The sequence below is a fragment of the Haliotis cracherodii genome, unplaced genomic scaffold (assembly GCF_022045235.1).
Source record: "Haliotis cracherodii isolate W230 unplaced genomic scaffold, xgHalCrac1.p SCAF_1, whole genome shotgun sequence".
NCBI classification, from domain to species: Eukaryota; Metazoa; Mollusca; class Gastropoda; order Lepetellida; family Haliotidae; genus Haliotis; species Haliotis cracherodii.
In genome coordinates this window covers 33,404,876-33,476,964 of record NW_027266264.1, presented here as the reverse complement: position 1 = coordinate 33,476,964, position 72,089 = coordinate 33,404,876, and the positions used below count along the sequence as shown (strand labels likewise).

The 72,089-nt window shown below is 40.9% G+C and overlaps 2 protein-coding genes across 2 annotated transcripts; one reads left to right on the top strand and one right to left on the bottom strand.

Annotated features, from left to right (window-relative positions):
• Positions 1 to 570: 570 nt before the first annotated feature.
• LOC139463694 (protein kinase C and casein kinase substrate in neurons protein 1-like) lies at positions 571 to 12,913 on the bottom strand. Its single transcript, XM_071244953.1, has 12 exons — positions 12,819 to 12,913; positions 12,539 to 12,654; positions 12,130 to 12,259; positions 11,393 to 11,501; positions 10,934 to 11,131; positions 9,532 to 9,641; positions 8,789 to 8,909; positions 3,685 to 3,770; positions 3,276 to 3,301; positions 2,768 to 2,959; positions 1,454 to 1,618; positions 571 to 743 (listed from the first exon to the last, which is right to left on the bottom strand). Exons 1-12 carry the CDS (start codon positions 12,911 to 12,913, stop codon positions 571 to 573), a joined length of 1,521 nt encoding a protein of 506 aa, XP_071101054.1.
• Positions 12,914 to 27,771: 14,858 nt separating this feature from the next.
• LOC139476207 (uncharacterized) lies at positions 27,772 to 53,212 on the top strand. Its single transcript, XM_071259389.1, has 5 exons — positions 27,772 to 27,957; positions 39,492 to 39,635; positions 44,975 to 45,072; positions 47,189 to 47,339; positions 50,783 to 53,212. Exons 1-5 carry the CDS (start codon positions 27,870 to 27,872, stop codon positions 50,812 to 50,814), a joined length of 513 nt encoding a protein of 170 aa, XP_071115490.1. The 5' UTR covers positions 27,772 to 27,869; the 3' UTR covers positions 50,815 to 53,212.
• Positions 53,213 to 72,089: the final 18,877 nt, after the last annotated feature.

Genomic DNA, 72,089 nt, shown 5'->3' with positions numbered 1-72,089 from the left:
TCATGTAAATAGCCAGCTCACCTATGTAATCTCATTACTGATGCAAATAGCCAGGGTACCTATGTTATCTCATTATTGAACAAGGTCTCCCATACAAGTCCACACACTGAAACTGAATAGAAATTAAAATGACGTAATGTAAAGCTAACTTTTACATTACAAACAGATTTAACATATTGGTAGGGGACTGGCCTGGTTTTCTCAACACTGGTGATCGGAAACAGTTAGAATAAATATATCAAATAGTATTACAATAAACACTGATATAAAGACATAAACTATCAAAGCATCAAAGTATATAAATATCACACAATTATCCATAAAACTACAGTATGTATCAGCAAAATGTCTAAAAAAATAAATTTACAAAATCCTCCCCCCTTACTTGGGTTAATAGTTAAGTTTCAAAAACAATTCAGCTTTCTGTCTTAAGAGTTATAAAAAAAATTCTGTCTTAATTTAAATTTTCAATAAAGAAAATATTGATATGCTGTAGCCTAAAAGGTATTCCAATGGTTAAGATTTCTTTCAAAAAGCATATTCAGTTTACTTGTAGATATAGGAAAGTTACTAGTTTCTGCGAGTAATGGCAAAGATGTTGTCGGAGAATTTCGACTTTGGCTTGAGCTCAGTGCACTCAACAGGGAACATGCCATACTTCTTACGCCCAGTGAGTTTGGATCGTCTCCATCCATAGGCCATGCCATGTTCATTGGCTACAGTCTTCTGCTTGATCGTCTGACCTGAATAAAAATAGAGCCATGGCAATGTAGCTCACCTAGATATGTTGTCAACAGTTTAAAATGTCAACAAAGACAGACACTTAAAATTTGATATTCAAAACGATACAGCATGAATACTGAGGACAAATATCCGACACTAAAATCTAATGACTTCGAACAAGTTCAGCTCCCTCATGATGGCAAATTCATGGGAGAAGAAGTTTACTGAGCCTTTTGAGAGCAGGTTTAAACAAGGACAAAATTACATATAGCAAAACAAATCTCTTGAACAAATTGGGAAGATATCATTGGGAACAAGCATGTAAAATTTCAGCTTCATTGGTCTGATGGTTTCTGAGGAAATGTTTATAGGAAGAGGAAATGTATTTTGAGAGTATTTAGGAGTATTGTTGAAGTGTCAAATGAAGGTGAAAATATAAAACATTGTGAAAAACACAATATGTGTTGATCTCCATTGAACAAAGAACTAGCTTCACATTTTGTACTGACCTAGGGAATGAAAACTGGGAAGTCCACTTAAGGGAACATGTTAACCATTGCTATCCCACAAACTTAAAACATCTGAACCAATAATTAAACAATCAAACAATCAATCAATCACAAATAAATGGATTATGCAAGGTGCTTGTGAAACGTCCTGGAGAGGGTTTTATTAGCTGTGCACATGTCAACAGCAGTAAAACTGAAACAATAAATAAAAAGATTCATACCAATTCTGAGTTTAGGCAGATCTTTTGGACCCCTTCCACCGTATTCTCGAATGACCTTGACTCTGACATTTGTCATGTTAGATGTTCCACCAGGAGCATAGAAGGGAACATGTTCGTCCTCGCTGGAGGATGGTTCAGGTGACTTATTGACATGTTTCAGTTTCTCTAGAATATCAAGAAAAAAACATGGAAATAGCACAATTTTTTTACAAAGATTTCAAGTAGCTGCGTCTTCCCGAGGCAAAGGAGTTAACTGACGATTTAAGTCCAGTTGCCACCCTTGCCGAACTAGGCTGGAATTCCTGAGTTACATTTTTCCTAGACTAACGAGTCTATGCGTAGTCCAAGCAAAATCATGTAACAAACTAGACATCCGCTTCGTAAACAATGTGGATTTCAATGTCCAGATTTCAGTCAATTGCATGATTTGCAAAGCATGTGTACTGCAAACTGTGCATCGACAAATCATTGCAAATCTTTTCATTAATCAAGGTGCTCAAGTGATTTGATGCATTTCGCGGGGTACAATATGGATCTTGATTATTGATCAGATTGACTTGACTGGGCATCACCATTTTGTTTGCTGCAAATGCAAGTGATATAAGAGATGGAATCTGATTGGTCAATAGATGGGACATAGAAGGGACATAACTAGTAATAGCCCTGGTGGCGCAACGATCAAGCCTGGAAATTCCCGCCTAGTTTGGCAAGGGTAGAGACTGGACTTTCATAGTCAGTTAACGCCCTTGCCTTGGGAAGATGCTGTAGTTACAGCTCACGGGTGCTATGTAGTGGTTCAAAATGTGAGTGTCAAACCATGCCATCAGGGTAACATAGCAAACAATTTAACAAATAAAAGCATCTCTTTTTGCTGATCAAACAATACAGTATTATAAGTACTGCAGCTTCAATATAAGTAATATGCATTTTTACTATTCTGCACCCATCTTCTGAAAGAGCCTATCCAATAAGTATGATATATCTGACAGTGGATACACCACATATCATTCCACTTAATACACAATGGCCTGTGAGAAAATCAATATGAAGCAAGGCAAACAAATGGTTGATGACATGAGCAACACAACCCAGTGTGGACACAATGACACACCAACATTATGCAATCTTGGTTACAACTATGTACAGGAGTAACAACTGCAATAGCACAATGATCATGAGCAAGTTGGTCCAGATCACACATCACTATCACCAGATCCCCATGTGTCAGCTCTTTCAACTAGCATGAGTTACTGGAGACCAGTTTACCCAAATACCTGTGGGGTTATATCAGAAAGACACAAGCTGGCTACTCACTCTCAACAAAGGAAGTTGCAACATCCCTGAGTGTGGTGGGTGGAGGGGCTGTGAGAGGATCAATTGTTCTCCTGGTAGGTCTGATATGTGCCCACCAGAGCTGGTCGTCTTGAATGTCCTGAACTACTGGGATAGACTGTTGCTGCAGCGGTGGCAGAAGGGTGCGATTCGGGAGCTGATCCGTGGTGGTCACTGTAACATAAGGTTAGTGTTTACAACTCTCAAGGCTGGTTTGCACTGAAATGTTATGCTGTAAACATACTTAGCAGTAACAGGGACATTGTAAGAATGGTTTCAAGAAGGATTAAACAATTCAAAGAAAACCCCAAGCATACTTTCCAACCAACAGAACTTCTGTGATAGATCTATCAGACCTTGCAGTTAAACATGATTTCAAAATCGTAAATTTTGTCTAATCACAAGTATCACCAAGTATTATTTGTCAGGGAGATTATCAACAATCTGGGATTCCCTAGAAAGTAGTGATCTATGCATGATAAATACTTACAGCTCTCCACTGCTGTCTCCACAATGCTGTAATGGAGAAAGTTTACATTAAATAGTAAATGATGTGATGTGATGAAGAAATAAACCTTGAAAAAAAATACAGAAAAATTAAAAGTCATATTACTTACTGCAATTTAGTAATATCAGTGTTTGAAATTATACATGAAAATCCCATAGTCCTGTCATAACCCTAATGTTAAAAATCAAATATTTGGCATCCCTAGATTCAAATACTTTAGCAGCAAACCTCAAGGACTTCAGGGACCCCTTAATTTTGAATACTCAATATGATACCCAAACTTTACAAAGTTAATTCACCTGTGACACAGCTGAATGAGTATACTAATTTGGAGAAACCAGGGATTCTGTAAACCCCCAACTTCTTACAACATGTAAGAACACCTGCTCACATTTCTGGTTCCTGCTCTCCATCAGACCTTTGTTCTCCTACTTCTTCTTCCTCCTCTCCCTCGTCATATTGGTGAGGTACATACTCCTAAGATAAATAAAAACAAATGACTCACACTCCCTAAAAGTGATGATCCAGTGATCATATCTATATTCAAAGATTAATCAGTTCCCCTGTGCAGCATCCATTATGAATTGCAGGAGACGTGCTGTTTGGTATAAATGTTTGCTTTAGATATTAAACCAAGGAACAAAATTTATACAAACCAAAACATAAGATCAGACTAAATTATTTCATTTTCCTTTAATTTATATCTATCTATTTGAAGCTGGAGGCACTTTATTTTGTATACTTTCTTTTTGAACCAAACTGTTCAAGTCATCTTTGAACAAAAAAATTGTTGATGGATGTGATTCTCATCAAGGACTATGTGTATATAATTGATTTCATCAAATAAATAAAGAAGACAACACATGTAGCAATAATGGCCTGATGGTACTTAATGCAAGGCCACTAAAATGACGTGAGGCAGGGTATTTGGTAGTAGAGAGCTGGGTGTGAAGAAAATCTAATAACTCATTTGTTATGGACTAAAACACACTTAATGTATAAAAACATTAGTGAGATGGATTCTATAAATATTATTTTGCAAACATCAGTACATGGTGTAGACCATCTTCCCAATGCAAGAGCGTCCACTAGCCTTATCATCAAAGTCTTGTTTCCACCCTTGCCACATCAAGCTCACTTTCCTGTGCTAAATATGATTGGACTATCGCACATATCGATGTTGCAAGGGTAACAACTAGGCTTTGATACAGGCATGTCACAATGACATATTTAGGGTTCAAAAGTCCTTGTATTAAGATTGGCACATTAGAATCTGTTTAAATAAGTTTCTGGTGCCACATTATGGTCTCTGCTGATGCTAAAAATTATAAGGCACTGGAGCAGTGTCATGCATGTAGGCACCAGTGTACACCCATAAGACAATCTGGAGGTGTGTCATGCATGTCCGCACCAGTGTCCATCCCTAAAGACAATCTGGAGCAGGGTCATGGTGGTAGGCACCAGTGTGCACCCATAAGACAATCTGGAGCAGTGTCATGCGTGCTGGCACCAGTATGCACCCATAAGACAACCTGGAGCAGTGTCATGCACGTGGGAACCAATGTGCATCCATAAGGCAACCTGGAGCAGTGTCATGCACGTGGGCACCAATGTGCATCCATAAGACAATCTGGAGCAGTGTCATGCATGTTGGCACCAGGGTGCATCCCATAAGACAATCTGGATCAGTGTCAGGCATGTGAGTACCAGTGTCGACCCATAAGACAATCTGGAGCAGTGTCATGCATGCGGGCACCAATGTGCATCCATAAGGAAATCTGGAGTAGTGATACGCATGTGGGCACCAGTGCCCATCCATAAGACAATCTGGAGCAGTGTCATGCATGTGGGTACCAGTGTCCACCCATAACACAATCTGGAGCAGTGTCATGCATGTTGGCACCAGTGTGCATCCCATACGACAGTCTGGAGCAGTGTCATGCGTGTTGGCACCAGTATGCACCCATAAGACAATCTGGAGCAGTATCATGCATGTGGGCACCAGTGTGAACCCATAAGACAATCTGGAGCAGTGTCATGCATGTAGGCAACAGTGTCCACCCATAAGACAATCTGGAGCAGTGTCATGCATGTAGGTCACATTGTGCACCCATTAGACAATCTGGAGCAGTGTCATGTATGCAGACGACAGTGTACACCCATAAGACAATCTGGAACAGTGTCATGCATGTTGGCGACAGTGTCCACCCATAAGACAATCTGGAGCAGTGATATGCATGTAGGCGACATTGTGCACCCATAAGACAATCTGGAGCAGTGCCATGCATGTTGGCGACAGTGTGCACCCATAAGACAATCTGGAGCAGTGTCATGTATGCAGACGACAGTGTCCACCCATAAGACAATCTGGAGCAGTGTCATGCATGTGAGTACCAGTGTACACCCATAAGACAATCTGGAGCAGTGTCATGCGTGTTGGCACCAGTGCCCATCCATAGGACAACCTGGAGCAGTGTCTTGCATGTGAGTACCAGTGTACACCCATAAGACAATCTGGAGCAGTGTCATGCATGTTGGCACCCGTGCCCACCCATAAGACAATCTGGAGCAGTGTCATGCATGTGAGTACCAGTGTACACCCATAAGACAATCTGGAGCAGTGTCATGCATGTTGGCACCAGTGTCGACCCATAAGACAATCTGGAGCAGTCTCATGCATGTAGGCACCAGGGTACACCCATTAGACAATCTGGAGCAGTGTCATGCATGTGGGCACCAGTGTGCACCAGTGTGCACCCATAAGACAAACTGGAGCAGTGTCATGCATGTAGGCGACATTGTGCACCCATAAGACAATCTGGAGCAGTGACATGTATGTTGGCACCAGTGTGAACCCATAAGACAATCTGGAGCAGTGCCATGCATGTAGGCGACAGTGTACACCCATAAGACAATCTGGAGCAGTGTCATGCACGTGGGCAACAATGTGCATCCATAAGACAATCTGGAGCAGTGTCATGCATGTAGGCGACAGCGTACACCCATAAGACAATCTGGAGCAGTGTCATGCATGTGAGTACCAGTGTACACCCATAAGACAATCTGGAGCAGTGTCATGCATGTTGGCACCAGTGTGCATCCCATAAGACAATCTGGAGCAGTGCCATGCATGTTGGCACCAGTGCCCATCCATAAGACAAATCTGGAGCAGTGTCATGCCTGCAGATGACAGTGTCCACCCATAAGACAATCTGGAGCAGTGTCATGCATGTTGGCACCAGTGTGCATCCCATACGACAGTCTGGAGCAGTGTCATGCGTGTTGGCACCAGTATGCACCCATAAGACAATCTGGAGCAGTGTCATGCATGTAGGTCACATTGTGCACCCATTAGACAATCTGGAGCAGTGATATGCATGTAGGCGACAGTGTACACCCATAAGACAATCTGGAACAGTGTCATGCATGTTGGCGACAGTGTCCACCCATAAGACAATCTGGAGCAGTGATATGCATGTAGGCGACATTGTGCACCCATAAGACAATCTGGAGCAGTGCCATGCATGTTGGTGACAGTGTGCACCCATAAGACAATCTGGAGCAGTGTCATGTATGCAGACGACAGTGTCCACCCATAAGACAATCTGGAGCAGTGTCATGCATGTGAGTACCAGTGTACACCCATAAGAATCTGGAGCAGTGTCATGCGTGTTGGCACCAGTGCCCATCCATAGGACAACCTGGAGCAGTGTCATGCATGTGAGTACCAGTGTACACCCATAAGACAATCTGGAGCAGTGTCATGCATGTTGGCACCAGGGTGCATCCCATAAGACAATCTGGAGCAGTGTCAGGCATGTGAGTACCAGTGTCGACCCATAAGACAATCTGGAGCAGTGTCATGCATGTGGGCACCAATGTGCATCCATAAGGCAATCTGGAGCAGTGATACGCATGTGGGCACCAGTGCCCATCCATAAGACAATCTGGAGCAGTGTCATGCATGTTGGCACCAGGGTGCATCCCATAAGACAATCTGGATCAGTGTCAGGCATGTTGGCGACAGTGTCCACCCATAAGACAATCTGGAGCAGTGATATGCATGTAGGCGACATTGTGCACCCATAAGACAATCTGGAGCAGTGCCATGCATGTTGGCGACAGTGTGCACCCATAAGACAATCTGGAGCAGTGTCATGTATGCAGACGACAGTGTCCACCCATAAGACAATCTGGAGCAGTGTCATGCATGTGAGTACCAGTGTACACCCATAAGACAATCTGGAGCAGTGTCATGCGTGTTGGCACCCGTGCCCACCCATAAGACAATCTGGAGCAGTGTCATACATGTGGGCACCAGTGTCGACCCATAAGACAATCTGGAGCAGTGTCATGTATGCAGACGACAGTGTCGACCCATAAGACAATCTGGAGCAGTGTCATGCATGTTGGCACCAGTGCCCATCTATAAGACAATCTGGAGCAGTGTCATGTGTGTTGGCACCAGTATGCACCCATAAGGCAATCTGGAGCAGTTTCATGCTTGTGGGCACCAGTGCCCATCTATAAGACAATCTGGAGCAGTGTCATGTGTGTTTGCACCAGTATGCATCCATAAGGCAATCTGGAGCAGTGTCATGAATGTGGGCACCAGTGCCCATCTATAAGACAAATCTGGAGCAATGCCATGCACGTGAGCACCAATGTGCATCCATAAGGCAATCTGGAGCAGTGTCATGCATGTGGGCACCAGAGTGCACTCATAAGACAATCTGGAGCAGTGACATGCATGTGGGCACCAGTATGCACCCATAAGACAATCTGGAGCAGTGTCATGCATGTGGGCACCAGTATGCACCCATAAGACAATCTGGAGCAGTGACATGCATGTGGGCACCAGTATGCACCCATAAGACAATCTGGAGCATTGTTATACAGTATATACGTTTATAACGAACACGCTTACAACGAACTGACGGATGTAACGAACTGTTTCTCAGTCCCGTCCATTTGCTGTATGTATGCTGTACATATGTTTATAACGAACTACGGTTATAACAAATTAAAATAAGTGGTCCCTTTGAGTTTGTTATAACTGTAGTTTACTGTACATGTTGGCACCAGTGTCCACCCATAAGACAATCTGGAGCATTGTTATACATGTTGGCACCAGTGTGCACTCATAAGCAGAGATAGAAACTTAACAGTTTAAGCCCACTAGTCCTTATAATGATAACATACTGGCTAAGAACGAGACAAGAACGAGATAGACGTATTGAGGACTGCTTTGAACGAACTAGCACCGTATTTTACGCCAAACTATGCATTCTACCGTGATCACAGCCCGTTCTAGTATTTTGTTTAGAACGGGGTAGAACGGGATAGAACTACTTTGGTGTGATGGTAGCATTAATAACAGTACCATGCATATAAACATCGCTGTCCACCCTAGAGTCAAGTAGGAGCAGTGTCATGCATGAAAAGATAAGAGACCACCCTGAATGAAGAAGGGACAGTGTCATGTATAGATGTACCTGGAAGGCTGGGATGTCATAGTCTTTGAGGAACACCTTGTCATACTTCAGTATCTCCTGCTCCAGTTTGAGGTTCTCCAGGTTGCGGCGCAGCTCATTTGTGCATGTCTCTCTGCTACCCCTGGAATAGAAAATGATATTCTGGTTAATACATACTTCATTGGGCAGGGAATTGGAAAAGACAGGCTTTTAAAAACGGAGCCCTTTCACATTCTGTACATTAATTGTTACAATTATTTGTAAAAGTTAATACTTGTAGTCTGAAAACTTAAGACTTAGAATGTTGGATTTTTTAACTCAAAAATCTGTAATGCTTAAATTTTCATTTCATATGAAAAATAAAATGTGCTTCTTGCACAGATCTAAAGCCCTGACTGTTTTGGTAGATTAATAAGACATATATGGTGGCACTAATGTTACTGGATCATAATAAGCATAGTAATAACCAGCACTGGTTTAAATATGCCTAATTTTAACAAGAAAAGTTAGGTATATATACATGTAGTTAAATAAACCACAATACCATTCCCTGTATACAAATGTCCTGTTGCATGCTTCCCTATAGATTATATTACCTGTGCTTATCAAGTAACTGATCAAATAAATATCTTTTTATACCACAGAGCAAACTATTAGTATCAGTCCCTGTTTGCTGCTTTTATTGCACATGGACCTAGGTATGTCTTATAGGTCTGGATACAAGGACACCTATGTCTGTACACTGCAGTACACTGTCAGCTTACCGGTCTTCTTGAAGCTCTGAAATCTTGACAGTTTCCAGGAAAATATCCCTCACATGCGTGAGTCTGTCCTTCTCAAGTCTGTCAAAGCTACGCTTTGCTTTCTTCATGCTCTGTCATATAAAAACAATATCTTTGCATCAGAGAAGGTTATTATTTATGTATGTGAGTGTGTTATACTCCTGACAGATCTCAAGCTTTGTTTAATTTGGGTTATGTTGATGTCACTTTTTGTAATTTTGTTGGATCTCAAATGAGGTGCCCTTGGAAGAAAAACTGATAAAAAGGCATATATTTTTTTCAAAATTGGGATTTTGGTAACATTCTTATTTTCTCATATTAAGAGGTATTTTAAATTGCATTCAACTTAATACATGTAGTGTAAAAACTAAGCACTAAAGACTTTTCGGTCCTCTTTATCGATCCCGTTATCAGTGACTTGCAAGTGGCAGAGCCATAACATTGGTTATCACTGGTTATAACAATAACTACATGAATTTGGAAATTTGTAATTCCAATGTTGGAATTTCTACTGACATTGGCTGCAGACTCGGGGCGTAATATCAGCCTATGAGCAGGTCATGAGAATTCCTGAGTAGGGAAAACAGTCTGAGCAAAAAAAGAGTTGAGTTACTAGCCTGAATTTGTCCTTCCAGATCAGTAGATTTTTTCCTAACTAATGGCTACCAGATAAAACAAATTTAATTAGACTTGAGTAATGAAACAGTGGCAAAAGTTTCAGACTGGGATAATATGCTTTAACACAGTTCTAGCTTCTAATGTAGAAAAGAATGGCTCATTAAAACCCCACTAGCAAACTACATATCATGTACATGAGTAAAGACTGTTTACTGACCCACATGGCCAAATACTTTAAATAATATACAAATAATTGCTCTTGACGAAGTCAATATGTGAAAAAAGGACCCCACCCATGACCTAGGCCACTGGACGAGGTCCAATCAGACTGCCAAAGGGGTCAGGTCCAAGGGCCATTGTTTTCGCAAATTGACCATGGCAAGAGTAAACATTTGTTTTGCTCCACTGAAATTCACTTTAAGGTTTATGAAGCCTTTAAAAAAACATCCTCTGTTTCATTACATTAACCTAGTTACAAGCCATGAAAGTTAGTACCAGATGCCATCTTGTTTTCTAGCAGATGAGTCAATATTCATTACGTGACAGGTAAATACTGATCATGTGACATGTCAGTTACAAAATTTGAGGGTCTGCATTGAAATGCATAGTTTCGTCACATTGTAAATAGAGGTACAACAATAGCAGGTTCTCATCTTTCTGAAGCTATGAGCGCCAAATACCCACCAGTTAAGTTGAGTCCTGAATATCTTAGATGGAAAGAAATATTAAAACGTGAAAACTAGTTATAAACAAATATTTAACTCACTTTGAGATAGAGAGGTCTTTCTTCTTTCTCTTGATTCAGACGCTCTAGGTACTGGAAGCGACCTCTCTCAACATCACCCTGAAGACGAAGTATCCTGCAGTCAAGCTCACGATATTTTTTTGAAGACTTGCTGCGATATTTCTTTCGCTCCATCTCTTCCTTGGCACCTTCAAGTCTCCTCATCCTTTCATGATAAATCTGAAGAAAAAGTATCACACTGATTACACTTGATTTTAAAAAAACTGAAAGGATGTGTTGATGTTAGTTCTGTAGATAGGAGCACATTTTAATGGATAACGTTAGAGCATGTTTCACATTTTACATAGTAAATGAAAAAGAAAAAAGTAATGTGCATATAAACAATGATTCTGATCTAAAAAACATATTAACATTTGTGGTTCTTGATTTCCCGTTTATGTGGGAAAATTTCGACAGTTACTTTTTTGGAAACTTGCATACCCTTTTGGCTGTGCTGATGCTCTCCAGGATGATCTTGTGCCTATCTTGAGTGTCTTTGTAGTACTCAAGAATCTCCTCAGCTTTCTGGTGGATTGGTGCCCTCATGTAGCTATAACAGAAACATTGAATCAAGTTCATTACAGCAGTACATGACAATTAAAATTTTGTACCACTTTTAATATCACAACTATATTGAGTTCTCTTTATTATCACTTTTGGTTAAAAAGCAAAAATGGTTATTGCATCTGTCCATGGGTTTTAGTAACTTCTGGACAATTTGCTACATCATTCTGTAAATAAGCCCCCTAAGGCCTCTAAGTGTGGTATCTAGGAGTCTAAAGAAATACTATAATTGTTTGTTACAAACAATTATCAATTTCTGCCCATTTCTAGACTAGAAACACTGACTAAACTATTTAGTTGATCAGCATCATAAGATGAAAAGACAAACGTAATAGTTTTTGCATGGATGACTGCTAGGACTGTCTGTTGGCCAGTATATTAACCTTTTATGTGAATAAATCAGTTCTAGAAAAGAACCTTTCATAGTTCATAGTTACGTCGGAACCAAATGTTCTTCAATATGAAAACATTGAATACTTAAAAAATGGCAGGTAGTCAGGTGAATCTTAACCATGTTTAACAACTTTCACTGTAGTGATTCACTGTAATGGCCGATGATACTACGAAGAACATGTGCCACAAGTTCGATTGACACTAGGACTATTTTTACTTACGAACGCAAGTTTTCAAGAGGACCGTCATAGCGTCCGAGCTCATTCTTCACACGATCGTGAATATGTGCAGTCTCCAGATTTTCAGCAATGATCTGCTGCCATAGGTGTCTCATTGTTCCATACTCAATATCTGCGTGTCAATGATGCCAGAGTTCAGGATAGGATATTATCGTAGGTTGAGGATAGTCTCCCCTTTTACACATAGAGTTATTTCCCCTTAGATTAGGTAGTCTTAAAAACTAGTTGAATAAAATGGAAGAAATCATTTAATGATATATAATACGACCCTGTATAGTAAATATATCTCCTTTAAGACAAATACTAGTAAAATGAAACCAGTGAAATGAAATACCAATGAAAGGGAACAATTATCTGCATAAAATGTCAAGATCGGCATTGTCCATCTTACCGACGGTCTTGTGCAGTGTTTTCTTCCACCCATCAACAAAATCCGACATGAGAACGGAAACTTGCGCCTCCATTTGTCTCCGAGCTTCCAAGAACTGAGCCATTGTCTTCAGTGAACTGGAGACAATTGAGGCAGGCATAAAACACCGAATGAGCAAGAGCTGTTTAGATGCACCAAATGTAATAGACTCTAGTTCAATGATATTTCACTAACGCTGAAGAGATGACAAAACTCTAGCTTCAAGGCATAGTTGTATGAAATAAGTACAGTTGTCACTTACTTTGAGCCAATGCTGAATCTTTGAAACGCTGTTTCATCTAGTATCCTTGGCTTGCGGTCAGGCTCCGGCTTTTGATCCATGTCATGAGTACTCATTTTGAAAATCCCGCCACGTAAATGCGTCCGATCAGCTGGTGAGTCGCAATGGGAATGAGCGGGCCTCACGACAATGACGTGACGTCATAGCAACTCAGTGCTGATTGGTTGAGACGGCATGACAGTCACGACGTCAATAGCTACATTTCTTTTCATTGGCTGATCTAAACCCCGCCCATCGTTACTAGGATGAATAGTAGAAGACTCACAACTAATTCTATATGTTAGATAAATAATTGTTTCCGTTTTATTTATTAATTTTACTAAATTACGTTGTAAAAGGAAAACATTGAACTCCTAAGAACCGCTGTAGCATATCTCTTCTCGTCAAGTAAAATATTTGTTTTACCTTCTGACTATTAAAATTGTAACGATTCACTTTTACGAGATATATAATTGCAACTTTAGGCGTTCTAAAAGGTAGGAATCACAGAGTGACATTTACATATGTGCCAAACCTCATTTATAAAACAACAACAAACAATTGAACAGTTCAACTTCGACACAAAGATATGCATATTGATTTGACTTATCTATTATGTACTTATTTGCTTTTTCTATCACATGCATTTTAAGGTAAAACACTACCAATGACTCCATTATTATCCCTTGTTTGGCGACTAAGATAATTTGTTTGTTGTTTAACGCCGCCCTCCGCAATACTCCAGATATATGATGTCGGTCTGTAAATAGTCTTGACCAGACAATCCAGTGACTGACATTACGGACACCGTCGGGGTGTAATGACACGCAATCAACCGAGTCATCCTGCCTGACCCCCAAGCGACCTTTGAGGACCAGCATGGTTTCTGGGAAACCAATTCTAACCCAGAATTCAGAATTAGACTTGGTATGCAAATGGTGTTGAACAAATGTGTTTCCTGAATCTGGAGACATCTGGTAAATTCTTAAAATAAGCAGATGCAATTACATATACCCGAACCCGTGAAGATCCGGGTTAGAATTGATCTTCAGCAACCCATACTTGCCGTAAGAGGTAAGAACGTAAGAGTTGCTTCCCTTTGACCACATTCCGATAATGTATACAAAATATTTATATCAACTTTGTATGTATTACAAATACTATGTGAATTCGTTAGGCGCTATCTTCCATCCACGATGTGGTTGCTGTTTTATTGGGTGTGAATTATTAATGATTAACAACTATGGACGTTTAAAACTACTAATGCATTGTAACTGATGCCCAAATCCAACCAATCCTGTTATATGCATCCGAAGTATGGGGATTTCAGTCCAAGCCTGGCCCCCTTAAGGAGCGTACACTCTAACCGTGTACTGCATGGGCTAGGCCAGTTCTAATAAAGGTTATTATCAATAATTATTAAGACAAAATAGAATTTTGTATAATGTCTTTTCTTTTCCTTTCTTGTTTTAGGTGACCAGTTTATTGAACCATGGATGTCTGCCGTTGATGCATCGTCAAAGTGTACCATACATAAACATTTAAAAGTGATTTGAAACTGGAGGCATGCTTTCATCCAATCTCTTTAAAATCATACCTTGGTTCTCGCTACCGCTAAAATTTGTTTAGAACTAAGATATGACTTTAATGAGATTGTGCTTTCTGTTTTTATAAGAAATTAGGATATATGTTTTACATTTTAAAATGTGTAATCATCGCATTCCGATTGAGGTTGGACGGTGGAACTGGACACCACCTACATAAACGAAATGTCACGTCACCTCGATGAATGAATATCACACTATCTCTAATTGTACCCATTTCAATTACCATAGGAAATTGTACTTGATATAACTGAAATACTGGTATTTTGCATCTTGTATGATTATATAAGAGTACCGCTGTTTAACTACCCTTTTCTCTTGTTTTAATTGGTATTTAAAATCACGTTGTACAAAGGAATAATATAAATCTAAGTTCATATCGAAGTTGGTACAATAGATAACAGAGACAAAATGTTACAAATATAGTTACAAAATGTGAGTTTGTAAGTGAGTTGGGTTTAACGCCGCTTTTAACAGTATTCCAGTTATATCGCGGCGAACTTTGTAAGTACCCTTCTAGAGACGAATCAATGGTTGTATACATGGTCGCTTTGTATTTTGTATAGCGGTAAAGGAGCTCCGCAATATAATTGAAAGGGTTAAAGGGTGACTCTTCTCCCAATACAAGACCTCGTAATTTGCGTCCTGCGTGACACGAGGCCTTGTAGAAACAGTAAACTACGCTGATTTTCATAAGTACAAAACTTGCAAGAGAGACAAAAGGGCTGAATTTCATTTTCGATAGCTGAATGATATAACGGCAAAACCTCTTCGACTTTTCAGTGGACATTTTGCTTCCTTCATTTATCACGAGATCTAACAATCCGAGCCTAAATTGAACAAGTGGACGTCGATGGGTTCTTGATGTTAATGTAGCTAAGTATTTTTCTCTTAAAAGTTCTATACAAGTCATACTTGAACTGTTTTCTAGAGTGGAGTGCCATTCCCGGTAAAACATATGTACACATTGTTCATGAAATTGTTTCAAAAAGAGTTTAACATCACCAACTGTTTGGTTTAAGCATACAAAGCCGTAGCCATGAGAGAACAAAAGGTTTCTAATATGTGATGCCCATGTCGTCTAAATGTACAAGCATATTATAAGCAAGTTTGGGGATTCGGCGTTCATGCATTCCAAGAATATTAAACCAGGATTTCAAGCATCTAATTTGGGAGTTTATGTATGGGTATCTGCCACACTCGCCATAGACCATACAGTTGGGTGTTGATGGACCCAGCAAAGGACGATTCCGTTTATTTATGGCAAGAATCTACTTCAACTTACCCCATGAACTGGGTGAAAGGTGAAAACGAGACTCGTCAGTGAATAGAACGTGTCCCCACTACTTGGCCGTCCAGCGTGGACGGTCTCTGCACCACTGTAGACGTGCTTGACGGTGGTTGCCTGTCAAAATGGGACGTCTGGTGGGTCTTCTGGCGACAATCCCTGCACATCTGAGGCGACGACGTACGGTTTGTGAAGATAGTCGTCGAAGGCCATGGATGCTTCTTGCAGTCACTGTTGCTGCCTGGAGTCGATTTCGTAGGTGTGTTGTTCGAATCCTGTTGTCTTGTCGATTATTGGTTACGCGTGGCCTGCCAATCCGAGGATGGTCTCTGACTACATTCGTCTGTTGCCAACGTTGCCATAAAAAATGGTGTTTCTGTGGACCTTAAATTGTCTTGCAACATCACGTTGACTCTATCCTGCTTCAAGCATACCAATGGCTCGCAGACACTCATTTTCGGACAGACGTGGCATTTCGTAATGTTGAATAATTGCGTAATTTTGTTGTTTTTCTGAGTGGTTGTTGTCAGCACGATACAAAACAATGCATATGGAATCCCGTTAACGCACATGTTTTTATACACATTCTTGGGTAGTGAAATGCATGGGGCTTGCATAAAAGTCAACTTTTGCATGGAATGCATGCTTTTCTGTAGCAGTTGCGTTTTTGTGTATTGATTCCATACTTGTACTACAATATTGAAAACCAAACTTTAATTGTTTGCAAAATACACTAAAAGATTGGTGTCACAGGAACTTTTGTTGTTGAGTATATATGTATTTATTGAACTGTGATTTGATCCATTATTTGGTTCCCTCGAAATGTTTTTTAAAGCGCAATCTACTGGGCTTCATTTTTTAGTTGTATTGCATCGCACGCTTGCGACATGGCTTTCTATTTGAGACAGTCTTTGTGCACGGGCCTAGTAACACCTGACATATTTAAGTCCTATCACATTGCGACCCGTGAAGATCCGTGTTAGAATAGGTCTTCAGCAACCCATTCTTGTCGTAAAAGGCGACTCACGAGATCGAGTGGTCCGACTCGCTGACTTGGTTGATGCATGTCATCGTATCCCAAATGCGTGCATCGATGCTCATGGTATCAGTCCCTGGATTGTCTGATTCAGACTCGATTATTTACAGACCGCCGTCATATAGCTGAAATAGTGATGAGTGCGACAACAAACAAACACATTGCATAACTCCGCTGAAACCAGGTCCTCGATATTCCAGTGTGTTATGTCTCCATTCCGTTATTTTATCAATATTATTATTATCATTGATATATAAAGTATGCTAGGTTATTGAATATGCTGAAATACGTGTTCATGTTCACACTCAGTAGTTAAATGTCCAATTTGTTCTAATTATTAACTGTATGAGGGCCGCCTCCGTGGTCTAGTGGTAGAGCCTCCGCCCGGAGAGCGGAAGGTCCGTTGTTCGATACCCGGCCGCGTCATACCAAAAGACGTTATAAGATGGTACTTGTTGTTACACTGTCTGGCGCTCGGCATTAAGGGGCTAAAAAACAAGGACTGGTCGGCTAGGAGTCAGTAAACTGTGTCAAATTAAAGACAATCAGCTTTGGGACGGCGTGTTGGTCGGAATGGGATGTGTGTGTGTGTCGTTCAGAATGGTACGTGTGTGTTTTTGGTTTGGTTTGTGTGTGTTTGTTGGAATGGTAAGTGTTTGTTTTTGGGATTGTATGTGTGTGTTGGTTGGAATGGTATGTGTGTGACGGTTGGAATGGTATGTGTGTGTTGGTCGGATTGGTATATGTGTGTTGGTTGGAATGGTATGTGTATGTTGATCGGAATGGTATGTGTGTGTTGGTTAGAATGGCATGTGTTTGTTGGTTTGGTTTGGTTTGTGTGTGTTTGTTGGAATGGTAGGTGTGTGTTGGTCGGATTGGTATATGTGTGTTGGTCACAATGGCATGTGTGTGTTGGTCGGAATGGTTTGTGTGTGTTGGTTAGAATGGTATGTGTTTGGTGGTGGGAATGGTGTGTGTGTGTTGGTTGAAATGGTAGGTGTGTGTTGGTTGAAATGGTAGGTGTGTGTTTGTTAGAATGGTATGTGTGTGTTGGTGGGAATGGTGTGTGAGTTTGTTGGAATGGTATGTGTGTGTTGGTCGGAGTGGTGTGTGTGTGTGTGTGTGTTTGTTGGAATGGTAAGTGTGTGTTGGTCGGAATGGTAGGTGTGTGTTAGTGGGAATGGTGTGTGTGTGAGAGTACTAGTATTCGACCCATACTTCCCTGATTAAAATAGCAACTCACGGGGCTTTTACTTCTACCTGCGATCCCACGGCCGCATCATACCAAAAGACATTGACTTGTCACTCTGCCTAGGTTGCGCATTAGGGGCTAAAACAAGGACTGGTCGTCTCGGGGTCAGTATACTGTGTCTGAGTAGGGTTTTCCATACGTCTGGACTAGTACAAGCAGCATCATACAAACGTGCAAGCACGTCGCTATTTCATATCATCTCACCTTTTTAAACCCAACTCACAGACATTTGAAAAGATCACTGTAATGTTAAGGTTAGTCACTCATGCAGATTCAACGTATCCAACGAACACATGTAAGTCCACAATAATTTACCAAGTCTGAATTTCTTCCATTTCAATTTCCAGAAAATGAAGCGATTCCAAGCTCTTTTACGTATTAAAAAACTTTTTTTTTATAAAATCCAATAGGTTAATAAGTTTATTTAATTGACAAAAGTTCAGTCTGTCGCAAATTCGAAATGTCACTTAAAATATACAGATGAAAGTCTTCAACATTTGGCCATCGATTATGGTGACATCGACCACTGTTGTAGCTGTTATGCAGTTCTTCAGGTAGTCTGAATTAAATCTTTGAACTTATTGATTTAAACCCAATGTTTGAATAACGTTGCTCATGCTAACACTACTGTGCCAACAGTACTCCGTGACCTCACTGAAAGATCCGATCTCCAACATGGAACTGCCGCAATCTGCTTCCGTTTCTTTGGTAGTGTTTTACCGTTACCCGATTATACCTTATTCCAAGTTTTACACCATAAACTGCTTGATTAATGTCGCGACACACAGCGACCACTTAACGGCGGAAGAAACTGAATATTCTGACAAGTGCAAGAACCATGCACCAGAAAAAAATCTCCAATATTTATAACTGGCGTAACTTTAAATACACAAAATACCACTGCTGCGCCTTATTCCTGATAATACATGCTCAAAGAAAGTGTTGAGATTAGCGGTAAGTTGTCTCGATGAGCCTTTCGCCATTGACTAAGCAGGCCAATATGAAACTGGATCGATACTGCATCGATACACGTCGGCTTATCGGCTGCTGGGGACCATATCAGCAGCCATGTTCTTCGCAACATCAGAGGAGAGTCGATCTGGGGAGGATGTAGATTTCATCAATACATATTAACCACGAGAAAATCGTTGGTGGCATAAAGTACGAACCAAAAGTCGGACCGTGGAGAAAACGAACGTGTACGGGCATCGTTGTAGTTTCTTTAGAATTTATTCTAGACAAACCGATACTCGATGCACAATTTTGCAATACCAATTGATTTCTAAAACATATTCCTTCATATTCAGAGCAGCCGTCTTCCGGTGAAGTTCTAAATCAATACTGCCATTGTGTGGATGGGTCGATCGCTAAGGGCAAAATTACTTACAGCAAATCACCAGTGTGGAGAAGCTTTGCTGCCTTACAGGAACTGTTGAAAGAAATATTAACGTCTAGCTTTCAGTATGATTTCCTTGCTATATCCACGATATGGTACCACTCTACGTGAACATCGGACACCCTCACGGGAGGTCGCGTCAGGGGAACTTTCTAATCGGCCACTCAACAAGAAATCCTGCAACTTCATGGATAACAACTTCTGGTTTACTGCATGTAGCGACGTTTGAATGTTCTGGGGCTTGATAACGATGTAAGAATCCACACCCAAACGACGCTACGTGCAGTAAACCAAAGTTGTTGTCCAAAAAGTTGTGATTTCTTATTTACTTACCAACTTCTAGAATGCCATTCAAATAGTCAGCCAATCTAAGTCGAGACTTGATTTAGAAATTCTCGGTTTGAGTGTGCGAAGTTTTCCGACAAGCATGTCTCATTTCTGCATCTCTAAAACGAATTTAATCGAAGAATTCCGAATGTAAAGTTATAAATCCGCGTTGTAACATTGTTGTGAATATTAATACATACTGTTGTTTTTGAGTGTGATGGCATCTACAGCCAAACTAAGGTTCTATCGGGGGTGTATTTGTATTCTGCATGTGACGGTTTTCTTTTGCTTATATTGTCATTTCCGAATCGAGGTAGGAAAAGACATGAAACCGAATCGATTAAGAAAGCTGATATCTGATTGGTCCAAGAACCCACACCTCCTTCATTTAGATTGGGAAGTCAAAGATCATTCTTAGTTCACCTGACGCGATGTGTCCTCAGATTTGTATGGAGAGATATTGTATAGGAGTGAAATATCTGTTTTTAATGAGATTGCCATGTGGTCATTTCTAAGAGACAATTCCTAATCCAACAGTGCACCTACAAGCTTATCAGTATGCAATAGTGGAATTTCAACAGGTTGGTTCGGAATGGGTCCATGCAGGATCTGCTGATCACGGGTTCGAATCCCAGAGTCCCGCCGATCATGATGTTCGTTTGTACTGACTGACTGAGTATGGTTTTACGCCGCTTTTAGCAATATTCCAGCAATATCACGGCGGGGGACACCAGAAATGGGCTTCAAACATTGTAACCCATGTCGGGAATCGAACCCGGATCTTCGGCGTGACGAGCGAACGCTTTAACCACTAGGCTACCCGACCGCCCCTGTTCGTTTGTAAGCACCATACCCGTTACTCTGTCATACAGACCCTGAAACAAATATATCCAATACAGACCATGAAAGTCTATAATAGTTGGGAAATATAGATAACTGCAGTTTAAGTTTCTGAAAATGAAAATAGTATCTGGGTTCCTTTTTGATTATGTTTATTAAGATAATTTAACAACTGGTATTTTTTCTGTGAAATATGTTCATTTCGGAGACTAGATGTTAGTCTACATACCTGTGGTCGTGGGTTTTTAAGCAAGCGCTAAACGTCCACCACCTGTGGCTCGATGGGTTGTCCATCCAAGGCAATCGGTCAAGTCGCACACCGTGACCAACCGGGCCTCTTAATAGCGGGATCTCACGAGAAGCATGGTATGCTGGGGACGTAGTAGGAACGTAATCTCACTGAGAATGTTCGCTGAGGATGTGCCTACTCATTAAAGTGGTTGCTCTTTCCGCCGAAGGCCCGGGTTCGAAAAAGGGTCACCCTGTGCGAATCATGGCGTTCTTCACCGTGATATTGAACGGTTAAAGCTTAATGCGGTGTAAAGAGCCCAATCTCATTCAAATCAGATCGTAGTTCTCGCTATCGCTAAACAAAGATCTGAGGGCATCCCATTACGGGTCACGTCAGAACCACTTTGTATCCGAACAATCATAGCGTCGCTTACCAGGTCACGAAAGTGACAGTGGGAATGTGTTTTCTAATCATGCAACCTCGAAAACGTTAACACGGGGTATTCCGAACGACAGTTACGGCTCGTGCGACGGATTCCGTCAAAATCATCGTCATTCGTGACCAATTCGTGTTATTCCGGGACAAGCCGAATAGCAGGTTATGGGTAAATCATCGTCTATCTCTCACAGTACGTGGGAAGCACTGCCATACAATCTCAACCATATATTAGACATTCCGTTTGTTCAGTTTTCAAAATTTTAATCGAGGACTGTGTCAAAATATTTTTCAAGCGTAGTCTGAAAAGGAAGTCGCCTGGTTGAAACGAGTTAGTAATTTTAGATGTCGGTCAAAGTTCGCGAAAGGTCATTCTGACGTGACCCGTAATGGGATGTCCTCAGACATCCTTGTTTATCGTCAACGAGAACTTAGATCTGTCTTTAATAAGATTGTAAAACGCCCGAAAACTCTCGAATTAATATTCTTTATTTCATGGAAATGTTTTCGTTCATAGCTCGATCGATTTGATTTTTGACAATATAACGGAAATAGCTACTAAGTTAGATCACTTTTAAGGAACAGGTGTCCAATCGTTGAAAAGGTCAGTGTTATACCAAGGAAAGATTGTTTTTCTTCTACGTATTCGTTTCTTTTAACGAAATGCCAACAGGTCGCATTCAGGGAATGAACAATAACATAGTGATTAAAACAAATACCCCCTTTTTTATAAATCAATTACCTGTAGCCTTGGTGTTAGTAAATATTAATTGTAAAATCTACAGAATTTCTTCCAAGACGCCAAGACGTCCATATTCTTCGAATTTTCTAACTTTGTCGCATCAGGTATTTTGTCAAATTGTTCAATAATCAAAATCAATGGTAAAAACAGTTCCCCCAGTTTTGGTTAACCATCACAGCGAGTTAATGCCTGATAAAAGAGAAAGGAACTGTGTTTTTTTAAGTTGACCCATCAGATAAGATGTATTTTTGTGCTCAAGTCTATCTCGAAACGCATCGAATGAGATTCGAACCCTAACGACGACATTGTTCTGTTTGATTATCTCATGCCTATATACACGGAACAACTTCATTTTGTGGCCATTTTGCCAAATATTACAAAACATTGAAAATACGTTTTCTAAGTAGGTCAGTATACTTGATTACAAAACGGGTTTCATTTTCTGTTTATAACAAGGTGACAGTGTGACCAGTATTTCTTTTGAATATATACCTAATGTGGTAATTCCTTACGATCTTTCTCTTAAAAAAATATATGAATACAGTGCTACATTTCCTTATTTATCCTTTATCCTTTCCTTTCATTATCATGATGGTTTTTCTTAGCCTTGTTTGAGATATAGGTGACCTGTAAAAGTCAATGGCTTGAAAATGCAACGTATTTTGAGACGTACCAATTCACGATTCCAAATTTAGAAATTAATAACGACGCGTTTGATACCGATAACGATTTGCTTGGTTTGTGTTGTGTTGCGCTATAGTAGGGTCATTTTGTATTGAGATAAATGCCATTCAAATTGTGATACATATTCCAAGGGCCTTTATTCGAAACAATCCAAATTTCAGTTAGTCATTCATAAGCCCCAAGACAAGAAAAAAACTTGTTCCTTCATCGATACCCGGACGAATTTTCTTCCCGTTAGATGCCAAATATAGAATCACGTGAAATAGCAGTCATCGCGTAATAGCTTAATCATTTATTTATCACAACTATACACAAACTTCTCTTTGTCACTTTTTTTGTGAATAAGCATTCTTTGGAAAGACAAGTATTCATGGCGCGTTGATAATCGTTAGGTATTGTCTACGGGACATGTTTTAGGCTTGCCGTGCTACTGGTATCGATAACAGGTCGCAGGCCAAGGATTTAATGCTGCCTCGACTCAGAGCATGTCGTGCCCAGGAATCCATCATAATAGGAGTTGTGTGGAACATATTTCTTCGTGTTGTATGTGTTACAACAATAAACCCTATCGATCTACTCGATCAATTATTGGTGAAGTTGTATTCGATATCAAAGGAAATAGAAACTACCTCTCTTCTCTATAGTGGCGTTCGGGCATGCAGGTTACATACAGCATGTTGTGTGTGATCCGTGCATATTCCAATTGAATAAAACTTCTCCATATTTAATCAGAATCAATATCAGCACATTTGAACGACTCAAAGTCTACAATAGTTAGGTAGATATTTTCTTTGAACGGACACTGATCGGTTTCAGAATAGGTGAACGAATGTATTATGGGGATTAGTGTGTCTTTTATATAATCCGCCGTTATACATGAACTATCATCACGTACCACCCCTACATGCTCGTATTTACCTAATCGAGGTCACTGTCGGAAGGAAGGAACGGGTGGCAAAGTCGTCTAAGGTGCTGCAATTCGCTGTGCAGAGTTACGTCCCTTGGGCACCCCAGACACCTATGATCGTGGGTTATAATCCAGTGTCGCCCCGATTATGATCCTAGGTTTGTCGGCCACATAGCCGTGCCTCGTGGGTTTCTCCAAAGTAGTAATTGTCTAAGACCTGCATCAATCCGTGCTTTCCAGCCATTGTAAGGTGACACGTCGTGAACTGGAATACTGTAAAAGCGGTGTTTAAACCAACTCATACAATGTTGTTAAAGCGGCGGATTAGGGGCTGCTGATCGTTCTGTAGGGTTTGAGATAATCTCTCGCTCAGACCCAAGAGAATAAATTAAAAATGAATCCAACCCAAGTCTAAATTGCAACAGATCCTGAAATTTTTCTTGGCTTCATTTGGATTTTATTTATATTTTGTAGGTAGATCTTTGTTTCTGGGACTAAATGTTAGTCTAAGTTTGATCCGCCATCTTGGGTCCACAACGCCCCATTCCACAAAGCGCAACGACGTTCATTAGTCATTCTCGAGTATCGAGAATATTAAGTCACCATTTCATTATGATAAATACCCTGAACTCAATCGCTACCTCGTCCCATTTCGAATGGCACGACGCTAACAAGAGGCGTCCAATCAAATTACTCACGCGACAGAAAATTTAGATGGTGGTGTCAATTCCAGTTTGCTCTCAATATTCCAGCTATACAACGGTTGTCTATAAATACTCGAGGTGTGAACCATACAACCAAGCGATGATGTCATGAACATCGATCTACGTCAATGGGATACGATGACATGCATCAAGTGAATCACCGAGCCTGACCCCGATCCCGTTAGTCGCCTCTCACGACATTAGTGTATCTCCTAGACCCTGTTGAATATTTCTTTTTAAAAAGAGTCCAAATGAAATCTGGAATGATTTGGCAAGTCTAGCCCTGAATTTAAGGATTGTTCTGGGCTCCTTTTGGGTGTGTTTTTTTTTATTTTGTAGATATGTATTTCTAAATCAGACTTTATTTCTTGGACTTAATGTCAGTCTAGACAAGCATGGTTGTAAGTGAAAGTACGGAAGTAACACAGCCACAATGCCTTTGTTTGTCAGCACCATGTCCGTGTTCATGGGTTTCACCAAAGCTGAGAAAATATACACCTGTGTTAATTTGAACATTACTACAATCTAATACGTCGTGATGTAATTCAAGTATTTTTCAAAGCAGTGTTAACCACACCTTATATCCTGAATCAGTTCTGTGCCTAACATATTTCACAACCTTGCAATGAGGATACGCAACATAATGTTCTATCTAAATATATAATATTCTTATACTTCTAAAATATTCCTTTAAGGTTAATGAATTTTGTCCACATAGTTTCTTTTAAAAATGTTGTAAAGAATTCATTTTATAGGGGGCAATGCTCCAATACAAGTATCTGTTGTCGATTTTCTGTTCAGGAATAGACCATGCAGTGGTGTGCTGTGTGTGAGGTTGAGACATATTCTAATATGCAGAATACAATTTGAATTAGCAAAAAGAGAATTTAGTGTTTGATCGATCTGAATAAAGTTTGCTGGGGCTGCCAATTTGCTCAAGCCGAGTTCCCCTTTAACGATTATTTCACAAACCCAAAAGACAAACATTGATATAATGTTACGAATTCATTATTTTATAATTGCTGATCGATTGTCACGTAACATGAATATGCCATGGCACGTTTCTTGGTTATTGATGTATAATATTTCATGCATTGATGCATGTCAGCTTGTCAGAAGCTGTCTCCGAAATGACAAGAAAACATGCACATTATGAAGCAAAAACATCCCGTGAGCAAATGTTGACATTGCATTGGACAAGAGATTTACCATTTTCCTGTCCTGTAAATAACTGCATGCAGATATCTAAATTCTTCTTTTAGATATAGTACGAACAAGACAGCTCATGCTCCATCCTCAAACCCCGCCAAAGGGAGTGTATGTCCACACAATACCTTGACTGCTGACCTGCACACCTGTTGTCCCTGCAGATAAGAGCACCGACCCTAGGGGGAAAAACCCTATAAAATTCGCCAGCGTTCAACGATCAAAAAAAATTCTAATCCTACCATCAATGTGACGGAATTTGCTTAGAACAGAGGCCCAGCTACATGAAAGCGTATGTGTTATCGATTTTTACCATTAATGATACATATATACCTCATTGTAATCCTAGAACAAAGAACTCAAACTACGTCTTTGTCAGCTGGTCACGACACCTGACTCCCCCCAAAGACAAGACTTCATGCATGGTAACACAACGTTCCACTTCACACACCGTTGCTGGCCTTATGCGACCTCTTGTGCGTGAGGTACCTTACAATACATAATCAATGAGTTTGAAGAATATGTTTAATTTCTTCACAATATACGCAATGTTTATTTCAAAAGATGTATGTTCAACATCCGTGTCATTGTTCTACGGAGAATGCTGTTTCTGTTCGTCCGGTGATGTACAATTAAAAACAAAATCAGCACACTGTTTTAAGACAAAGCTGGTGATGTGTCTATACGTGTTGAGTTACAGGGTAGCTTTCTTGTTTAGTGTTTGCTTGCCATGCCTAAAGCCGGTTTGATTCCTACGGGTGTATTATTATGTGTGATTATCCTTATCAATTGTTGTCTCCAAGATCCTGGTAATAAGTGGATAAAAACTCAATATTTCTTTAGTTTTGTATATAATAATATCGGTGATAGTTTTCGCATTTTAACAATGTATCTGTATATATGTTGAAAACAGGATAAGTCTATGTTTATACTTATTTGCCCAACCATTACTGTCTGAGGTTCAAGTGTATTATTACTGGACTAATTTTAATATTTACATATACGTACTGGCTGTTCATGGATGGCCGGGTGGTTTTAGGAGCAGCATGACGCTGCAGGTGCAGTTGCGTCCCTTATATATGCCAGGATTCGCATGTCGTTTCTTTCGCGAAGGACTTTATACCTGCTCTGGTATTACAGAATCGTTCTGATATTCTGAGATATTGACAAAGAACAAAGCATACTTCACTTCATTTTAATTTTTATTCCTAGAATATTTCTTGAATCGTTCATCAGCGAATATACCACCTAAGTTACATGGGGCTCATCTACTGTCATGCGAGTCCTTAAATCAGTCCTGTAGGACTTGACATATGTTATCTTGAAATAGGAGCATCACAAATACGAAAGGTCCCATGTAGCTATCTTCCCAAGGCGAAATATGTACAAAAACCTAAAAAGAATTCGTGATTGCATGCGATTTCAAGAAATATCTAAGCTATACACAAGTGCAATAATCTTGAACGCGACGTTAATCCCCACCTCACCACACCTCACCACACCTCACCACACCTCACCACACCACACCTCACCTCACCTCCCTAACCCCTAAATTACGTCATGAAATAATTAGCGACAACTAACGACAAGAACTTCATTGATTTGCGTTAAAACCAAACTCAATAGAAATGGTGAACACTTTAACTTTTTACTTTTTCATATTAATAATTATAATATTTTTTTATCACTTTTGCCATATTTTTCTGTATTCTAACATTTATGGGAGTACGGTGTATATTCTTTATATTACATAATAGCGTCCCTGGTAACCTCAACATGGAGGTTGTCCCGGAACCTCGTATAGTACAAATCAATATTCCTTCTTCTGGACCAACTCAAGAACCTCATAGACCACCCTCAAAGGCAGGTTAGCTGGTGACATAGCCGTCCATAGACGATGCCATGTTTACGGCCTGGAAACCTTGTTACTCCGATGACGATCGATTCTAAGGCTCTTTGACAACAATCAGCAAGGTAGTTTCTTTTTTCGCTACTACACGGGTGTGTTCACTAGGATCACACGATCACTTCAAAAAATCAATCAATATCCTGTGACTGTTCTTCCCGTGCTGAAGGCGACGCGGAGCGCCTCGATCGAGTACCTGTATTGGCATCCCCAACATATCTATAGGGTACTTAGCTCGACACCTCAGTAGGTTAGGTACAGGAAGTATTTAGACTCGAGAATAACAACAGAAACACGAAAACTTTCTCGGCATCTATCGATCCCTTTCACGTGGGACGTTCCCGTACAACGTCGCCATAGTAACGGCGTCCTGGGGAATCGGCCATAGTCACGTGATTGTAGCTTTTACCTTGCAATGAGCTTTATAACTCTGTGACAGTCAACAGCGGAGGGTGTACACACTAAGAAACAGATATGAGTTTTTTAGGGAAAAAATCCAAGGACAAAAAGAGAGAGCGCGAACTCAAGCAAAAACTGGGTATCGACCAGAAGGTTCTTGAGGGTAAGTTCTCAATACTGACTAACTACTCCTACACCTGTCTCCTGCCTTATGTCAATCTTCTCACGCTGTTATAGTTCTTAAAGAGTCCTGTGTTGACATGACATATTGTGGATACTGTCTTTTATTTAAATTCATAAAGGTCATAAACTTGGGTTTCTTTATAGAAATATGACCAAACGCTTTCATTTCTGATTATGTAAATATCTTATTTCGGGTTTTTTAAAAGGTCAGATTACTCAAATTATTTGTTTACATGACTTTACTCTGTTCATAAATACGTGAGTACTTATAAAACGTTTACAAGAATTCCATATACTGGCACGTGTTGTTAACGCACACTTCTCCGTCGATGATGGTGTGTTTGAATCACGTATACTGTGGTCGTGGTGTCTTGTACTTCTGGATTAGTTGCCTAATAGGAAATTAGACAATTCTTGTCACCAGTGAAGTACAACACTGGCGTGGGTAAACAGAACACTTGTGTTGTAACAGTGAACTACGGACACATGCGGATCTAGTCTACACTTTTGTAAAAATACACGCCATGGAAAGCATACCCCACAACCAATTTATTTCTTGTCAACCGAAAGCCCTGTGAGGGCGATCGAATTATTTCCGATTGTGTTTCAATTGTTACTTTCCAATACCAGGAGGCAGGATGTTTTTTATTCCATTTTACGACAACAACAAAATATATTGATTCGTTTTAAAAACAATTCATATGAGAAGTTATAGCTCAGTGGTCAATATAACGTCAATACTATCGAGAGAGTTCTTGTATTTTATGATTTCTAGCCACACAGTCATGTACATGAATACTAAAAGTATTGGAGGTTTAAACATGGATTTCACTGAAGGCTGTTGGTAAATAATATATTTGTTCCATACGACGTTAGACCCGAGTATGTAGTGTTGTCAAAGGCACAGACAGCACAACAGACAGACAGACAGAGTTTTATTCAGTAAGAAGGTCATAGGCCCATAATACAAACAATGGTTGATTGCATGAACTACGCATGCCAAGAAAGTAATCGATTTAAGTTTCATTTAGCCGTTGGACTTTATATAGATATAAACAACAGTCCTACACGAACCTATACATGGAATACTGCTTAGTGCAAACCGGAAGTGCCGCCACCATCTATTTTTTTGCACGTGTGAGTAATTTGATTGGACGCCTCTTGTTAGCATCGTGTCATTCGTATCGAACTCGTTTGCGATTGTTTGTTGTTTAACGTCGCACTCAGCAATATTTCAGCTATATGACGGATCGAATCTGGACAAGACAATCCTGTGACTGATATCATGAGCATCGATCTACGCAATTGGGATACGGTGACATGCATCAACCAAGTCACCGAGATTGACCACCCGATCCCGTTAGTCGCCTCTTACCACAAGCATAGTCGTCTTACGGCAAGTATGGGTTGCTGAAGACCTATATCTTACCCCTGATCTCACGGGGACGTGGTAGATTAAATCAGATGTAATACAGGGTATCAATGTTTCAAAGGTTAAACTGTTATAAACTGCCGGGTTAAAGAATGTATACACCTGTTAACTGGAATTGACCAAAATGTGACAAACGTTAACAGAAAGTTACGAGGCTGAAAACTGTCGCCAAAGACTCCAAACTTAAGGTCCAAAACACACCATTGGTGTCCGTATAAAATACATCACCTTCGAATAATCATTTCTTGTTTGTGTCATTTCTAGCCATGGGTGTATACCTTCTTTTGCCCAGCAGATTAGTAGCGTTTTCATTTTATCCAGTTAAAAGATATGGACAACTATGTCCGTTATCAATATTTTGTCCAGCTATTGTCCAGGTATTGCGCCGTTGTAAGGCTGTTGTTCTCCTTCTTGACCCAACACTGGTCTGTTGTTGCGGGGCAAACTATGTTAAAAGTATGAACATTTCTATATTATATGTTTTCATTTTTTATTGTAGACCATTTATAAAAAAAGGTTTGTATTAATATTTGGATTTTTCAGAACCTTTGAAAAGTATTTCATCGTCATGTTTTTGATAACGTGTTTGACGTCATGTTCTCCATGGCAAACATAGCTTCACGCGTGTCACTTGGTTCGATAGTAAATGCCTGAAATAGCTATACATGAACAACATGTTGCCTTTTACACACGTGCTTCAATCTCATAATGGGTTCATATTTCATGAGACCAGTAGGTAGTTGTTCAGACGTACTGCCATCGAAGTATTCACTGCTGACGTGCGACCATTGACGTCTTCACATTTGATGTACGGCCATCGACGTCTTCACTTCTGACATACGACCATCGACGTCTTAACAATGAACATACGACCATCGACGTCTTCACTTCTGACATACGACCATCGACGTCTTAACAAAGAACATACGACCATCGCCGACGACGTATTCATCACGGACAAAGGGCAACCGCTGTATTCACAGCTGACAAACGACCATCGACCTATTCACCGTTAACCTACGACCATCGACTTATACTGTGAAAAGTTACTCCCTTCAACTGTCAGGATTGGTCGTGGGTGTGATCGGTTTGGGTCGATTACTTTTATTGGCGTATCGGGGTCAAAGTGCCCAAGACCTGCAACCTTCTCTCTCTTCTAAATATTTCACGGAGTCGCCTCATGTAACTGACCAACTGGTCCTATTCAAAGCAGCGTTGAATTTCATCTCGTGTACTTACGCACTATTTTAGAAATAACATAGGTCAAATCCATCGCTAACGTATTGGATCTAAACATGTGGGCCATTGTTTAAATTGGCCAGATGTTTATTAAAACATAAAACCTTGATGAATCAAACCGAGGTGAGGCTTGTCACAGATGGAGGTTTAAGAATCGGTGCTCCTATTTTACAGGAATTCAATGTAAAGATTCAATTCTCATTTAACAGCTGATAGTACCATTCCTCTCCCTGCCACACCATCGAGCGTCGACTCAGTGAGTTTTAATTGCGTTACTTGTTTTGCGGCCTTGAGGCAAAACATATCCACTTGTGAATCGTTCCTCGAACCCGACAGTGTGTGTTGCCACGCAGACCCCTACCTGGTTCAACCTTGAGGGAACCGTCAGCTCGCAGTTAGTAGTTCAGAATCAATATTTTTTAGATATTTCAAAGGAAGAACTTCGTAGTTCAAAACATACTCGAGACAAAATGTAAATAATGCGTCTCGAAGCAACAAAATAAGTCGTGCAAAGATGTAGTGTGGGCGAGAGTTACACTCTGTCGTAAAGGAGTTGCATAAAACAGTAGAAGCGCTGCCCCGGAGGAGACATATGCTGAGTGTATGGTGGTTTGGTAGTGTGGATATATGCAGCGTGTATGGTGGTTTGATGTGTGTGGTGTTGACTTGTGCTGCGTGAGGTGTGGACATGTGCTGCGTGTGATGTGGACACGTGCTGCGTGTGGTGTGGACATGTGCTGCGTGTGGTGTGGACATGTGCTGCGTGTGGTGTGGACATGTGCTGCGTGTGGTGTGGACATGTGCTGCGTGAGGTGTGATTTATGTGCTACGTGAGGTGTGGTGATATGCTGCATGTAAGGATCTCATGTGACAGTTCAGGTTTTATAGATAACCCCGTGTTTTCCTAGTGCCTGGCAACAATAACTATCCATCTTGCAGATACGTGGCTTAACACTCACGCCACTGGGTGTTTTAGGCATGCAGTGACAAGCGTTTTTGTGTCAATCGGTTTTAGAGTCGATGTGTTCTGTTTTAACACCACATGGTAAAATTCAAAGATTTTATCGCAGCAGCATTACCAAGACACACGCCTCGCGACATTCAAACCCACGATTACATACACTCCCGTTCAGATAAAACAGTCCCTCGATACCGGCTCGAAATTTAGCTGTACTGTTTTACAAGAGCTTGTCTAGACGACGAACACGAACAAATGATAACCAATGACTTAAATAAAACAGAGGTATTTGAGTTTCATAGATTTGAATTAAAAAGGCTCTAAAAATATATAGGTATTTTGGGTTTGGATACCAACGTAAATGTATTCAAATATTAGAGAAATATATTTGACATACAGTAAACTATGTTTATAACATCATCCCGAGGCAAGAGAGTTAACTGACTTTAAAAGTCCAGTTTCCACCCTTGCCGAACTAGGCTGGAATTCCAGGGCTCGATCTTAGCGCCACCTTTTGCTATTACGAGTAATGTCCTTTCTATGCCTCTCCTATTGACCAATCAGATTCAACCTCTCGTATCACTTGCATTTGCTTCAAACAAAACGGTGGCGCCCAGTCAGGACAACCTGATCGATAATCAAGATCTATATTGTGATCAAACGAGTCATCCATCGCAAAGTGTATCAAATCACGTGAGCACCTTGATTAAAAACATGAAAAGATATAGAAAATATTTGTTGACAACGAGTTAGCGGTGCACATGCTTTGCAAATCCAGCAGTCGACCGAAATCTGCATGACACTTTACGAACCGGATTTCGATTTCGGTGCGCGATTTTGATTGGACTATGCATAGACTCGTTAATCCAGCCAAAATGTAACTCCATAATACCAGCCTAGTTCGGCCAGGGTGGAAACTGGACTTTTATAGTCAGTTAACTCACTTGCCTCGGGAAGATGTGTATATAACGAACACGCTTATAACGAACTGACGGATATAACGAACTGTTTTTGGCCCCGCCCATTGCTATATATAAGCGGTTTATGTTCTTATAACGAACTACGGTTATAACGAACTAAATTTAGTGGTCCCTTCAAGTTCGTTATAACCGTTGTTTACAGTATTTATCCAATTTTCAAACAAATGTGAGATGTGGACATAAACAGCCTAACTCAAGCTAAGATAGTCTGATCAGGTAGTCTTCCTTCGTTGCTGTATCGCCCAACACAGACCGACGTTGTAGCTGACTTCATCCGTCACGAGTTTCCTGCGGGTGCCCTTATTAATTTACATGAGATCGTATATACGCATCGCGAAAACAGCACGGAGTTTAACAACTGAGAACGACTCGCCGTCTTGAATTTGCGAGAATGTTGAGGTGTGTAAGGGCCCATGACAATGCAGGGATCATGTTCGGTATCCCGTGGTGTGTGTTTCAAACGTTACGGTATGAATGATTCAACCGTGTTAGTGCGAAGGAATAGTGCGATCAAATAACAGTATGTCAATTATTAATGGTATTTGTAGGTGTAAACAGTCATGGTTGCATTGTCAAATCCACGGATATCCACGGTATATACGTAATGGACATCCTGCATAAATAATATTTACAGCGTTAGCAGAACTGCGAAATGGCGGACAGGTGGCTTCTGTTTAGAGACCTAATTCGGTTTGTAGATTTGCGTCTCTTAGGCCTGCCAGAAATATGATGGTGGGTTTGAATTCCAGATTCGCCCTTAAAGTGTTTCTAGGTTTGTCAGCACCTTACAAGTGCTCGTGGGTATCACCGAAGTGGTAAACATCTGAGACCTGCATCACTTCAGGCTTGCCTCCCACATCAAGCTGACAGGCCGCGATATAACTGGTTTACAGTTCAATACTCACTCACTCAACTGTGAAATACTAATGATGTCTCGAAGAGCCTGGTGCGTTCTAAAATTCTCCATGGAATTTATCACCATTCAAGCCTCTGACAAACCAAATATTCCCTGGGGCCCGGGTTAAAATTAGTCCCCAATGCCCCCTTTCTGCTGGTGGTAAATGGCGACAATTGTGGATCAAACTCGGTGATGGTGACTGTTACCGCGCCGCGATCACCCGTGAAGATCAAGGTTAAAATTAGAATAGGCCTTCAGCAACCCATGCGTGCCGAAAAAAAAGGCGACTATGCTTGTCGTAAGAGCCGACTAACGGGATCGGGTGGTCAGGCTCGCTGACTTGGTTGATGCATGTCATCGTATACCAATTGCGTGGGTCGATGCTCATGTTGTCAATCACTGGAATGTCTGGTCCAGACTTGATTATTTACACAACAATCACTCACACATGAAACATCTGTGTAAGAAGATTATTGTCAAGTAATCAAGAATACATTTGTGTCTCTGTATTTCCTTTGTCAACATGCTACCACGTGACACCAATCAAACTGCGCATGACTGAATACCCAACTATGAAACTAGCTTCAAATGTTAAAGATGATTATTTGAAAGCAATTACAGTACTACTTAATCATGGCCTGTGCTTATTTACTTGTTTCTATCGCTATTTATATATCCGCCAACTCTATGTATATGTATATGTTTACTGCAGCAGTTTTATATAGCATATTACCAAGTTGTTATTTGACTTATGCCATGCCCTGTACCAACGTATATTCTAATATCAGGTGGAGTATTGTAGCAGCAATTGATATTTCTCTTTAGGGTTGAAAGATATATTTGCAGGGTGCATATTAGAAGTTCTCAAAGCTGATTGGTGTAGACAAATGGACGTCATACATAGCCTTAGTGATCGACCAATTTTAACCAAACAAACAAAACATCTTGCAACAATGCAATTTTTGTGTAAGGCAGTTTCTGTTTTTTTCAACAGTCTGAAGTATAATAAATTCAAGAATTTTCTGCGACAATTTATTCGATATATCAATAACAGTCCATATATCCATATTTGTATCCATATCTCATATTATTATCCATATCCTCATCCATATATCCATATCATCATCCACACATCCATATCCCCATCCATATCCTCATCCATATATTCATATCCTTATCCATGTGTCATATAATTATCCATGTCATATAATTATCCATTTATCAAAATCCTCACCCATATAAACATATCCTTATGCATATTTCATTTTCTCATCCATACATCCATATCCTCATCCATACATCCATATCCTCATCCATATATCCATATCTCATTTCCTCATCAATACATTCATATCCTCATCCATACATCCATATCCTCATCTATATATCCATATCCTCATCCATATCTCCATATCCTTATCCATATCTCATATCCTTATCCATACATCCATATCCTCATCCATTTAACCATATCCTCATCCATATCTCATATCCTTATCCATATATCCATATCCTTATCCATATCTCATTTCCTCACCCATATAGCTATTTATCATAAAATGGGTAGGTTTCTCGGCAGGATAAAGCCAACGGATAAAAACGATATCCGTTGGGGTCATATGCGGATAGAGATGCAAATGTCAAAGGTCAAGTAGGGACTACTTTCACTATTTATAAACAAACATGGCGTCGCCCTCGTCATTTGGCGATCGAGTCAGAATTAACCATCGGGAATCTGGATAAACTACAGGGATAATTGCTATCATTATCAAAAGAACAGTCTAATATACTGAAAATCAGTGTCTAAGTGTGACGTAGCTAAGGCATTTTATAAGTTTTGGCAACTTTCGAGATATAAATTTCGAAACAATTTTGCGAGGGCACGAGGCCTATCAGTATCCATATCTGTGCGTGTAGACCTCTGCGGCTTGAAACCTTCTCCACAAATTAAAATAGTTTGATTTGGAACCAAATATGTTTGAATTGTTACCTTGTTTCGTTTTGTCGCTGTGTGTAAATCTGACTACACTTCTCAACGTCATGACAGACCGACGGTCAACAACGTCTGACCGTGGCCGTGACGTCTCATAGACTAGGGTTAGAGTAACTTCCCTTTGACAAAGGGCAGTTACTCTAGCGGACAGACTGATGGATTGCCGCGAAAGGCAAATAAAAACAATAGTTGTTTTGCGTATATGTTGCTTCGCCACTGTATAAGAAACAGATTTCAGTTGGAACTATATTGGCTACTGTCACTGTCCGACTGACACATCACTTACCCTGTGACGTAATAAATATTAATGCGCGCATTCCAGGAAAACTCGCAATGTTTCGGTAATGTTTGTGAAAGAGGGAAAGTGATTTTGAAGCACAGAATTAAAGAATGACATTATATGATAAAGAGGTTATCACGCTTGTGTGTTTGGGGATGGTAAATATCCTGTATTAGGAATAAACACTATGTATTTAGCTCGCCAAGGCTCGCTAAATACAATGTTTATTCCTAATGCAGGATATTTACCATCCCCAAACACACTCGCGTGATAACCTCTATATCTTTATCCATATCTCATATCCTTATCCATACATCCATATCTATAACTATTTCCAAATATCTACAGATATTTCTCGTGCAATGACACAAAGGAAGTTTATATGCGAAACACACCGTGTAATGTCCTACAAGGATAGATCCAAAACTGTTGGGTACCCATATTTAATTTCCGTTACGCATTTCAGTGGTAATAATTCCTCTGACCGTTGTCGCTAGTTTGATTGGCTTTATACACGTTCCAATATTACCAGTTTTCAAACACGGTTTCATGGAATAAAATATAAATATATATGACAATCATCGGAGTTCGTAGATTCTATTTCATAATGAGAAACGGCCACGTGACAGGGCATATCTGAAACTATATTTATCTCTGAAATAACATGTCATATTGTCCCACCGTGTTTGCGTTATCAGTGTGCTATGGCAACAAATCAGTCCCTCGCACCATGAAAACTGAATGTGTCTCCACCAACGTTTTGATGAGCAAACATCAACTTGTCTTCTATTGATTAAAGCTCTAAACACAGGGCGCAATATGACAGACAAGCATTATCGACTAATGGTTAACTGTGAATATTTGCACAGAATAACATTGTTTATGTGAATGAAAACCCAGCTCTAGCATGCTTGACTATTTTGCATTAATGCTGCACAGCACGAGCACGTGGTTGTTTATTTACAGTTGCGAAACCCAGCTGATATCCTCCATTATTGTCTCAGCTGTCACAGATAAGTACTTTGGGAAACACTGTCAAATGAAGGTGTTGAAGTACGTGTATTGAGGTTTTAAAAAGAGATCAATAATGAGAATTCCATTCTTGTATCAATTTTTAAGCGGCTCTCTATATGAACTTGGTGTACACAGAAGCAAATGTTGTCAGCGCAAAGATCATAATCGAAACGGAAATGGGTTTCGAAACATGAGAAACCTGACAGCTGAAGGACATAAATCCGCTAAGTTGATAGCGACGCTTTACGTCACTAGGTCAAAGATCAACGTGCCGTGACGGTGAACATCGATGCATATAATCGGGAACGGTGTCAACGTGTCGAACGACAGTCCGGTAAGATGTCACTCCAAGACAGCCAAGTTTGACGTCAGCCCAAGACAGCCAAATAGATGTGTTAATCCAAGACAGGCAGGTACGATGTCAATCCAAGACAGTCCGGTAAGATGTCACTCCAAGACAGCCAAGTCTGATGTCATCCCACGACAGCCAAATAGATGTGTTAATCCAAGACAGGCGGGTACGAAGTCAATCCTAGACACTCCGGTGCGATGTCAATCCAAGACAGTCCGGTAAGATGTCACTCCAAGACAGCCAAGTCTGATGTCAGCCCAAGACAGCCAAATAGATGTTTAATCCAAGACAGGCAGGTACGATGTTGTCAATCCAAGACAATCTGGTGCGACATCAATCCAAAAGTGTCGATGTCAATCCAAATCTATGAGTATGGTGTCAATCCAAGACAGTCTGGTACGATGTCAATTTAATACAGCCAGGTATGACGTCAATGCAAAACGGCCAAGAACGCTGTCAAACGGTCAATAATATGTAAATACAAGACAGACAGGTATCATGTCAATCCAAAACGACTAAATACGATGTCAGTACAAAACGGCCACGTACATGTCTTCACAAATCGGTCAGGACGTGCGAGTGATCGAATATTCATGGCGCTGGGTATTATACCCATTCACAGCAGCTTTGAGGTCATCGTTGTCGTCATAGCGCTTTCCATGAAGGTGTTCTCCCGGTTAAAAGGTGGAAATCAGTTGGTGCCAGGTCTGGCGAGTATGGAGGGTGAGGAAGCTCTTCGAGCCCACATTGTCGCACAGCAGCCTTTGCAATTCGAGAGGTGTTACAAGAGGCATTGTCATGAAGTAGAAGAAATCCAGCAGTCAGCGTTCCGCGCTGCTTTCTTTGGTAGAATCCCTCAGGCAATGAAGCAAATCAGTAGGCACCGATAATCGTCTTTTGACTTTCTAAGTAATCACATTCTTTGCATCCCAGAATACAATGGCCACAGCTCTCTTCACTGATCTTGAAGGCTTGTATTTCTTTGGTGCCGGAGAAGTGGAATGGTGCCATTCCATGGATTGACGTTTTGACTCGGAATCATAATGGTAGACCCATATAGCACCAACTGTTACTAATCTCTTTTTTGAATTTGGCAGAATCAAACTCAATTAGCTAAACATTTTCTCTGATAATGTCATTTCTTTCTTCCTTAAGATCAGAATTTAGAAACTTTGGCACCAAACGAGCACATATCTTATTCATCTGTAAATGTTCATGAATAATAGTTTCAATGGATCCATGGCTTAGACCTGAGTCTTCCTCAAGTTCAGCAATGATAATACGTCTGTCTGACAGTATAAGTTTTTCTATCTCCTTGATTGAAACTAATGATGGAAGTTGAGTCACGTCCACACCTTGGGTCATAAGGCTTGTTCTACAAGACCTAAACATAGCTGACCAACGTTTAACAGTGGAATAGCTAGGGCACTTATCCCTATATACTTGTGACATGCAGTTATGAGTTTCTTAGTGAGTACTTTCTCTAAAGTCAAAAACTTGATGACTGCTGGGTACTCGTTCTCTCCTATTGTTGTGTCCATTTAGACCCCTACCACGTTCAACTGGCTGTCACTAATATACAAACGGACACAACAGACCAAATACACTTGCAATGAACTTCTCAAACAATATACTACATTGACTAGTTCACTTTGTTATGGCCCATAGTTGAAAGTTAGTCAGGCTTAGAACCTTTTGACCAACCTTTTGAGTGTAAATAATGTTCTGTATATTGTTGGATGTCTTTCCAAATCAATATATTCCTCGAGGCAAAAGGAGAAAAACATTGATAGAAATAATATTGATGAAGAGCTTCACTTTATCGACCACAGTGTTAGTGTTTTTTAAACGTTCAAAAAAATGTATTTCAGATGTGTGCTATATCGTATAATTGGATATGACGCACCACGTCAGTTTCAACCATGCAACGAGTTTTGTTGTATTTTGTTCATGTTTTTTTGTGTGTTGTTATTACACTGCAGTTGTCTCTAACATGAGTCATCTCACCACAGACTTAGTGAGGTTTTACCAAGATCACATGGAAGTGTCGTAGTCTCAATGCCAGTTTATGGCATAGCGCATTTAATCGGCAAGCATCGTAGTTTAGTGAAAACCAAATATGTTCCCTCGTTCGAAATCTCGTAATATTGCAAGATCTAGGCACCAGGGCTGTGAAGAACGATGTCGCTGTCTGAAGCTTGTTTCCGGACAAGACGTAATTAATGAGGAGGTTACTGCTAGATTGACAGAGTTGGCAGAAGTAGTGAGGTGATAAAGATTATTTTGTTTTTGAACTTGGTCAGACCCCAGACAATCGTGATTTTGAAACAATTATGTGTTTTCTGACTGAACATTTTGATATTTCCAGATTTTCAGAAGACGTTTCGTTTGATGGACCGTGACAATAGTGGCAGCATCTCTCACGATGAGTTCAAGGACGTGATGACCCAGAACAAGTGCCGCTCCTCCGACCAGGAGATTAAGGACATGATAGCCAAGGCCGACCTCGACAGTACGTAAACCTCTACTCACTCATTGTTTGTTAGTAAGGGAGGCTTGGTGTGTGCAGTTAAGGAGATCTGGTTTCACCAATGAATCTTGTAAGCTTCATTTTTAAGGGCTACTATATTCAATAAAGTAGGCTTCTAGGCCACCATAATAAAAGACAGCACTTTGATCCCGGGGGAGTCCGGGTTCGAATGGGTCCCCAGGAAGCTAATATTATAAGGGCCGACGTAATAGATCGGGTGGTCAGGCTTGGTGACTTGGTTGAATGTGTGTCATCTGACCCGGCGGCGTGGATCGTTGCTCATAATATCAATCCCTGGATTGTCTTATCCAGATTATTTACAACCCTTTCGGACTGTAGTAACGGTCTTGAAGACTTTCGAGCTATTGTTAATCCTGTAGGCTTTAGAGCTACTATCAACCTTGTAGGCTTTAGAGCTACTATCAACCCTGTAGGCATTCGAGCTACTATCAACCCTGTAGGCATTCGAGCTACTATCAAGCCTGTAGGACTGTAGCTTCCTATCGATCCCGTGGGCCCTTAGGTCAGGACATAATGAATCACTGACCCTCAACTGCACCTGGAACAAGAGCATGTTCATACAGTTGGTCAGCGGAGCATGCACGTGGCATCAAGTAAATATATGGTAGTCCTCTCGTAAGAGTATAGGAAACATGAGAATGTCCTCGATGGTGCATTCAATAGGGAATTCTGGCGATAATATTTACCATAAGAGCAGGTTGTTTGCAGTGTGTGCATGTATTGTTAGTGAGTTAACACAAGCATGTCTTTGCACGGGTCAATGGTTTCCTCCGAGTGCCTTTCTAACCATTGGGTCCAACTGTGCAAGCGTTCTGAGCTTATCAAAGATCACATCTTAGAACGTTTAAAGATTATGAGATTAGGCGCCTAAACAAAAGGAGCTACTCTGCATCTGGAAGGCGAAGTGCACTCTTCTTTCCAACATATCTGACTAATGATGCGTTAACTACCTTGAGGCTGGAATAGGATTGTTTCGCTATTAGACGAACATTTAGGTATTCTTTGGTTCTGATAATCAATAGCGTATCTACTACATACAGGGGATGTATTATTCACTAGTCTTGAGGGTCATAAGTAAAATGCTTTGTGATGTATTACATTTAATCGTTCGAAGCGCAGGTGCGATGCGTGCGCGGTACGATGTCCTTGTAGGCTTTGACTTATCGAACGAAATGTAACGAATCTGCTTGGTTCTTAGCGTCACACGGGCGTAGCGCTATACTAAGGGACTGGAGTTCGTTGTGCAAATGTGCTTCGCTTATGCTCCTGGGTCCGTATCTCATAAGAAATTTCAGAAATTTGCAATGTTGTAAATTTGTGCCGAGAAAAGCAACTTTTTTTATTTTGAAAGACGAGATGTCTAAGACATCCATCAGCAGCTGAGTATTATGCGGGAAAATATAATCATTAAATGTTTTAAACCAAATTAAATTATAAAAAAATAAAACCATGTAGAAGTATTATTTGAGTGCTGACTAAGACTTAAGGTAGTTTCAACTGAAAATATAATATGATAAAATCAGAGGTCCAGTTTCTTTTGTTCCTCAGTTTGGTGGGGTCGTGGCTTCTGACGAACATTGCATAGGTTTTTCTGTTGCATATATATTTCCTTTCCACAAGGCGATTAATGCTGTTCCATTGAAGTGAGCATATTGCATGTGCCGTGGACATTATTGCTAAGAATCTTTCTGTGAGATTCAGACTCGTGTAGATCTGGGTTAGAATTGTTCTTCAGCAACCCATGCTTGTCGTAAGAGGCGACTAACGGGATTGGGTGGTCAGGCTCGCTGACTTGGCTGATTGATGTCATCGTTTCCTAATTGCGTGGATCGATGCTCGTGAAGTCAAGCACTGGATTGCTTGGTCCAGACTCGATTATTTACAGAACGACGTCGTCTAGCTGGAATTTTGCTGAGTGCGGGGTTAAACAACAAACAACCATTTGTAAGATTGGACGAGTGCGTTTGAGTGACATTAGTTGTATTCCGCTCGTAGCAATAGTTTGGCCATTATTGACGGGCGATAACAAAGAGGTGCTTAACACATTGTAACCATGTGGGTATTCTAAACCTCGTTTTCGGCGTGACAATATATGTGACGCTCTGAGATCCGAGTGACGAAACAGTCACACGCTTGTCAGAGAGGTACGACTGATTAAACTATCACACGCTTGTCAAAGAGAATCAACAGACGAAACTATCAAATGCTTGTCAGAGAGAATCGACAGACGAAACTATCAAACGCTTGTCGGAGAAATACGACAGACGAAACTATGAAAAGCCATTCGTTACCAACTTGTGTTATTCCGGGACAAGCCCAATAGCGACTCGTGCCCCTCGCATGGCCATTTTTGCGACCGGGTTCCGTCTCAGCGCAAACGGGCATACCTAAAACAAGTGTCACCTCGTTGCGTTCACTTACATTTCCCCAAATATTATATATATTTCAGATGCAATTTAAAGCACATCGGGTCATGCGGAATTATGCAGTATGATTGAACACATTTAACTGTGTCTTTGGTATATTTTTAGATGCAAGACATATGTAAAACAAAAAAATACTTCTGAGGGATTCTTTGACGAAGAACTTGAAATCATACGCGCATTCTGATTGGTTTGTCGTATTTTCGCACATAACATTCATCGATAGGGGGACGAGTCTTCTTGCAGGTTACCGAAAGGGGCGAGTGGTTGACGAATGTATGAAAAGCTTATCGGAGAAATGCCACAGACGAAACTATCAAACGCTTGTCGGAGAAATACGACAGACGAAACTATCAAACGTTTGTCGCAGAGCTTTGTTAAACAGGACATACTTAACATTGACTTACATTGACGGACGTTCTGTTGGATGTTAGGGTTAGTGAGTAAAATACGTCAGTGTCAGCTGATGAGGAACACAGAAGACTTTAGTCACACATGTTTGAGACGTCTTCCAATGTGACCCACCCGTGAACCGGAAGCTCTGTGGGCGTCGACTGAGGACGGACGAACATACCACCGCACATGTCTTCAAGTTCAGGGGCGGTCGCGTAGCCTAGTGGTTATAGCGTTCGCTCGTCACGCCGAAGACCCGGTTCGATTCCCGACTTGAGTACAATGTGTGAAGCCCATTTCTGGTGTCCCCCGCCGTGATATTGCTGGAATATTGCTAAAAGCGGCGTAAAACCATACTCACTCACTCTTCAAGTTCACCCACAGATCTTGACAGGACGTATTAGATGCCCGAAGCTCTACTTGCGTATGTCCCCCTGTCGCGATATGGATGGAATATTCCTCAAAGCGGCGTAAAATAATACCTTCTCATTAACTCACGTATGAAATGCAAAACTGAATTTATCATTAAACGAAGACAAAAACACATCTTTATCTCAATATACATAATAATGTTAATGTTCAAAACATGTTTACTTCCTTGCATATATACAGCTTCGACCCAATAATAAACATTAAAATGCTCGCTCGTCAGGCCAAATGACCGTTTAGAATCCCAACAAAGGAACAATGTACAAGCCTCCTTGAGGTGTCTCCCGTCGGGAGACGACAAGAATACTGCTAGCACGGCGAACACAATACTCACTCTGGTCGAATCCCAGATCTATATAAAAGATTGTCCTTGAATGCCTCAAGTGTGTGTATGCACGTTATTTGTTGCAGTACATATGGACCACGTTTAGTGTCAGTGTCAATATTATTCACCTCCCAGCGTTGTATGATACATCGATATTTCCTGCCAAAGGTTACACTATGTACTAACCTACGGAGAACAAAGTAAAGTTCTGTTCGACTACCGTATTTCCTCGATTAAACGCCAGGGCGTTTCTTTCTTTTGGACACTCCTTGACCCCGACGTTTAATCGCAAAGGTAACAATACGGAGAATTTCATGCATACAAACTTCCTGGCATTTAATCGGGGCCCGGCGTTTAATCAAGACTCGGGAGTTAACTCGAGGAAATACGGTACCTCAGATATATCTAAGGGCAGCTATCTTTCCACTGTTGTTTTTGTTCAATAGGCGTGACGTTATTACCTGGGCATGTTATGAATGGTTTCCCCTCTATAGAAGCGATCATTTTATCATTAGTGCAAAACGGTTACCTTTACGTTTTTACAAAACCAAATTATCAGCGGTCAGAGTCAATAGCTACCATTTTGCCAGCGCTTTGGACTCACATGGGATGTCATTAATACTCGTTTGTTTATCAGTTGAATGGCGTCTAATCATCACAAAGTTCCAGATAGCTATTGCATTGAATGACGTGAGGGCGTTTAAATAGCTTTTTGTGGAACACTTAATTCTGTTTTTCTAGAAATTAACTAGTTTCGTTTTATAACAGTGGTGTATATTCAAGTGATGGTTTAAGCGTTGCGTTATACCAGTGTCTTCCTCTGTTTCATAGAGAACCCTCATGTTATATTCGTTATCAAGGGCGATGGGGCCTTGTGGTTGAAGCGTTTGCTCGTGTCTAAGAACCGGGTTCGATTCCCCATACAATGCGTGAAGCCTATTCTTCCAACGTGTTCATCGCCATGGTATAGCTGAAATATAGCTCAACATACAGCTCCCTCACGCACACTTTTTTCAACTTTAACATATTCCTCTCCTTATTAGTATTCGTATAAATGGTATATATTCCAAGATCCCATAAAGGCGTACACATGCGATTCCTTGTGATGTGGTATAAGTTCTTTTGAGTTTGGGGTAAGCGTGGTCTGTCATCTATATAAGGTGTCGCGGTTCGGTGTGCAGAGTTGCGTCCCCTCAACACGCCAGATTCCTATAATGTGGGTTCGAATCCCGGTTCGATATGATCATGTTTCTAGGTTTGTCAGCACAATATCCTAGGCCCTCTTACAGACATCAGAGCCTATGTGTAACAAAACAATCACTCCATTCCATATGAGGTTTCGATAATACTGGAGGGCTCGCTTTTAGAATTAGTTTTATTGAACCTTAAACAGAACTTAAACAGGGACTATATGTTACTCTACACCATACCCGTGCTCGTGGGATTCGCCAAAGTGGTAAACGTCTTAGAATTGCATCACTTCGGGCTTTCCTATTCCTTTCCTCTGTGTGAAGCCCATTTCTGGTGTCCCCCTTCCTATTACGGCTGGAATATTTCTAAAGCGGCGTAAAACCATATTCACTCACTCATCCCAAGGTGACAACTGAAATACAACTCACTCACCCACTTGTTTTAGTCGAACTCTGTGTAGACATGACCTGTTTTATCGTGACATTGATTAGATTTCTGTGCATTTCAGACTAACAGTGTGTTTGTAAATTGTATTGCAGACAGCGGGTCGATTGAATTCGAAGAGTTTGCAGAAATGATGGCGGTAAAGTACAAAGAAAATAAAGCACTTGAGACCGAGATCAGAGAGACCTTTGCAGTAAGTAGACAGCACACAGCGTGTGAACATTACAGGACAGGGATCACGTCATCAAAGAGCCATTTTGAGGTAGTTTAGTTGCGTGCCAATGAAAACCTGGTTTTAATGTTACCTTTCAAAACATGCAGGGTCGATATGGGAATCAAGATGATCAATTCTGGTTTTGATTTATGTCCTTGTAAATTACCAAAGTAAAACTGATTTGGAACAGTGGGGTTGAAATACCATGAAAACTGTTGTGGCGGTTCGGGCAGATCTATTGAATCAGATACTATTCACAGATATGAAAGATGTATGAGGTGGTGGTGTGCCACAGGCACGACATTATGCGACTGGCGCACGGAAACATGCTTATCGTCGGACTCTCCCCAGGGAGTTGAGAGTACATTCAAACGCATTGTTGCATGATGTATTTTCTATCCTGATCAATCTCGCAAAGCAGATATAGCATTCATTTCCTGACACTCCCCATTCACCCTCCATTGTACAGTGTGATTTATGTCCATTCTATTATGACGGGACGCCCACACGTCAAAACGGGTATTAAAAAGGCAAAACGGTCAAAAGTCAAAATGGCCCAAACGGGATCTTTTTTATTGCTATTCCGGACATTTTTTATTTATTTTGCGACGGACACCTAACTAGGGCACTTGACATGTGTTAGTCAGGGTTGATTGGTGTTTGCCAATTGTTTTAATAAAGGAAGTTAAAGATGTCATATAAGTTAATCCTCAAACCGTTGTTTTTCCCTCTGTGCAATCATCGTTTTGATCACACCATTGCACTTTATTGTTAACAGAACCAATTCCCTAATCCTGGATTAATAATGCATTTTAGTATGTAGTTATGACGTCTAAACGTCGCTGTATAAGCGCAACAACCTTGAACGCGACGTTAAAAATCCCATTTCACCTCACCTATGACGTCTAAATACAGGAAACTGCTTTATCAATTACCTATTGAGAATGATAGCCGAGTGTGCGACCCAACAGTCACTGACGATTGCCATGACAGTGCTCCCGTTCAATTTCAATCTTGAACGCGACGTTTAAAATCCCATTTCACCTCACCTATGACGGCTAAATGCAGGAAACTGCTTTTAATTATCAATTACCTATTGAGAATGATAGCCGATTGTGCGACCCAACAGTCATGGACGATTGCCATAACAGTGCTCGCGTTTAATTCAAAACCTTGGGCAACTCTGGTGAGCCCGCGTTGGCCACTGTATAGGTTAGCTTTGTTTGATATGTCAGCACAAATAACCGATTTACGTCATACTTCGGTTGACAAAAGCTATCCATAACATACTTAACCCTGTGGTGCGGTACTATGGTGAACAGCCCCGTGACGTCAATGGGAAAACTAATTAGATTTGATCATGAATAAAAGCATTTTAATGAATATGATTAACTACAAGCATAGATATTCAGCAACCCATGCTTGTCGTAAAAGGCGACTATGCTTGTTGTAAGAGGCGACTAACGGGATCGGGTGGTGAGGCTTGCTGACTTGGTTGATGCATGTCATCGTATCCCAATAGTATGGACCGATGCTCATGATGTCAATCACTGGGTTGTCTGGGCCTGAGTCGATTATTTACAGATAGTTGCCGTATAGCTGGAATATTGCTGAGTATGGCGTTAAACAACAAATAAACAAACAAACAAACAAACAAAACTATAAGCATTAATACTATATATAAATTGTTTGATAGGCATTACTTAGAAGTTGACGGATGACAAGATAGACACAATTTTTTATGGATAACAACTTCTTTAATACTGTAAAAGGCGACGTTTCGGTATAGATCCTTATACAGTCTTGCTTGACAACGGTATAAGGATCTATACCGAAACGTCGCCTTTTACAGTATTAAAGAAGTTGTTATCCATAAAAAATTGTGTCTATCTTGTGATACTATATATGTATTCTGATATGCGTCGGGGAATTTTAACTTTCAATTGTTGATGTGAAGTGATGAAGTTTTAAATCGATTATGCACGTTGATCACGATTTTGCATCTGTTTGATGTTCCTTGTGGTTTTGTACAATGGCAGCCTTAGCTCGTGATGTTACATGCGGACCTGACTGACAATCTTGTCTGTCTGTGTAGAGGTTCGACACAAACAAGGACGGCTACATCTGTCGGCGGGAGCTGCAGGAGGGTATGAAGTGGATGGGTGAGATGCCGCTCACGGACGCCGACGCCGACGACATCATCAGATGCGCAGACAAAGATGGGGACGGGGTCCTCTGCATGAAAGGTACATGTCCTGTATCATTTCCTGTACTCATAATAGACGATTTTGTTGTGGTACTGAGTGTGGTACTTAGCGTTTGTTTGTTTGTTTGTTCTTGTTTAAAGCCGCACTCAGCAACATTCCAACTATACCACGGCGGTCTACAAATAATCGATTCTTTACCAGACAATCCAGTGATCGACATCATAAGCATCGATCTACGCAATTGGGATACGATGACATGCATCAACCAAGTCAGCGAGCCTAAACACCCGAACCCGTAAGTCGCCTTTTACGGCAAGCATATTCGCCTTTTACAAGAAGCATGGGTTACTGAAGACCTATTCTACCCCGGATTTTCACGGGTAGAGGTACATAGTAAATTTGAGCGGGCGTTGTTTTACGCCACAGTCTGAAATAATCCTTCTGTGACGGCGACTAGGCAAACTGCATGAGCAACGACCCACGTAGTCAGGGCACGACGACACACACTCAACCAACTAACGCAAACACCTGCCTGATCCCCACAAGTCCGTGACAAGTACTGTACTCTGGGGACTTTGTCAGCACCGGAATTATTGAATTATTGAATTTTATTTCTGTTCCCCATAGATCAAATCAAATTTAAGTCAGACCACCACAAATTAATAAAAGGATATTGTGTGCAATCAGTGATTTTGGAATTCTGATTCAAACCTTCATGGTTTTTTTCGAAACTTTAAGTCCATATCCCCTGGTACCGAATCTATGGTCAAAACCTTTAAATGTGAACATTTTCGGTAAAGCTCCTAAATTGATGACCCGTGGAGATCCGGGGTAGAGTAGGTCTTCAGCAACCCATGCTTGATGTAAAAGACGACTATGCTTGTCGTAAGAGGCGACTAACGGGATCGGGTGGTCAGGCTCGCTGACTTGGTTGATGCACGTCATGGGATACCAATTGCGTGGATCGAAGCTCATGATGTCAAGCACTGGATTGTCTGATCCAGATTCGATTATTTACCGACCGCCGTCATATAGCTGGAATATTCCTGAGTGCGGTGTTAAACAACAAAGAAAACCAAACCTAATTTGAAACCGCTGTTGAACCAATCAGAATGCAATATTTTCCAGAATATACAGTTTTTTTTATGCATTTGAAAATTTAAATAACTGTTGTTAAATTTAATTATATCTATTTAACCATCACACTTTACTGCAACATTCAATTAAGTGTTGTACATTGTTGCCGAAAAAAGCAAATTTATTGATTTTCAAAGATAAGATGTCTAAAAAACCCATCACCAGTTGTGTAATATGCGATAAAAGTTTTAAAACAAAATATTTTTTTAAAAATAAAACCATGTAGATGGTATTTTCGAGTGCTGACTAAGCGACATTTCAGTTCATTAGTTTGGATATAATATTGCTACCCACAGATATTTCCAACATAATATCAAACATAAAACAACATACTGAGAGGTATAGTTTCTTTAGGCCCCTCCGTTTGTGATGCCATGGCGGAATTAGGCGTCACACGGTTGTGAGCAGCGGTGTGATGTATTGGATCCATTGTTCAAAAATTGATCAGATATGAATATTTGATTTCAGTATTAATATCAGATCCTGTTGAAGGATAAAACCCTGAAAGATGGTATATTCGCTATAATACAATTTCCTAAAGTGGGGCAACGAAATAAAAGACGTTATTTTGTATAATGCCGAACAAAACAGATATCACTAAGAGGGCCATGCATTATTTGCTGTTCCTGTCGGAGTATTTCCAACAATTAATCAGACCCTTATCTCATCTTCACGGCTATTATTAAACTGTTTGCCACCTAATACAAGTCAGTGTATAATTTAGGTCAGTGTATAACTAAGCGATATGCCGCTAGCTCTGAGTGCTGTATTCATTCATCTGTATATACGCCCCACTACCCTGGCATCACGATCAATGCTATCAATATTGACAAATATTGGTTTGGTCACACTGTGTTGGTAGCAAGCCAGGATTTAGCGCCTTCATGAAATCAGACAAGCAAAAGGGTTGATATTAATGTGGAAGACCATAAGATTATTGAAAGTAGTTTATAAAAATATTGCTATATTCACAAGAATCTGAAGAGTATATGAGCATCGCGTACTTTGGACTGATCATGATCTGGCTAGGCCTTTCGTATGTTGTTTATTGCCGCACTCAGTAATAGTCTAGCCAAGTCGCGGCGGTCCCTAAATGAGCGAGTCTTGAATTCAGACTCAGCCAGTGATCGCTGGTTCGCATTTGCCCCGCAGGTTATGAACCTTGGTTTGTTGTCACGAAAGCCCAATCTCATTAAAATCAGATCTTAGTTCTCGCTACACGTCAGAAACGTCTTAGTCACGTCGCAATGAACTTTCACAAACTGTGACCGACCAATGAAATGAAGTCGACGTTAGCCAATCAGAAAGCAGCTTTCTCGAGCTTTAAGGCACTAGTTTCAAACTGATGGCTTCCTTCCCAGGCAACACTTCGATAAATATCGATTTAGACTTTGAAAACTGAACTAAAGAAAATTCTGGAATGTTTAATAGATGGGCGATATTGTATGGCATTACCTCCCACGGTCTATGAAAGTCTGTTCCGTTTCAAATCGGTATACTATTGAAGCGAAAGAAAGACACTAGTTCGGAATCCCTCATGTTAACCTTTTCGAGGCTGCTTGATCACAACACACATTCCGACTGTAACTTTCATGATCTGGTAAGCGACGCTCTAATTGGACCAAAGACATACATACATCCATATACGTCTTTGAATGGTCGGATGAAAGGTCGTTCTGACGTGACCTATATTGATATGTCCTCAGATCTTTGTTTAGCGATAGCAAAACTAGGATCCGATTTTGAAACGATTGACCAAAGCCGATCTCGAGCGTTTCAAATTAACTGTAAAGACATACAATCTGTGTGACTTTGAGCTCTCCTCTCACCGTAAAGCTGAGCTCCCGGGTTAAAACTGAATATGGTTCAAACCGGCGTCAGAACCAACTTTCTCACTGATCTGGATTAGTGCGACTGAAACGAAACCTGTATTCAAACAGGCAATTTAAGGATGGCCCTTTTCTGTAATCCGGTAGACACCATTGAGCCATTCGTTACCACTCGTGTCGTTCAGGGCCAACCCGAAAGGCCATTTACGGAAAGGGGCGAGTAGGGCCGATCAACCATTCGGTTAGCCAAGGAATGAGACGACTGACAACGAACAAGAACTGCTGTACACATTTTAAGATCAGAAAGGTTGCGCATATTCCGCCGAAGAAATCATATTGATGAAACTGCGTATATTCCGTTACAGTATTGGAACGTGAATAAGGAAACCAAGTGACATTATTACCCATGAAACATCACCTTCACGTCATCGGAAATTCGAGTCCGGCAAAAGCCGGATATGTTCTATATATTTATTTCACCATGTTTATTCAAATCTGTTCATTTGTATTTTTCAGAGTTCGCCCAGTACATCATCGAGAACCAATAACCTCGCTCTCCATGTGTCACGTGCCTTTACTATATACATATAATCATCCTGTGCTGTCATGCGCAATCACCGCTAACACCGACTTCCTGTCCGGTCCTTACTATTCGTACTTCACAGATTTTCTTCAACCGCTATCTAAAACCGTCAATACGCCGGTTCACACGCAGTGTATTGCGGACATATACAAATATTTATGACGCACAGAACTTATAACCAAGCTGAAGAGTGGTATTTCGCCTTCGCCGGCTACAATATGTAGTGTACGAGCAAAGACCACAGAACAGGATCAGTCATTAAAGAATACAAAGGGTTTATTGGTATATGAATTCGTAACAAACACAAATCTTTTTGCCGGGTAACCAACTGTTTCAGTTACCTGATGATTATTTAGATTCCTTAATCTAGTGTCCGTGCTTGGTATCAGTGAACGAATTAGTACTAGATAGCAACTGGTACCGAAAACAGCACCTCCGTCGTTTTAGAAGAGCTAAAAATAAATTTATTGTTGGATGACAAAGTGTATGAACGAGAGAGAAAGATGTCAGGCAAATAACTGTTACATTAAGTAGAGAAGGGACTTCGACCAGGTGTAACTATAACGACTATAACCTAGTGGTTAAAGCGTTCGCTCGTCACGCCGAAGACCCGGGTTCGATTCCCGACTTGAGTACAATGTGTGAAGCCCATTTCTGGTGTCCCCTGCCGTGATATTGCTGGAATATTGCTAAAAGCGGCGTAAAACCATACTCACTCGATCACTGACGGCGCACACAGGAAGTGGTCGTGGAATGGGTCGGTGACGGCGACTGAACGTCTATGCGCCTGTGAGTATTGGTCCTCCCCTTCCCCGGGGGTAACATCAGGGGGTTGTCATGTTTGGAAGTAACGATACAGGGTCCACGTGTATCCAACGCAGTCCTTTCTTTCTAGGGGTTAGTCCGTCTGGTGTTATAGTTACGGGGGACAGAGCCAGTATCCCACACCGCCCTTCCATCCCCAGGGGTAACATCTTGTTGTTAGCGTGCCTGGTGTTATAATTACGGGGGACAGAGCCAGTATCCCACACCGCCCTTCCATCCCCGGGGGTAACATCTTGTTGTTAGCGTGCCTGGTGTTATAATTACGGGGGACAGAGCCAGTATCCCACACCGCCCTTCCATCCCCAGGGGTAACATCTTGTTGTTAGCGTGCCTGGTGTTATAATTACGGGGGACAGAGCCAGTATCCCACACCGCCCTTCCATCCCCGGGGGTAACATCTTGTTGTTAGCGTGCCTGGTGTTATAATTACGGGGGACAGAGCCAGTATCCCACACCGCCCTTCCACCCCCAGGGGTAACATCTTGTTGTTAGCGTGCCTGGTGTTATAATTACGGGGGACAGGGTCCACAAGTATCTCTCACCATCCCAGGGCGTATAATATAACCACCACCCACCACCCACCACCCACCCTCCGTGAGTGCAACTTTAGTTTCGAAAACACAGCTTGGGTGAAACAAGGTTAGGGTGCCGTTCCGCGTTCTTTACACAACGATGTCATTCTCCATGTTAAAGTATAGGGTTACGATCGTCTTAGCGCTAAGATCGCTCTGTGGATTGGGTTCTTGCTGTCGACATCTCTTCCTGACGTTTCTGAAATATTTGGTGTGCTAACACCAGGGATGATGCTTCTAGTCAGGGTGAAGCGGGTGGATGTGGCCGCATCTACTTCTTGCATCTTCCAGGAACTCTAAAATACCCGGATATGATCAACCCACGTCAACCTATAGATATTTACCACCATTGTGTCTGTTGTGTGCGTATATGTGTATATGTGTTGTGTATCACAAAGCTTGGCCTTAGTTAAATATACAACCAACTTAACCTGACAAACAGGATCAAATACCAAAGAGAAAATCTATGAACATAGAATTGAAATCGAAGTCATAATCAACACTTCCAATATCGATCAGATACTATTTACAAATAGGAAGTATTGTTCCAATAGTGTAAATTTCAGTGTAAACAATTTCCTCATTATTGGAAAACCGGAAGCGTTTTTGCAATAGCTTATTTTGCGCGTAACATGAAAAAACATCAGTTACGTTAATGGTAGCTATAGCTTTAAGCAAACCCAATCCGTAAAAAAAAGTTGTTTTCATATTATTGGTAGGCGGAACTGGCAATGAATTACAACCAAGCTGTTTCCAATCGTCCAGAGTCAGTTACCATTTTGTTACAATTCCCACTCTGAAGGGTTGTCGGTTAAATGGAAAGGCTTTAGTAATTATATATCCTTAAGTGTCTTTGAAATTACATGTCTGTGTATAAATGCTCCGATATTAAATATGCAGTCATATGCACATTATATAAATCTGCCTGTCTGTGTTTATATAACGTTATATCATCATATATTAACCTGCATAAAGCTGGACGATTTCGTGCTGTTTTTTGTTTTGTTGTCTACGGCGGACATGAGTTTTACTGGTTAGAAAAGGTTCTCCGCCTCCGTGGTCTAGTGGATAGAGCGGAAGGTCGGGGGTTCGATCCCCGGCCGCGTCATACCAAAACGCGTTTAAATATGGTACTTGTTGTTATCTGCCTGTCTCCCATACCCTAGAGAATAAATTAGGAAATGAATCCCACTCAAGTTTGGAAAGTGTGGTAAGACTAGATTGCCTCAGCTAATATTAAGCATTGTTCTGGGCTCCATTTGCATTTATATTTTGTAGTTTGTAGATATATATTCTCAACTAAGATTACTTTATTTCTGGGACTAGATGTTAGTCAATTGGATATTTTCAAAGCGATCGTTGGGATACGACTATTATTAGTCTGTGTCGAGGTATGGTAGGTACGACAAGGGTAGCGCTACGGCCGTCGTAACTTCTATACTTTTACACAGACGTATGTCAGTCGTAGGGCTAAGATCGCTTTGTAAAACCGGTCCCTTATTTGGTTGTTCATATTTGTATATGTGATATACATCGAAACCTAACTTGATAAATAGAGGTTATCACGCGAATGTGTTTGGGGATGGTAAATATCCTGCATTAGGAATAAACATTGTATTTAGCGAGCCTTGGCGAGCTAAATACATAGTGTTTATTCCTAATGCAGGATATTTACCATCCCCAAACACACAAGCGTGATAACCTCTTTATCATATAATGTCGTTCTTTAATTCTGTGCTTCAAAATCGCTTTCCCTCTCTCACAAACATTACCGAAACATTGCGAGTTTTCCTGGAATGCGCGCATTAATATTTATTACGTCACAGGGTAAGTGATGTGTCAGTCGGACAGTGACAGTAGCCAATATAGTTCCAACTGAAATCTGTTTCCTATACAGTGGCGAAGCAACATATACGCAAAACAACAGTTGTTTTTAATTGCCTTTCGCGGCAATCCATCGGTATGTCCGCTAGAGTAACTGCCCTTTGTCAAAGGGAAGCTACTCTAACCCTAGTCTATGAGACGTCACGGCCACGGTCAGACGTTGTTGACAGTCGGTCTGTCCTGTCATTACGTTCAGAAGTGTAGTCAGATGTACACACAGCGACAACACGAAACAAGGTAACAATTCAAACATAGTTCGGCCCAATCCAACTATTTTAATATGTGGAGAAGGTTTTAAGCCGCCGAGGTCTACAAGCACAGATATGGCTACTGATCCCGCTTGGCTATGCCTCGTGCCCTGGCAAAATTGTTTCAAAATTTATATCTCCAAAGTTGCCAAAACTTATAAAATGCCTTAGTTACGTCACAGTTAGACACTGATTCTCAGTATATTAGACTGTTCTTTTGATAATGATAGCAATTATCCCAAATTCCCGATGGTTAATTCTGACTCGATCGCCGAATGACGAGGGCGACGCCATGTTTGTTTACAAACAGTGAAAGTAGTCATACTTGACCTTTGATATTTGCATCCTTATCCGCATATGACCCCAACGGATATCGTTTTTATCCGTTGGCTTTATCCTGCCGAGAAACCTACCCATTATATGATAAATATCTGGATCAGGCAGAATCTTTGGCAGAAATACAATGTAGACATTCTCGAAACACCGATAGCACGACAAATATTTGAAGGTACCTATGACGTCGGTTTAACCTCATGGATGCCACAGGGACATCATCTTCCCGAGGCAAGGGAGTTAACTGACTGTAAAAGTCTAGTTTCCACACTGGCCGAACTAGGCTGCAATTATGTAGTTACTTTTTGGCTGGACTAACGAGTCTATGCATAGTCCAATCAAAATCGCGTAACGAACGAGACACCCGGTTCCTAAACGACATGGATTTTAACGTGCAAATTTCGGTTGACTGCATGATTTGCAAAGCATATGTACCGCCAACTGGGCGTTGACGGTTTTTTTGCAAATTCTTTAAGGTTTTTAATCAAGGTGCTCAAGTGATTTGATGCACTTTGCGGGTTAAGACCCGTTTTATTACAATACAGATCTTCACTATCGAGCAGATCATCTTGACCGGTACTGAAGAACATACTGTAGTATGGACTCATAATAGCCATCAGTGGCGCAACGATCGAGTCTGGAAATTCCAGCCTAGTTCGGCAAGAGTGGAAACTGGACTTTTATAGTCAGTTAACGCCTTTGCCTCGGGAAGATGCAGGGACATATATGTCCCTTCTCTTAAACCCTCACTTTGAAGTCGAATAAAACATAACATAAATCACGCGCACAAATACACTTCATATTTTTTAATTCTGAGGGAAATTTTCTGTTCTGTGATATCACTCGCAGTCATTGTAGGCAAAGCAAAATTACTGAAAATTAGGTTCATTGATTATATTTTTGACATTTTACTAAATCACCATCCTCGTCGTAATTTCGTGTATATTTGGAAATCTATTTATCGGTTATTTACTCGGATAATTCAATAAGAAACACATCACATTAGTGATCACAGGTATCTGTACTGTATCAAATCAATCACCAATGATCAATCTGAAACGTCATCAATAACCCTAGAACACTTTATTGAGTTTTAGAAAATACGCAAAAAGAACATATTGAACATACTGGCTACTGTTTAAAAAATTACTTTTCGCCAGAGGCCATCAAATATATATTTTATGGTCTCTGGTTTCGCGTATGCCGGTTATGAGAGGCCTGTTACATTTCACACTCAGCAGCAATACATAAATCTCTGAATTACGCATACATGACAGGGTAAAACCCGACGTCCTATAGGTACATAAGTACACAGTAAAATAGACCGGGACATCTGGATCAATAGATTTTATCATACCTCCATGTCAGAATGATGAGATCTGATTGGTCCTTGATCTTGATTTTGATAAAGCGGAAGAATAAATCCCGTATACCCCGTCACGAGCAATACAGGCTGCACGTGGATTTCTGAGAGGCAGAATAAATCCCTTATACCCCGCTCCCAAGCAAATAGCCGCACGCTTTTTCCGAGGAACTGAAAGTCACTTGTCATAGAACAAGCTTACCTCCTCTCAATCGAACAGCTGTTTTCTATCAATTTTAAATTGGTTTAAATTCTTTTAAAATGTCATGATAGTATTAAAACATATCGGTAATATAAACTCGTTGTAGCAGAATCACTACATGGTACATGGGATACATAGGGTTTTATGCGTCCGGCGAGTTGTATAAAACCTAACGTGGGCCGCATAAAACCCTATATACCCCAAGTGATCCTGCTACTACTTATGTTGTAACGCAAACGTCTGTATACTGTTGAGGTAAGTGATGGAACGCCTAAGCGGTCTAACTATATCACACGACCTGTAAACTACCTGGGATGGGTAAACCGGTGGTTGATGGCATGAACACCGATCAAAACCGTCAGTCTACAGGTAATGTACTAAAAATGGAACACATCTAGGTTCTACCTGGCACTTGGACCATTAATCCTTGTTCTTCTCGTATAGCCCAAAGCTTTTGCTAGTAACACAAACCTCCTGGTTTGATGTATCGCACGGTATGGTTAGGGACTGGTCATTTATCCTAGGGGAGGGGTGGGTTGGGCGGTTAGGGAGAGGTGTTCATGAAAACATTACAGGGAGGGGGGTGGTGGTAATTATAAATGAGAGCTCAATATATTTTCAAATAAAACAAATTGAACATTATCTAGGGTCTGGTAAAATAGTATAGGGAATGGGAATGTTACTTAAAATGAGGGTTCGGTAAAATATATTAGTCCTAAAACCAATCTCGCTGACTTGGTTGATGCATGTCATCTATCCAAATTGTGTGGATCGATGCTCATGATGTCAATCACTGGATTGTCTGGGCCAGACACGATTATTTACAGACCGCCGTCATATAGTTGGAATATTTCTGAGTGCGGCGTTTAACAACAAACAAACCAAACCAAACCAATCCCCGCCCCATATAATAAATGGCCACTCCTCTTAATCAAGCGCAGTATGATCTCTCTCTCTCTCTCTCTCTCTACTTTACAGATGCAAAACCGTTGAACGTGTAACAATAGCAATGACGCATGTCGAGTACACCTAATACATACAAGCATCGATCTGTTCTTTACATTGTGTCTAAGTTTAAAAACACACAATGAATTTATTTATTCCGATGAGTCGCTTGTGTACTGCTTTACCCCAACCGCCATAATATCATCTGACATTGTCGACGATCCCACTCAAAGATTCCCTTGATGTGTGTTGTATAACAGCTACCGTCCGCTACAAGGATAGAAAGTAATACATGTTCCATGTGGCTTTTCTCACACTAAACGATCAAGGTAAATGGGTAATATACTGTATGCCGGGCAATAGAACGTATACACCCATAGTTGATGGTTAAAGAAAGTATAGACTTGAAAATTGGATTTGACCAAAACATTACAAACTTTACCCAAACGTTACTAGGCTGAAAACAGTCGTGTAAATTTAAGGTCCAAATACACAACTGTGATACCCGTATCGCTACATCGCCCTCAAATAACAATTTCGTGTTTGTTTCATTTTTAGCCACCATCAAATGTGGTGTATACTTTCTTTTGCCCGGCAGTATATAAGAATTGCACAGGAGCCAGCATCGATTTGAGAGTTAGTTCCTTAATGTTTATTGTTTAAAAAAAAGTAAATTACACAATAATTTTTTTTTTAATGAAACAACATAAAAGACGTTCTTGAAATGTAACAATCATTATTGATTTTTTTCTCACAAATGCAAAAATCAATTTGTCATTTCCATGTGGTGCTTGTTTTACAATGCACTCTCATCTGCATATCCGCGTCAAATTAACAAGCGTGATGACATGCAACAATGAGGACCATCCCACTGGAAGCACCATTGTTCTAGAACTAACATACTTCACGGAAACGGAATTCTGGTTAAAGTAATCGACGGTCTCGTTGCCAATATGGTTCTATTCCATATCACCTAGGAGTGCCATCTACCGTTTGCCTTTTGTGGGAGTAACGTCGGGGAAACAAGAGCTGTTGTAACATAATTATAAGTGTCAATTCGCGCAGAAGACATGTTTTTGACATATTGCCATAAACCTACCAAGACAACAAGAGTCTAACTTGATATTGCGATAACAGTATCGATCCGGTTACAATATCACCTTCCTCATATGCATTAGAGTGGGTGAATTGTGTTTGACGCCGCTTTGAACAGTATTCTAGTATATCACGGCGTGTCAGCTTGATGTTGGAGGAAAGCCCGAAGTAATACGGGTCTCAAACCTTTACCAACTTGATGAAACCCGCGAGGACGGCTATGGTGCTGACAAACCTAGAAACATAATCAGGGCCAACCTGGATTCGAACTCAGCATAGGTTTCTGGCGTGCCCAATGGACGTAACTCTGCACAGTGAATTACGGCGCCTTGGACGACTGGGTCCCCGTAATAGATACTTACACAGACTAGTACAATTTACTTTAATTTAAATGTTTATGACAATGTAACCATGATCACATAAAGAGCCACTGCTAGTGTACACTCTTTGGTCTGTGTACGAATTGGGAGTGAGTGAGTGAGTGAGTGAGTATGGTTTTACGCCGCTTTTAGCAATATTCCAGCAATATCACGGCGGGGGACACCAGAAATGGGCTTCACACATTGTACCCATGTCGGGAATCGAACCCGGGTCTTCGGCGTGACGAGCGAACGCTTTAAACACTGGGCTACCCGACTGCCCCGTACGAATTGGGAATGGGGGCATTCGAAATATACCGGTTAACGGGCAGGGTGCCCCGAAGGATTATTTTATATTTTACGTTCGCTTCGGAAAATTTAACTTTCGCTAGGCACAGTAATTTGTTCTCGGAAAGCGCTGTACTGCATTTCAGTATAAGGAAACTTTGACAAAATTATTAAAAGAAGTATATCAGAGAAGATGAAAATGATAACATTGAAAGTTCCCATCAGAGTTTATAGTCAGTAGAAACGTGTAGAGTAAGTGACTAATGTGAGTGAGTTGGGTTTAACTCAACTTTTAACAGTATTCCAGTTATATCACGGCGTACCAGCTTAATGTGGGAGGAAAACCCGAAGTGATGCAGGCCTAAGACGTTTAATCACCACTTCGGTGAAACCCACGAGAACGGGAACGCAAGGGATGCAACTCTTCACATCGGCTCCTAAGACGGGCTTGCCACCCATACCCCCAGAGACCAGTAGAGAGAGAGAGAGAGAGAGAGAGGGGGGGGGGGGGGGGGGGGGGGGAGAGGGAGAGGGAGAGAGGGGGGGGGGGGGGAGAGAGAGAGAGAGAGAGAGAGAGTAGGCATTAATCGCCGGATTTACCACTCGCATATAGTCCGTGACACTAGGTACATTTTACATACAACAAACCTGATGGATTGTGTCCACGTCCAGGATCTACCCGCTGACTTCCCTTCATCTACTGTTCACACCATGTTGCATAAGGCTGCTCAGTTATTATACGGACAAGCCTTGCAGAGTAACGTGCACTTTGGTCAAGGTTAAATGTGCAATTTTCACCTTTAACAATAGTATTGATATGAAAATGATTTTATTGTAAACAACTTTAGATAGGAATAGGTTTAGATTTTAAATAGGCCTAGATACTAAACATATCAGATTTTATTACAAGTTTGATTTTAAGACCAAACACATGTTTTACAGTAAAATTTTATGAGTGCTGACGATGCGCCAGTACAGTTCTTTGTTTGGATCTAATATTACTAACTTAACATATTTTTATTTGAAAATCAAAAATATAATAAAATCAACTGAGAGGTATGGTTTCTTTCGCTCCTCAGTTTGATAATACCTTCTGTTGTGAAACATATCATTGCGAAGATATTGTGTTTATCTTGTCATTTGTCGAACACTTGCAAATAAAGTCGACTAACATGTAGTCCTTGAAACAATTAATGTTTACGGTTCTATAACCTTAATCCTATAATGATTAACTTCAAGTATTTAGGAACCCTCAAGTTTCTTAATTTCTAGAAATGTTTGTTTAACGCCGCACTCTTCCAGCAATATTCTAGCTATATGACGGCGGTCTTTATATCATCGAGTCTGGACCAGACAATCCAGTTATTGACATCATGGGCATCGATCTACACAAATGGTATACGATGACATAAATCAACCAAGTCAGCGAGACTGACCGCCCGATCCCGTTTGACGCCTCCTACGACAAGCATGGGTAGCTAAAGGCGCGGGTGAGGATAGGCTAAAACAATTAAGAAGGGGAGAGGGTGGAATGACATGGGAGTGGTTGTTTATTAAATATAGGCTCGGGGTCTGTGAAAGAGACTACATTGATGTGATCGTACAGTGTCACGGGAGAACGTTAAGGGGGCATAACTCTTACAACCCTTATGGTTCACTGCCCTTTCTTTACAAAAACATGCAAGAGTACTTTAACCTTATAAACTATCCCCGTCAATAAAGTGAGGTGAAATGGGGTTTAACGTGGCATCCAAGACTATTGCACTGATATAGCGGTGTGCGTGTGTGTGTGCGTGCGTGCGTGCGTGCGTGTCCGGACTGATGCGGATTTATAGTGCTAGCCCACTGAGATACCATGTTGCAAATTAACATAAAAAACATACACCCAGAAACAGTATACTGTCTCCGAGCCGACCAGTCCTTGTTTTAGTCCCTTAATGCCGAGGGCTAGACAGGGTAACAACAACCACCATATTTAATGTCTTTTGGTATGATCGAAACAGGGACCTTCCGATCTCCGGGCGGACGCTCTACCACTAGACCACAGAGGTATTCTCCCCGTTAATAAACAAAAATATGCATAAAATATTAATGAAATATATGTAATTACTGTTAACCCTGTAAACGAGAATTAGAAATATTTATGACGATTTCAACTGCCTATGTACAGGTCAGTCGGTGTAAAAACCATGACACAGGGCGGAAAAAAACATCCTTGCTGCTTCATGACAATAGATGTGACTGCGTTACTCTTTACATTTCCTTATTCGACATCACCACGCCTATCTGGTCGCCCTAAGCAACACGGCAGTGATGTGATAGCCTATCTATTCTTTGTACTGCAGGTGCTTGCACAGGCTTCCTGGCTCAAGAGCGTTGTTTTTATTTATCGCCTTTTCACGCTTATCTGTTAAGTCCAGGCTTTTAAATATGACATCATGTCTACTATCTGTTGCTCTCCATTGATTTTAGTTTAGGATAGGACATTAAAATACATTATCTTACCAACTATCCATTTCAGTCAACTGCCTCAACACGTATGCAATACTTATAAATGGACGAACACATTAATACAATTTTCTGAATTTATGGATGTGTGTATTCATACATTAGAGTGAGTGAGTTTGGGTTTAACGCCGCCTTTAACATTATTCCAGTTATATCACGGCGTGTCAGCTTAAGGTGGAGGAAAGCACGAAGTGATGCAGGTCTCAGACGTTTACCACTTCGGCAAAACCCACGAGCACGGGTATGGTGCTGACAAACCGAGAAACATAATCGGGGCGAACCGGGATTCGAACCCGCAATCATAGGTTTCTGGCGTAGCCTAGGGACGCAACTCTGAACAGCGAATCGCGGCGCCTTAGACGACTGGGCCAACCGTGCCCCCTCATACATTATACAGTACAAACGGTCAACTCTTGTCACGCAACGCATTGGTTAAATAGAACTGTCGGATATATGTTGGTTATTTGTGAAGTAACATGTTTATGTCATTTAGCAACGAGACAAAGTTATTTTCGTGATTGCACAACCACTGTCAGCACTATCTAGTTACAAATAAAGAGATGCTATTTGACAAGAAAATGTTCAAATGCTCAGTTTATTGTATAACGTCTCACCGATTTTAATCTTAAAACCGTAATTTATTAAAAACAGACTGAAAGTGTTCCAACATAAAGTTCAATTTCAACCGAGTGAAATATCGATTTTATATTTTCAGTTAAATCACGAAAGGTATACATGCATCTCATGATAAATGTTCCCTGAGATAGTCTACATAAGTTATGCGTAATTGGCTCTTTCAATTTGCCGTGATTCAATATTTCACGTTACGACGTTATTTCTCAACAGTCCCGTTTTCGTGAAATTGCAAATAAATTACACGTTTTCTGTGAAATGTCTTTTCTCTCTCTTGTGAATAGTTGTTATTCGTTATCGTTTTTTATTTCGAAACCGGAAATACCATGCAGTAAATTTGAGGGACAGTTACCTAAATATTAAGAAACGCCAAGAATGGTCCATCTCACAAGTTGTCATCAAGTTTATATGTTACAATAATATAATATGCAGTCTAAGTTTATACATGCAAATCATAAACTTGATAAAAACATATGGTTAAAGTCACTATCATATTTATAAGTAAGGATTATTGTTTTCTTATCTCTATAAAATATGAACTTATTTGCACGATAATTATCCGTGATTGTGAAATGGGTGGAAAGAAATTACCAGTGATCTGTGAAAAGGTGGTCTGAATTACCCGAGAACAATTATTAGGCATAGGTATTACCACTTGCTATTATTGATAAAGTCACCAATACAATATACACCATGTATGAATTGCTTATCAACCGTTTATTGGCATTATTGTCATTTTAGGTATGTAAATATACTTTGTTTGTTTGTCGAAATTGATTCTGTTCAAGACAACCCAGTGATTGATATCATGAGCAGCGTTTTACGCAGTCGAGTTACGATGATAAGTGACAGAGCCTGACCACTCGCGATCCATTTCCTCGTCTCATACGACCAGCATAGACTGCTTGGGACCAGTTTGAACCCGGAATCCCCGCTGGTTGTGATCAGTGAGTCTATCATAGACTAATATATACACCCAGAAGACACTTTTGCTCAGCTCCAAGATTTTGCGAGTCCCCTGTGGATAAGCAATGTGTATGGTTTAAGACTGTAATGAAGCGTACGTACAATCCTCATTGGTTCTGAATATTAATTTATTCCGAGGTATATTGTGCAAGTATGCTTAGATGAAAATGTTTGAGATTTAGCTAATTTAATGTTTAATGGCATTTTAAGACTGGCACTATAATGAATCTATCAATCCTTTACACTAATGATTGTGTCTTGACAAATAAATAAATAAATAAACTACTCGCACATTTTATTTCCTTGCATTCACACAAAACACCTGTTTCGTGTTTGTTGGAATAAAACTATTAATTGACATACATTAATAATTGTAAATGCTTATCACATGCAAATATATATTTACCGTGATACCTTTCCACCGCATATATAACATGGATATATAAGTGCACTCAAGTTAAATTTTCAAGTCAGCACTTTCATGTGTATTTCCACGGTATCGTTTCATAATGTGTGGGTTGCTTTAGCTTAAACGTGTCGTGATTTGAAATTAATGTGTGCACATGGTTGTATTTTCTTAAGTTTGAATGACCGCTTGTGCAGCCATCAATTAATCATATCATTAAGCTTATCTGAACTCTGGCCCACGAGTGCTAAATACAGTCTCGAGGTGACCTTTCGGCAATCTGGTGTCACAGAGCCAAATATTAGAAACAAACGTTTGGTCATTTCCATCACGTATGCGAGTTTCAAATGTAGATCGTAGCACATGGACACGTGACCAAATGCAAAACTGACAGAGTACTAGTATATGTGGCAATGATTCGTTATCTCGATATTGATTATAACAACGCCACAGCATGTGGAAGATATGGGTGTGTTCCTTGACTTGCGCGTAGGTCACACACACATACGTAGCTCTATGAAGTGCAGTTAGCCATCTGTGACCTAGAATACTGGTTTAGCCTTTTAAGATAGCTTTCGTGTTTATTGAGTTGTTAAAAAAAATCTGATTTCAGGGTGAAGTTGGACATAAACACAGAACTTTAATGACTATGTATCATTCATGACCACATTTACGGCAGAGAAATTTTCTTTTTAAATGTATATATTTGATATGGTCCACTAAACATAGATAACATTGAAAGAGGTTCGGACGCTGGTAGGTATCGACAAGAGAAGAGAGCAGTGAGACGGTAGATAACTTTTGGTTTACATTCTCGTAATGCAGATTTTCTATATCGGATATTAAGAAAACATAATTTTGTTTCACTTAAGAAGCCAGAGATCTTTGAACTTAGTGTTCAGTCTTTAGCGAGAGTTACTGTAAACTATTGATTCTGAGTAATTTAAATATGTGTTGGTAACTTTCTGTAGTGAACTGTTCACTCCTCCAAATAGCGTTCATCTTGGAATCTTGACATGTCCTAGCATATACACTGCACCCATGTGTTTATAACAATTAGGCGATATAGGTCAGCCAACCTTCCACCCCTTTTGTTCAGAATGGCCTGACCAGACCTGATTTCAGAAGGGTCAGTTTCAGTTAAGTATCCGAATACCGAAATGCGTTCGTCCGTACAAATTTAGTTTTGGCTGTCAAAGTATCCTATGACAAGTCAACTATATCCCAGCGAATAAACTCTACATAAAAAAATCCCTCCTCACGCCCCTCTCCCCCACCCACTGTCCAGCATGCACCTGACTCACGCTCGCGCTATGCACAACAACGTCTTTGTATTCCGGAGCAGATAGCCTACAAACGCTGAATGGCCTGCGGCGCTTGCCCATGTGATATGTAGGTCAACCGAAAATAGTATCGCCCCCTCGCTCTCCCTCCCTCTGTAACCTGGCGTAACCTTCGTGATATAGCGAGTGGCCGACCGGGCCTTGGGAGGGTAGAGACCTGCAGCTTGTGCTCCACACCATTGTTGCTAGGTAACAGCTGCTGCACTGGACAGGCTAAGTCTTGATAGCATATATACTCCATGCAGTGTGTTTACTGAAGAAACTTGATGTCAGCGCAAGGCTGATCGTTGGTTGGTCAAGTTGATGGTACGGAGAGTTCGTTCCTTTGCAGCATGTGTGAAGTGCTCGTCCCGTGTTCGACAGTTACAGGAATTTTGAATGATGAAAGAAAGGGACAAGAATATAGATCTACCCAACTGTATGAATGTCATTCATTTGTTAAAGTTGTTTTTTTCTTCTCTTTTCTTTAATTTAAGAGGGATGGGCGATGGGTGGATGAGTAACAGGAAGTACGTTCGCATGCACGGAGAACTCATCCAGACTGCGAATATGAATATTAACACATTGAATAAAGTTATGTTTGTAAATTGTTACATTTACATGTAGAATGTGAATAGGACTGGGTGTGGTTCTTTTTAACTTTCACAGCATACAAGTACGCAAGTAAGGCGTGAAACATGTTTGTGTCAATTTAAGCTGTAGTAGGCAATTTGAGGATTTGTGTCAATGTTTAACCTTTGTGTGATAAATATATTCTGAAATATTTAACAAAACAAAAACTTTCGAGTTGATGGGTAGTTGGTTAACACTGTCATTGTCATGCTGAAAAGCTATATTTTGTATTGTCCAGCGAGAAAATCGTAATTACCACGTACCGACATTTTCACTCATTTGAAATAGAAGTAGGCGATATTATACAGTATAAAAAAGATAAAATAAGATAGGTAATAGAGCAATCTCATTAAAATCAGATCTTAGTTCTCGCTACCGCTTTGTTTTGCTGTGGCGAGAACTAAGATCTGATTTGAATGAGATTGGGTAAAAGAGATGAGAGAGTGGATAGGAGAGGGGGGGGGGGGGATATATATAGAAGGTAGTGGTAATTTTATGTTTCTAAATATGGAGCGATACCAGACCATTTGTTTCGGGTCAAGACAGTTCTTTAAAATGTATCGTTGCACATGTTTATGTTTATTCGATCAGTTTTGTTTGTATGTGTCTGGTGTGTGTCTTCGTCTCTGTGTGTGTGTGTGTGTGTACGTACGTGTGTGTGTGTGTGTGTGTCTGTGTCTGTGTGCGCGTGAGCCATGCGTTTGTGAGTTTCATTCAATTTGAAAAATATTTTGTGACACTAGCAGACCACCGGATTCTCATTTAAGTTGCAATGAATGCATTTTCTGTCTAGAATACCAGTAATAAGACTAGCAAAGAAATCCGCTATTCAAAACACAAAAGGCAGATTCTTTCTTTGTGGTGTACGGGGTGGTCGGGTAGCCTAGTGGTTAAAGCATTCGCTCGTCACGCCGAGGACTCGGGTTCGATTCCCGACATGGGTACAATGTGTGAAGCCCATTTCTTGTGTCCCCGCCGTGATATTGCTGGAATATTGCTAAAAGCGGCGTAAAACCAAACTCACTCACTCTCTTCGTGGTGTACCCAAATCCTGTGGAATCCTTACCCGGAATCCTCACGGCGTTTATGAAAGGTTTACAATAACGTGAAAAATTGTAAGTTCTACATAATTGAGAACAATACCTTCGCATACATATTTTCGTTGATAAAGATGAGCGTAAATTTTGTTATCTATGTGTGTATATATACTTTCTTCTGTTGCCTGCCCGAGTGACTGCTGTACGCATGTGTGGGCGATATGCATGCTATAGCTAGAATGTACAGCGCATGGAAAGAGTGCAGCAGGTACACTACTTGACATTCGTCACCTCAATAATACAGATGGTTCTCATGAAGTACCACCACGTGATGAAACCAAAACCTAAACAGGTATACGTGATACACTGGAGCTAATACAGGCTATTGCCATGACTGGTAACGAAAATGAATCGATTTATGCCACTTGAGTATGAATTCACACCAAGGCGACCAGCTTCATCCTCATAGTGAGTCTTTGCTTATTGTCCTTACAAATGTTGTTCAGACGATGTATTAACATGGTCATCTTCCCCAACAGACTGCAGAGTTGCGCCCCTTGTGTATGTCAGGATCTTCTTACCGTAGCTTCATATTCCACATTTGGCCTCACCAAACCCGTTTCACCAATGCAAAGTGGTAAACGTCATAGACCTGCATCACATCGAGTTTTCCATGCTCCCCCATTAATCTAACTCAGTGTGATATAACTGTACTGTTTAAAGCGGCGTTAAACCCAACTCACTCACTCATACATTTGTCCCGTTAGGATTCCGATGTGTGTCTTCGTAGTCCGACGGTGTCGGGCTTTGCTCATGATATCAATCACTGGTTTGTATGACCCAGACTCGATCATTAACAGGACATCATCATATAGCTGAATATTTGCTGGGTCCGGCCTTAAACAATATGCAAACAAACATTCATACATTTCCTAGAGACAATATTAAAAGGCGGTATAGTCAAACAGGTTTTATGCATGGTGTGCCTTCCGTAGAACCGTATGGCTTTATGACGAAGTCTTGAATATACAGTAAACTACGGTTATAACGAACTCAAAGGGACTACTGATTTTAGTTCGTTATAACCGTAGTTCGTTATAAGCACATATACAGCATGACTACAGCAAGTAGTCGGGACCAAAAAGTTAGTTCGTTATATCCGTCAGTTCGTCATAAGCGTGTTCGTTATAACCGTAGTTTACTGTATTCAGCTTGCAAACTTTCACATCGTGCGGGGGACCATTCGCGGGCAGACATATCGATGTTGAAGCGAGACTGCCTGACATAATCTCTCTTTGATGTAAACAGGCGATAAAGTACGACATCCGCAGGTATTATGAAAGGGCAAAGATAGTTAGACACAATTACGATGATGGACTCGAGTAATGACCTAGACCGTTTTCCCGAGCAGCCGGGAGCGAGTTTGACCAAACTGGTTCACTGGACGCTTGACCCTCCTGGACACAGATCTATAGTCGACTTCATATGTGATGCCTTTTTATGGAGGCTTAACTGGGATTCGAAGCGGAATGTTCGATACCTCATCACTTAGTGACCACTGTCTGCACCAATACACACGGCAACACATCCCGGCGACTTCCCTAACTCGGATGGAGAGTATGCAAATGTGTCATTTCGTTGCTGAGGGGTAAGTCAATGAAATCTTAGGACTTTTGTCCGATTCAGCCATTTCTGGGCGTCAATTGGTAGAGAGACAAAATGAGGAGACTAAATGGATCTGGTTTTGAAAAAAAAGATAACCAGATAGTCTGGACTAGTCTGTCTCACTGTCGCTAAACAATTGTATTTCCCTTCCGCCCATCCCTTACTGTAATGCTAAAGCCCTAATAAAGCAAGTCTAGATTTGCCCCAGGTTCCAAAGCTCCCATCACACTTGGGTTCCTTTTCAATTTAAATGTATAGTCGCTTCTCCCAAAATGATATATTTTCCCAGACTCAGCGTTACAATAATAATGGTCGTTCTGCCATGCAATGTTGTGCATATCCCCAAGCATTGTTTGGCTGTTCTTTTGGAAAAAAATAGTTAGGTCATGAAGCACTGACTGAGAAAATATCCTGTTTCAAACAAAACACCCATCCCCCAGCCCAGGTATACGATTGTGCACGCGTTCTATCGATCCGTGATCTGTTTTCAACAAACTACCAGCGGGGTGTATATGTAAGGACCTTCTGTTGCCTGTCCGAGTGAACACCTGCATGGTTTAGGATAGTCTCCTACACAGCACCACGTGTGACACTGATGCCAACGAAGACTGTACGTGAATGCACGGCACCTGTGCAATAGGTGGAGACACAGATAGCCCAGCGGTCCAAGGCACCAACGCGTCCAGCTGTGAGGTGTTTTCGTCTGTTAGCCGTGCAAGGAGCCGCTGTTCGCGGGTAGGTGGTTTATAGGGGTGTCTTCGGATCTTCACCCAGCGAGAAACTGAGGTTTCGACACACGGTTGGACCTGTTTGTCCCCATGCATGTTAACGCAGTGAATTGCGTCAGCTGTTAAATGCTTCGTAAAAACACGGACCTAAAGATCCGTGGTAAAAACGACCATCGTTCTTTTCAACGCATAATCTGTAGAGACTGAATGGGTTATGTGAGTGAGTGAGTAAATGTGGTTTTACGCCGCTTGAAGCAATATTCCAGCAATATCACAGCGGGGGACACCAGAAAATGGCTGAACACATTGTACCCATGTCCGGAATCGAACCCATGTCTTCGGCGTGACGAGCGAACGCTTTAACCACTAGGCTACCCAAACGCTCCGAATGGGATATGTCAAAGCACAGGAATGCTTAGCTTGAACTTTAAAATACCATACTGACCCTTTTATCCTGTACGTGGCCTCCTTCAAACTCGTAGGATACATGGGTCGATATATTTTTTCCCAAAGCTACGTACACCTGTGGTCTGTGTAAGAGTTAAAATAGCTCACCCTTCCATCCTGCATCATCCAGTATATTAATCTCCATTCTTTTTAAACATACATGATAATCAAGGGTACTCCCATCTATGAAGTCACCCCACTGACTGAGCGCTTATGCCTGCACCATGCGCAGTATGTTCCAGGCCATATAGATATAGGGGCGGTCGGGTAGCCCAGTGGTTAAAGCGTTCGCTCGTCACGCCGAAGACCCGGGTTCGATTCCCGACATGGGTACACTGTGTGAAGCCCATTTCTGGTGTCCCCCGCCGTGATATTGCTGGAATATTGCTAAAAAAGCGGCGTAAAACCATACTCACTCACTCACTCACCCATATACATATACATACTTCGGCAGTGTCGGTGTTCAATCCCATTTTGATCTGGTTATAACCTTCTTCACACAATAGTGGACATTCACCAAATAACTTCATCGGTTTCGTGCCCCCTGCGTGTCTTATCGCGATCTCCACTGTTATATCCGGAGATAAAACAAGTTCTTTGTCAAACAAATGTTGTTCTAAAAGGGAGTGGCATAGTTTAAGGATCAGAGAAGAAATACTGTCTTGTTTCGGTGTTGCGTTCTATGGTTACCATACACTCCAATGCTGGATGGCGCCAAGTCTATAAACTGGTTCAGAATGCATGGGTGTCGGTTTGTGATAAAGCGGGGCTTCCTTTTAGGTTATTTTCGACTGCATTTTCAAGCGCATTGGGACACTCATAGGACACGTTTCACAAAGCGAATTTAGTATTACGACTGTTGGTGTCTTTACATGCACTTGCTAAAGTATACACGTAAGCTGCAAGTCGTAGTGATAGTTTAGGGTTACGTTTAGGTCATATTTCAATTGCCATTTACGAAATCGATCTTAATTAACGCTACGATTGTCGTATGGCTATACAGGCGTTTATTACCCTCAGGTAACCGAGTTAATAAAAATCGAATGTGCAACTGGTGCAAATATCAATTCACATGTGCACCAGTGTAATGTGTACATCTTCCGGACGGCATTGTTGTCGCCATTCGAATCTGACTGTGACGAAAGGTCGGAATGACGTCACACGAGAAACGACGTCATAGCTGAAGATAGTTGACGTCAGTCAACAAAAATGGTTTTCTGAGACGGCAGTCGTGATAAGTACATGTTTAAAAAAAGGGGAGCTCAACACGATTGGAATTAATGAGTAATGAAGAGAATTCGTGTATTACTTGCTCTCGCTCGGGGAAATCAGTATGCCACACATGCTCCTATAATCAATTCTAAATTATATACGAATATACACAGTACATACACGAATGCCTCATGTCGTAGTGATAGACTGGAGTTACGTATCGGATCTATTTCAACTGTCATTTACACACAGCGATCTTAGCGCTGCGGTTGTCGTAAGTGTATACTTGTATAGTTGTTACTTTCATTGTCTCTCTCTGGTAACAAGTAGAAACGGGAAGATTGTTGGTTGGTCTGTTGTTTTACGCCGCACTCGGCAATATTCCAGCTATATGAAGGCGGTCTGTAAATAATCGAGTCTGGGCCAGACAATCCGGTGATTAATATCATGAGCATCGATCTACGCAATTGGGATCGATGACATGCATCAACTAAGTCAGCGAGCCTGACCACCCGATCCCGTTAGTCGCCTTTTACGACAAGCATAGTTGCCTTTTACGACAAGCATAGTTGCCTTTTACGGCAAAGAAACGGGAAGACGCTAGGGAAGCTTTATAAAGTGTATAGCACAATTTACGAGTGCGACTAACCTCATGCATATCTCACCTACATTCAGAACGTCCAGGTGCTGATACAGACAGATCAGGATGTGTCGGAAGGGCGAAAGCAATGTTACTCCTGCATCATCGATTCCATCCCTCATCAACACGTATACAGCTAAAGACTATGCAGACATACAAATAGGACATCACTGACAGTGAAGCATGAAGCCCTGCTTGTCCGAACCTTGACCAGGTGATGACAGCCAGGAACGTGTTCATGTCGACACAAAGAATACCAATACCTATAACAATGATTAATTAATCCTGATGACTTCCCTAGAACAGTATTGATTAACGGGGTTTCACTACTCGCAGGTTCATTGAGAGACTTGGACGAGTGCAGCCCACATACATTTGTACTTGCAATCTGTCCACGTGCAAGACGTCTGTATGCGATCGACAGTAAGACACCGATATGTATTTCACGTCCATGCTGTGAGGAAACCGCTGTTGTCGTCTTAGTAGGTATAAGTGAGTGAGTGTGGTTTTGCGCCGCTTTTAGCAATATCCCACTAATATGGGCTTCACACATTGTACACATGTCGGGAATCAAACCCGGGTATTCGGCGTGACGAGCGAACGCTTTAACCACTAGGCTGCCCGGCCGCCCCTTTAGTAGGTATGAGGAAAGCTTACTGGTAGCGATACAGAACGTTAATTCTGACATGTCGTTTCGTTTAAGGCAATAGTTTTTATCTCGTATATTAATTCCGAGTATATACTTATCGTGTCAGACAATAACTATTGATTCAATTTAATCGAAAACAATAGCAAAAGTAGATTCGACGAAGGTTTTCCCATTCCAGCAAGTTTAGCATTCACTTCGGCGTCGTTTTGACATCTGCGGGCGTAAGCATCATATGAAAACAACCCATCTCATTGCATGCTGAATAGATTTTATACAAGTA

What these genes read in the sequence shown, in the direction of transcription:
- LOC139476207 (XM_071259389.1), top strand. Translation starts at nt 27,870, where the DNA reads ATGAGTTTTTTAGGGAAAAAATCCAAGGACAAAAAGAGAGAGCGCGAA. An exon ending in CGACCAGAAGGTTCTTGAGG is followed by an intron (nt 27,958 to 39,491) that starts GTAAGTTCTCAA and finishes TGATATTTCCAG; the next exon opens with ATTTTCAGAAGACGTTTCGT. An exon ending in CGGGGTCCTCTGCATGAAAG is followed by an intron (nt 47,340 to 50,782) that starts GTACATGTCCTG and finishes TGTATTTTTCAG; the next exon opens with AGTTCGCCCAGTACATCATC.
- LOC139463694 (XM_071244953.1), bottom strand. Translation starts at nt 12,913, where the DNA reads ATGAGTACTCATGACATGGATCAAAAGCCGGAGCCTGACCGCAAGCCA. An exon ending in AGATTCAGCATTGGCTCAAA is followed by an intron (nt 12,655 to 12,818) that starts GTAAGTGACAAC and finishes AATTGTCTCCAG; the next exon opens with TTCACTGAAGACAATGGCTC. An exon ending in CCTCTTGAAAACTTGCGTTC is followed by an intron (nt 11,502 to 12,129) that starts GTAAGTAAAAAT and finishes TTTCTGTTATAG; the next exon opens with CTACATGAGGGCACCAATCC.